This window comes from Camelus bactrianus, chromosome 9, assembly GCF_048773025.1.
Source record: "Camelus bactrianus isolate YW-2024 breed Bactrian camel chromosome 9, ASM4877302v1, whole genome shotgun sequence".
Classification (NCBI taxonomy): domain Eukaryota; kingdom Metazoa; phylum Chordata; class Mammalia; order Artiodactyla; family Camelidae; genus Camelus; species Camelus bactrianus.
Genome location: NC_133547.1, coordinates 67,428,947 through 67,501,035, shown reverse-complemented (window position 1 = coordinate 67,501,035; position 72,089 = coordinate 67,428,947).

Here is a 72,089-nt window from a genome sequence, read left to right as displayed (position 1 = left end):
CTAATCCTCTTGTGACTAATCCCAGTCTTCGGAGACTGTCAAGATATTTTCCATCTAATTTGAGAATGGAGAGAAATTGTTCTGGAAAGAAAAGGCACCGCATCTTAGGGCCCTATGAAATCACTATTCCTTTTGAGTTATTTTGCTTCAGGAACTAAGATCAGTCAATTACTCTATTACTGAGGGGAAACAAATTTATCAAAGCACCAGACATAATATTAAGCCCTAGCGATTAAGTGTCGAATAGAATAGACATTACTAAACTCTCTTAAAACTTGAGGGCCAGAGGGGAACAAGAAATATCGTACCTTGCTATGAACATATCTGAACCATGCCTGCTGTCTGGCTTGTTTATTGCAGGGGACGATGGAGCCTGCCAGGAAGACTTCCCTGAGGAAAGATGTCTAATTTGAGACCTGAAAGATGAGTGGGGATCACCAGACAAGAAAAAGGCAAGAACATTCTAATCAAATTCATAGCACAGGTCAAGTTCTGAGATGTGAAAGACAGAGAGAGGGATGTAGAGATACAGAGGGAAGAGGAGAGGAGAGGTCAGGATGGGACAGGAGACTGGATGAAAAAGTCCTATGGACGGTATCAAAGATGAAAAGATGGGGCTACAGAAATGAGCAGGTAGAGCTCATCCAAGGTCTTGCAGCCACATATTATAAAGACTGAAAAAATGCCATTGAAGATTTTTGAGCAGGAGGATGACAAACAGAATTGCCTTTTTGAGTGATTATTCTGACTGGTACTTAGATAAAGGTGTGGAAAAATAAAGGCTGAAAGGAAGAAAAACAGCTTGAGAGCTACCACAGTATTGCTGGTAAAATAGGAGATGTGTGAAGATAAAGCAGACATGTATTTCAAGGTGTTAGCCATAGGTTGTGGCTGGCAAAGCTGGACAATGATAACACTTTAACTCCCCTGCTAGGGTGATTCTCATCCATGGAAGCATCTTCCTTTCCGACTCCCTTCTAGGGCTAGGGGAACAAGAGGGTAGTGTCAGAATTGGGGGGAGGAGAGATTTTGATGTTACTCTTCCACCAATTCACAATTAAGAATTACTATACAGAACAGGATCCATTAAGGATGAAGTACATTCGCTAGTAAAGGGCATGGAAGGAGAGCAGAGTTTCTCAAGCTTGATTACATAATGGATCACCTGGGGACCTAAAAAGCCTGATGCCTGGGATCTACCCTCAGAGATTCTAATTTAATTGGTTTAGGGAGACTGCCTAGAGAACAGACTTCTTTTCTTTCAAATCTCCCAGTATGCGTCTCATGTTTAGCCGAAGGTCTAGAATTCCTAGGGTGAAAGACAGGCAGAGATCCACTACTCGGTCAGCATACTTCCTTCTGTCCTCTTTCCTATTTTCCATGCCCAATCCTCCCACTCAACAAGCCCGTGACAAATTCCTATTCTAAACCAACTTCCCAATGATCTCTTTTTGGCTTTTTTTCCATTCTTAAGGCTTGTGTTCTTCCAACTATTTTAGCACTTTTTAAAATTCCAATATAAACATAAAATTTACCATTTAAATCGTTTTTTAAACTGTATCATCCGGTGGCATTTAGTACAGTCACAATGTTGTGCATCCATCACCAGTATTGTTAAAGGGCCTTGTGACGCAGGGCAGCAGAAGATAGATTTTTGAACTAGCAGACCCACCTTAACATCAGTGAGCATATGCAGGTCACTACTTTTAGACCATCCTTGGCCTCTTAACAACTGGGACAAAATGATATACAATATGTATGTCTGCTCTGCCATTCTTTTAGGGATGAAGACTGCTGCAAACATGCTTGCTGTAAGTGTGAAATATCTTTTCAGCACATGCAGACATGCACTTGGAAAGGTTTATTCTCTATCAAATGCATGGCCATATCTCACCTTATTTAAATACTGTTGTCACAGGTTGGTTTCTCCAGAAGCAGATGCTAAGATGGAAACTGGGGTGAATGAATGATATAGACCAGAAACCAAAACCTGTATAAGAAAGGCGGCGGGATTGAACAAGGGAGATATCAAACGTGATTCAGGCAAAGTCTTGATCGATTCTTGTGGGGAACCCTGGGCAAATACTGAGTGTTGTCCATCATAATTGATGTTCGCTGGGCCAAAATGACTGGGCATTTACAAGATCTTCCTCCAAGAAGTCTTGCCTTGTCCCCTGAGAGACTTATTCTTTCTTCTGCTGAGGTCCTGTATTTGAAGGTAAGTGACTGTGAGGTTTCTTAGTTTTCCTCAGGGTATTAATCACAGGCAAACTCATGAGGCAGTTCTTCTACCCTTCCATCCTGTGTGCCTGCCCAAGATCTTTAATGTGATCCTTTTGTGCTGTCTCATCAGTGCAGGTTTCCAAAAAGCAGCTCCAGGTCATCTCAAGTGCATGTAGATTAAGACACAATCACCTTCCCTTGTGGATAGAAGTACTCAAAGGTTGTTTATTAAAAGAATTAAAACATTATCTTTCTCTCTTCATCATCTGTCTATATACACACTCAAGTATATCTTTTATCCTAAAGTAATGATACCCTAAGCTCTTCTAAACTGACATAGTTTGCTCCTTCAGGGAAGATACCATAGGTTTTCTGTCTTTGTATCCCTGGTACCTAACTAGCTAGTTACCTGACTAGTAAGAATAGTTAGGTTTTATCAATAATTGTTGATTGAAAACGGCAATAATAGTAATGTCTGTATTTCCAGCCACTGTTTGCATGTATTACCTTATTTATTACTTACAACAGTTCCATGAGGTATAGAGAGCAATTTACAGATTAGACAATTACGGAGAAAAATATATTTTATAAGATTCACAAGTTGCAAATAAAAGAAATACAGTCAGAATGAAAGATTGTTGGCTCCGAAGCTCACATTTCCCATCACCCTTGAATTGTGCCCACCGGGTCCTGGAGAGTAAGGAGAGGAAGGCAGAAGGAGAGGCAGAGATGAACACAGCAGAGCTACCAACTTGTACAACTCATCTTGGTAGATATGTCACAATGATGTTTTGAATAAAAGCATAACAGTTGGATGAATAATTTGGGGTGGCTTTTAAAATGATGCAAAACATGTGTTACTCACAAAGAAAGCAAAAGTTACTTTGTAATACCAAAACAGAGGGCAGCCAATTGCAGTTATCATTAAATGGAAAAAATGAAAAGTAGACCAACAAGGCAGAGATCTGAGAATCAGAAAGGAATGGGTCTGGGGTTTGAAATCAGACAACTGTTGTTTAAAGTTGATCCATTCTAGGAAGGCAGTGAGGGCACCACATAAAGGAGGCGGCACTGCAGTCAATGGGATGAGAGAGAATTCAGCATTTGATAAAGCAAATTCTGAAATTGCTTCTACTCATGTTATCTTTCACTGCTGAGGACTTTGGTCTTATCTCTTCTAGAACATAAAAGAAGGCTAATTCATTTTAAAAGCAGTGTTCTATTTGTCCCTCTGCAGTCCACTCAATGAGCTAAATGTATTTAGAGAGCTTTTATCATGGAGCCAGCCTGGTTTTTCCCTTCCTCATACTAAGTAAATTTCAGTGAATTAAATGACAAAAAGCCATCTGCTTTCTATAAATAAGCTCTTCTAATACCTGGCAAATCTTAAAAGTCAAGCTGACAACAGATCTCAGCGTGATCAATGATCAAGACCATATAATTCATTTGCTGCTGAGGCATGCTGGTCTTGTTGTGGTCAACAGGAAGAAGATGTGTCCATGTTTCTACTTGGAGGTCAGTGTTTTATAGGAAATTCAATTTTGCTCTGGTAATCATTGCACATGTTGTGACAGCTGTCAGAACTAAGTATCTTCCATTACAATGTTGGGACAGCACCTACTCATCCTTAAATAGTCCTCTCAGATGCATCTTTGTTGTGACAGCTACTCTAATGCTTCAGTAGACTATTATTTTTAAAGAAATAACAATAAATATATTGCCAATAATAATATTATCATTTAAATATTAATGAAATTAATATGGGAGGAGTGCTTGGTGACCAGCAGCAATAAAGTAAGCAGACAAGATGTTGGGAGTAGAAAGACCCACAGCTAACCTCCTAACATGGGCACACCAAAATCGCAGATGTCCGCCGAACCACCATCAGTGAAAGAGACTGGAACCTACCAGAAAAGGTCTACTACAGCAAAAGACGTAAATAAGGAAACACAACAAATCGGGTAAGAAGGGCAGACTCGCCATACAATTAAACCCAAAAATAAACCCATGCACTTATGGTTAATTTATCTATGACAAAGGAGGCAAAAACATACGATGGAGAAGACAGTCTCTTCAGTAAGTGGTGCTGTTAAAACTGGATGGCTACATGTAAAAGAATGAAATTAAACATTCTCTAACAACATATACAAAAATAAACTCAAAATGGATTAAAGACCTAAATGTTAACACTAGATACTATAAAACTCCTAGAGGAAAACGTAAGCAGAACACTCTTTCACATAAATCCCAGCAACATTTTTTTGGATCCATCTCCTAGAGTGCTGGAAACAAAAGCAAATATAATCAAATGGAACCTAGTAAATCTTAAAATCTTTTGCACAGCAAAGGAAACCCTAAGTAAAATGAAAAGACAAAAGACAACCTATAGAATGGGAAAAAATATTTGCAAATAATTTGACTGACAAGGGCTTGATTTCCAAAATATACAAATAGTTCATACAACTCAATAACAAAAACAAACAACCGATCAAAAAATGGGCAGAGGACCTAAATAGACATATCTCTAAAGAAGACAAACAGATGGTCAACAGACACATGAAAATATGCTCAACATCACTAATTATTACAGAAACACAAATCAAACCTATAATGAGTTACCACCTCACCCGGGTCAGAATGACCATCATCAAAAAGTCTACAAATAATAAATGCTGGAGAGGGTGTCCAGGAAATGAAACCCTCTTACACTGTTGGTAGGAATGTGATTTTATGCAGCCACTGTAGAAAACATTATGGAGGTTCCTTAAAAACATAAAAATAGAGTGACCATATGATCCAGCAATCTCACTCTTAGGAATATATCTGGAAAAAGAGAAGTCTCTAATTCCATAAGATTCATGCTTCCCAGTGTTCACAGCAGCACTATTTACAATAGCCAAGACATGGAAGAAACATAAATGTCCATCAGCAGATGACTGATAAAGAAGTTATGGTAATGTATACACGCAAATATCATATGTATGTATACGCACCATACAGAGACAAATATCATAGGATAACACTTGTATGTGGCATCTAAAATATGATACAAATGAACTTGTTTACAACATGTTGAAATAGACTCACAGACATAGAAAACAAACATGGTTATCAAAAGGGAAAGGGGGAGAGAACAATCAGCAATTTGCAGTTGACAGATAAACACTAGTATACATAAAATAAACAACAAGGACCTATACTCAATATCTTGCAATAATCTATAATGGAAAAGAATCTGAAAAATTATATATTATATATATATCTTAATAACTTTACCATATACCTGAAACATTGTATATCAACTATACTTCAATAAAAATTAAAAAGAAATATATTTCACATAAAAATAATTAATATGGTCTAGCCACTTACTTGCATTACTTACATTAATTTCTCATGACAACGCTTGGAGATAAATACAAGTATCACCTTAATTAACTGTGTGAGAAAAATAAGGCATAGAACAGTTTAAGTTTCCTGAAACTATGCAGCTGTGTAATGATGGAACAAATTTTGGGACAAGAGCCACCTGAAATCAAAAGTATTTGTGTTAATCATTATACTATGAACATGCAAATAGAACACTTTCTTAATTGTATCACTTATGTCTGTATCTTTCTACCCCAATAAAACAGAAATGCCTTGAATAGAGGGACCAAGTATCATTCATTTTTGTTTTGGCTTCCCTTGTGAGTATAACTAGATTGTAGTAGATAGTCAGCTAAACTTTTCTAAGATTCTTCCCCATTTCACAGTTGAGAGACTGGTAATAATAGGCACATTACAGTTTGTTAGGATTTTATAAATTATCACATGTTAAGATTTTCAGAGTTGTTCCCTGTACATAGGGAGTCTGTAATAGATGTTAACTGCATGAAGAAGGGTGGAGCTAAGTCTCAGTAGAAGGGCAAGATCTGTCTGGTAAGATGGTGACTTGTGGACAGTTAGAAAAAAAGCTTACATATGCTATATATATGCTATCCCTCCTAGGAATATGTTCCTGGAGAACTGGCAGAATCTTCTGTTCAAACTAAGTTGTATGTTAGGTAGTAGTTTAATAAAAAATAATTAATAAAAAGAGGATTCCTAGAAAATTAGTGTTCTATATGATAATGTGTACTGTAGATATATTGGACAAAATAACAGGAGTCTGGAGTTCTGCCGTCTGTATCCCTGGAAATCATGTGTATTCTCTCCTCCATAGGCTTCAGTAAGTTTGTGATTGTGTCTGTGGCTATGACCTGTCTGTTTTTCCTTTCTCTTAACATATATGTATTGAATTTCTACTCTGTGCTAAGAACTATACGAGGCACTAGATATACTGTGGTAAGAAACAGGAATAGCCCAGCTCTCGTGAAGATTACAGCCAGCTGTTACCTTTCATGAACTATTTCTCCTTTTTTAAAATGTTTTTTATGTGTTGGTTTGTTTTTGTCCTTAGGAAGGATGTTTTATATATATATAAAACTGCAGGTGCCAACAATATATATATTATATGAAACTATACATTCTAGGTGTACATAGTATAGTAACTATAAATCCAAAACTGTCTGGGAAGTGCCTCGATTTCCTAGCTTTGAAAATTGATCATAGTAATTGTAAGAATGTTTTAGAGATCCCAATGCTCCTGTATCCTTTTACGTGTGGAAACAAAAGTTGTTATTTTCTGATTTGGGATTTAGAAAATGATCTTTGTTGGGATGGGTCATTTGCAAGGTCTGTGCAATGAATGAAACCTGAGGAAGAGTAGGTGGGGGTAGCATTCTTGAGGTCAAAATAAGTTCTGATAAGAGATACTAGAACATTTTTAGACATGTAACACAAGGCAGGGAGCTCAAGCCTCATATGTGCCCAAGGAAGACACAAGGCGTCATTACTTAGTGCAAAATATTCCACTTACATATTGTTTCTGGTCTTTCATGTGTAATTCACTTACATATTGTGTAACTGCCATATGTTAAAAATGTTAATCCAACAAAAAAAAAAAAAAGGAAAAGGAGACCTGAGTTGAGAGTAAGAGTAGAGAAGACCAATGAACAGAAGCTGTGCTTCAAACACATAGGGGAAAAAGCCCTAAGTTTAATTCCATTTTATTCAAAAAACGTTATGAATCAGGATCAGCAGAATTCATTGAGTTGGGGGTTGCCAAGCAAGATGGCAGAATAGAAGGATGTGGAGCTCACTTCCTCTCATAGATACATCAGAAATACATGTGTATGTGGGGCAATTCTCCCAAAATTTCATACAACCAAAGCTGCAAGAAAGATCCCCATGTAACCCAGTAAGACAAAAGGGGAAAAATAAAAAGAATCAGGATGGGACCTGCGCACTTGGGAGGGAACTGTGAAAGAACAAAGGAGAGGAAAGTTCCCTCACCCTAGAAACAACACCTTTCACTGGCTGGGAGATCAGCTGGGACAGAAAGGGAGCTTCTGATACACAGAGGAGAGTGAATCAACTGGCTTATAGCAGGCAGAATGGAGAAAGACCAGAACAGATGGTCCAGGCCACCTCACTACACTCGCACGTGGGAGCTGGGTGCTGAAACTTGGGCTTCAGCAGACAGACCCAGGGAGATGACTGGGACTGGCTGTGTGGAGGTAGCCTGAAGGGCTGGAATGTGGCCTGGGCCACAAGGCGTGGTATGCACAGGATGGAGACTGGGTCTACCATAGAAGACCAGTTGTTAACTTGCATTAAGGGAGGGGTGGGGCCTGGCCATAGCAGCCTCATTCCCTCCACATGCTCACAGGGCATATGGCTTCACTTCTATGAACTCTGGGAGCCTACAAGCTCCAGCAGTTGACTACACACACAGGCAGGGCTGAAATCTGAGTTGAGGGGGCCACACAACTTCCAAAGTGGGCTGAAATCCAAGCCATTGTTAGCAGCTTTCTGACTTTGGGGGACTTATGTCACTGGTGCATTTGTAAGCTCAGCATCTGTGGGATGTGTGAGTGGCTTACTGGTGCTCCCATGGCTGGGCCAGGTCTGGACTTGGCACCTGCAGCCTTTGCAGATACACGCATGTGGAGGTGGGGCCAGGGTCTGTGCTGATTCCACAGATCCCACGGTGGGTCCAGTTGCGTGACTATGGCTTGTCCTAGTGTCTGTCTTCGGTGAATCTGTAGTGGCTTTGTGAGGATAGCACCTGACAGATATCCAGGCTGATTGCCTGCATTACCACAGCTGAGGCAGGGCTGAGGGCAGTGCTTATAACACCGTCCTTTGTGAGCACACGCACCGGGTAATGCACAACACCACAGAGTGCACTTCCAGGTGGACAGTTCCTGCAGAGCAACACTTAGTGGCACCCCTCCCAGCAGAAGTGCTCCAGTCCCGCATACCCCACACTGCAGCTCAGAAATGGATCTGGGAGCTTCTGCTCCAACACTGGGGAGCAGACCTGCCTCTGACAGAGCTGTGACAGCCACAGAGCAAAGATGAGGCCCTACTCAATCCAGTGCAAGCTCTGTTCACCACACCAATCACACCCCTTATCAATGAGATAATGGCCAACACATAGAGGAAAGATGCGGGAGGCGTCCATACTAAAAACAGTCCTCACACCAAAAATAGACTCACACAGGCTACACAGGGATGCTTCCACATTAAAAAAAAAAAAAAAAAAAAGCCTATCAAGACCACAGCAGACAACTGTTTCTCCTAAATTCATACAGAGAAATATAATTAAAATGAAGAGGCAGAGGAACCACTCATAATTCAAAGAACAAGAGAAATACCTTGAAAGAACAATAAAACAGACCTCTCCAGTTTATAAGATCCTGAGTTCAAAAAGAAGGGAATAAAAATACTTAAAGAATTAAGAAACAGATAGATTTCTATGCTAGAGATAGAAATGCAGATTACAGTAACAAGGAACTAGAAACTAGGAAGAGGAGCCAATTTAAATTAGAAAATTCATTTGCCGAGACGAAAGCTGAGCAAAGGCAATAAATAGCAAACTAAATAATGCAGAGGAGTGAAAAAGTGATCTGAAAGAGAGAATAATGGAAGTCACCTGATCAGAACAGCAAACAGAAAGACAAATGAAAAAATGAAAGCAGTATAAGAGGTCTATGAGATGATATAAAGCAAGTAAATCTACACGTAACATGGATCTCAGAAGGAAAAGAAAGAGAAAAGAGGATCAAAAATGTTTTTGAAGAAATTAGGGCTGAAAAATTCCAAAACCTAAAGAAGGAAGTAGATATCCAGGTACAGGAAGCACAGAGTGTCCCAGACAAGATGAACCCAAACAGACCTACATCAAGCCATATTATGATTAAAATGTCAAAATTTAAGCAGTGAATTCCTAAGGCAGCAAGAGTGAAAATGTTAGCTACAAGGGAACCCCCAGAAGGCTATCAGCTGATGTCTCTATGGAAATGTTGCAGGCCAGAAGGGAGTCAGAAGATTTATTTAATGTCCTGTAAGGGAAAAGCTTACCACCTAGTGTACTTTACCTGGTAAGATTATCATTTAGATTAGAAGGAGAGAGGACGAATTTCTCAGACAAGCAAAAACTAAAAAAGCACAGCAATACTAACCCTATCCTAAAGAAAAGATTGAGAGGTTTCCATTAAATGGAAAAGAAGAAAGAATCTATAGGAGAGAGAAAATCACAACTGAAAAACAAATCACTTAAATAAGTCATTACATAGATTAAAAAAATTATGAAAGTGATGATAACTACAATGAACAGCAAAAGAATAAACATGAAAATGTAAACGAGGACATCAAAATCATGAGATGTGGAGGAAGGGAGTAAGAAAATGTAGGGTTTTCTTTTTTCTTTTTAAGAATGTGTTTGAGCCTATATGACAACCAGCCTAAAGGGAGTAGATATAGTAAAGGGTTAATATACTTGAAAAACAGTGACCACAAATCCAAAACGTACAATAGATTCACAGACCCCAAAACAACAGAAAACCATCAAACCACAGAAGAAAAAAAGAAGAAATAAAAAATCAACAGCAAAACAAGGTTTTTGTATAAATATACCATAACTTCTTTATCCAGTCATCTGCTGATGGACATTTAGGTTGCTTCCATGTCTTGGCTATTGTGAATAGTGCTGCTCTGAATATTGGGGTGCATGTATTTTCTTGAAGTAGAGTTTTCTCTGGATATATGTCCAGGAATGGGATTGCTGATCACAGGGTAACTGTATTTTTAGTTTTTTAAGGAACTTCCTTACTAATCTCCATAGGCATCTTGTGGGCAGAGTGAAAAATAAATAAATAAAAACAAAAAAAAATGAATGCTATTTGCAGGAACATGATGGACTTAGAGATTATCATAACTAAGTGAAATAAGTCAGAGAGAGAAAGACCAATATCATATATTAGTTGTAAGTGATATTTAAAATTTGACGCAGACTTATTTACAAAACAGAAATAGACTCACAAACATAGAAAACGAACATGGTTATCAAAGGGAAAAGGCAGGTAGGGAGAGAGAAATTAGGAGTTGGGAATAGCACATATAAACTACTATATATAAAATAGATTAAAAAAATAAGATCCTACTATACAGCATAGGGATATTCAATATCTTTCAACAAATTATAATAGAAAAGAATTTGAAAAAGAATACACACACACACACACACACACATAAACACATATAACTGAATCAGTTTGCTGTTTAGCAGAAACTAACACAACATTATAAATTAACTATACTTTAAAAAAAAACACCAAAGTCATCAAAATAATTCATTGAGTTAGCTATGTTGTCTCTAGCACACTAAATATGTATATGTTTGTGTGTGTATGCACATACTATCTGCAGGATGTGGTCCAGAACTTTAATACATATGGAATGAATGGAAAGAATAAAGTTATTTTCCCAAGAAGGGGGTGGGGAAAACGTACTGAACTCACACATTTTGTTTTCCCTTAGAATTTTTAAGAGCTCTTTAGGAACCCGGAACTCTATGACATCAAGGTAGGGAGTCAGAAAGGAAATTTAATTTGAGTTAAAAAAAAAATTCTCAGTGGAATAATTTTAACAAAGGGATAAAAGAGAACTCAGGAGATAGTATAATGAGAAACAGTAATAACCCTTCCAGCAATCATGGCTTGATGGGTGAACATAACCTGAGATTAGAAGACCCACCAGGGAGCTGCAAAGTTACAGGACTGCTTGATGAAATAATTTAATACCTACTGGCTCCAATAAACAGCATGTACAAAGAATGCTCAGTGACCTGGCAGTCCTGCTAACCCAGAACACGAGGGAATCTGCTTGAGGCAGTGGTAGGTTTTGTATTCCCAAAGATTGCCCACAAGCCCCTCTTTATTCCTCTTACTATTGGCTTTGGCTTTGTTCTGTGTCCAGGTGTTCCTCCATCCCTGATGCCATTGTCTGAAATCTCAGGACTAAGATAAAAAATGACACATAAAATAAATAAAAATAAACTAGATACTATTAAAATTATTATTAGCACCTTGAATTTGCATCAGAGTTTATAGATTCCCCATTCATTTTGTCTGTCAATCCTCATACCAAATCTAGAAGTAGTTTTTGCAAACAGGTATTAAAAATAACAAGAATAATAACAACAATTAATTTGTTACAATAAAAATATTATAACCAGTGTAATTATATGTTTGCTCTGTGCCAGACTGTTTATACATTCATTAAGTTTTTAAATCTCACAACACTCATGTAAGAATGAGGAATCAAGGCTTAGGGAGCATAGGCAACACACTACGTGTTGTACAGTTACTCCATGGTGGAACCAGCAATTGAATCCAGGGCATCTGTCTGCGGGCCAGTGATCTTAAGTATCAGCTGTCTTCCCTTGAGACAGTATAATGGTTAGTGTCCGTCCCTGATGTACACACCTGTAAAACTCCAGTTTCTCCGTCCCACTACTCCAATCTGAAATGCTAAGGGTCAGTTTTCCGCAAACTGGGTAATAGGAGTCGGCAGCCTTATCAACCTTCCCTGAATTCCTCTAGCCTAGAGCAAGTCCTAGGAGCACAGGGCCCTAAAACATCGCAGACTTCTTCCAGGCAAACAGGGCGCAAGATAAATTGTCCCCAACGTGATACCCGGCTCTCCAGCCCTCTGCAGGATGAAAGCATGAGCTGCCAGAACTAATCTTTGATTTATTTACATTAAAGCCCAAGATAAGCCCAGATAAACTCCACACCTGTCTTTCCCATCGTGGGAGCAGCGCAGTACAGAGTGAGAATGTAATTCCATGTTCCATTGTTGGATGTCTCCTTAAAATACCAGCAGTTGGGCCAATTAGTTCCAGTTGTTCAGATGGAATTAGATCCCTATCTGGTACCCATCAGAGTGAAACCAGTAATTCATTTCACATAGGCACTACAGTGCCATCAGATAGTAATGCCTTTTAGTTACTGCCAACTTGGGGCATTTTTGAAATAGTGACCTCAAGATTTAAGCTGCACAATTCCATTATCTATCCTCAAGCCAGCCAGAGCTGAATTTTTGAAATACCCTATTAAGTTTTCTGCTCTGATAAAAATTCAGAGGCCCTTTTCATATTAATCTTCCCATGGCAAATGAAATTTGCTGAGTAGTAGGTTTAATTTGCCTCTATTTATGTATTACTGTATTTTGGAAAAAAAATAATTGCTCTCAGTATCACTTTTTCAGCATTACTAGAAAAGCTTTATAAAAATTTAAGTCCTTTCTCTAATTTATTTCATTGTTTAGACTCCACACAGTAAATAGCTTATTCTTCACCTTTCAATCACCTTGGCATTCTAATTAAAATATAATTACCATTCAAAGGGTATTAATCCTCAAGTTTTGGTAATTGTCTATGTCGGGTTATTAGATATATTTTTAAAAAGAGGCTAAAGTAATCTAAAATATTCAGTTAAAAAAATGCCCTCTACATATTTACTTGGGAGGTATATCCTAGCATATTTTATTATTTCCCCAAGGCAACTTCTCCATTTTAATTATGTAATGAAATTGAGAAGGAGTATAAAGGAGAGAGCTCCCTGTGGAATTTGTAATAATGAAATATAAATGTTTTCACTGTGGTAGATTTGTAGGAAATCTATAGGATCTTGAAGTAAAAGAAAATTGATGGCTCATATTTCTATCAAAAATGAACAAGGAAAAATAAATCCCTTTTAATATTAGAAGAGAGACTAATATTTCAAGCTCACATCCCTTGCTCCCCATACCCCACCCCCATATACACGTACAGCTTTTTTCACGATTTGGAACCTGTACATGTTATTACCTTGTTTGGTGGATGATTTGGAACTTTTGAGAATGTTTTTTTTTTAACTTTTTTCTTTGATTTATAATCATTTTACAATGTTGTGTCAAATTCCAGTATAGAGCACAATTTTTCAGTTATACATGAACATGTATATATTCATTGTCACATTTTTTTCTCTGTAAGCTACCATAAGATCTTGTATGTATTTCCCTGTGCTATACAGTATAATCTTGTTTATCTATTCTACAGTTTTGAAATCCCAGTCTATCTCTTCCCACCCCCCACCCCCTTGGCATCCACAAGTTTATATTCTACGTCTGTAAGTCTATTTCTCTTTTGTATTTATGCTTAGTTTGTTTGTCTTTTTAGATTCCACATATGAGCGATCTCATATGGTATTTTTCTTTCTGTCTTACTTCACTTAGAATGACATTCTCCAGGAACATCCATGTTGCTGCAAATGGCATTATGTTGTCAGTTTTTATGGTTGAGTAGTATTCCATTGTATAAATATACCACCTCTTCTTTATCCAGTCACCTGTTGATGGACATTTAGGCTGTTTCCATGTTTTGGCTATTGTAAATAGTGCTGCTATGAACATTGGGGTGCAGGTGTCATCCTGAAGTAGAGTTCCTTCTGGATATATGCCCAGGAGCGGGATTCCTGGGTCACATGGTAAGTCTATTCCAAGTCTTTTGAGGAATCTCCACACTGTTTTCCACAGTGGCTACACCAAACTGCATTCCTACCAGCAGTGAAGGAGGGTTCCCTTTTCTCCACAGCCTCTCCAGCATTTGTCATTTGTGGATTTTTGAATGATGGCCATTCTGACTGGTGTGAGGTGATACCTCATTGTAGTTTTGATTTGCATTTCTCTGATAATTAGTGATACTGAGCATTTTTTCATGTGCCTTTTGATCATTTGTATGTCTTCCTTGGAGAATTGCTTGTTTAGGTCTTCTGCCCATTTTTGGATTGGGTTGTTTGTTTCTTTCTTATTAAGTCATATGAGCTGCTTATATATTCTGGAGATCAAGCCTTGGTCGGTTTCATTTGCAAAAATTTTCTCCCATTCCGTAGGTTGTCTTTTTGTTTTACTTATGGTTTCCTTTGCTGTGCAGAAGCTTCTAAGTTTAATTAGGTCCCATTTGTTTATTCTTGCTTTTATTTCTTCTAGGAGAAAATTTTTGAGATGTATGTCAGATAATGTTTTGCCTATGGTTTCCTCTAGGAGGTTTATTGTATCTTGTCTTATGTTTAAGTCTTTGATCCATCTTGAGTTGATTTTTGTGTATGCCATAAGGGAGTGTTCTAGCGTCAATGTTTTACGTGCTGCTGTCCAGTTTTCCCAACACCATTTGCTGAAGAGACTGTCTTTATTCCATTGTATATTCTTACCTCCTTTCTCGAAGATGAGTTGACCAAAAGTTTGTGGGTTCATTTCTGGGCTCTCTATTCTGTTCCATTGGTCTTCATGTCTGTTTCTATACCAGTACCATGCTGTCTTGATGACTGTAGCTCTATAGTATTGTCTGAAGTCTGGGAGAGTTATTCCTCCAGCCTGTTTCTTTCTCTTCAGTAATGCTTTGGCAATTCTAGGTCTTTGATGGTTCCATATAAATTTTATTATGATTTGTTCTAGTTCTGTGAAATATGTCCTGGGTAATTTGATAGGGATTGCATTAAATCTGTAGATTGCCTTGGGCAGTGTGACCATTTTAACAATATTGATTCTTCCAATCCAAGAGCATGGGGTATCTTTCCACTTTTTAAAGTCTTCTTTAATTTCCTTCATCAGTGGTTTATAGTTTTCTGTGTATAATTCTTTCACCTCCTTGGTTAGATTTATTCCTAGATATTTTATTACTTTGGGTGCCATTTTAAAGGGGATTGTTTCTTTACTTTCTTTTTCATTTGATTCATCATTAGTGTAAAGAAATGCCACTGATTTTTGAACATTAATCTTGTAGCCTGCTACCTTGCTGAATTCTTCGATCAGCTCTAGTAGCTTTTGTGTGGACCTTTTAGGGTTTTCTATATATAGTAACATGTCATCGGCATATAGTGGCATTTTTACCTCTTCTTTTCCAATTTGTATCCCTTTTACTTCTCTCTCTTGTCTGATTGCTGTGGCTAGGACTTCCAAGACTATGTTGAATAGGAGTGGTGATAGTGGGTATCCTTGTCTTGTCCCAGATTTTAGTGGGAAGCTTTTGAGTTTTTCACCATTGAGTACTATGCTGGCCGTAGGTTTGTCATATATAGCTTTTATTATGTTGAGATATGTTCTCTCTATACCCACTTTGGTGAGAGTTTTTAATCATAAATGGGTGTTGAATTTTATCAAATGCTTTTTCTGCATCTATTGAGATGATCATATGGCTTTTGTCCTTTCTCTTGTTGATGTGATGTATTACACTGATTGATTTGCGTATGTTGAGAGAATGTTAGTTTTCTGTTTTATTTTTCTTATTGAAGTCAGTTAAGATGCTTACAGAAGAGAAGCGATGTCTAGGTCATGCTTAAACAATGTACAGTGCCTCAGTATTAGCAGCTTCTAACCTCAAACGTTTATTTCTTCTTCTTCTGCAGCCCGTTTTGGATTGACTTGGACTCAGTGTCCTCTCTTCCCACTCTAGAAATCAGGATGACTAAGCAGCTCCCCTTCAAATATTACAGGCTTCCTTAGTGAGAACTAACACACAAATGATTAAAAACTTCAGTCCAGCTGGGGCACATATCATTTCTTCCCACAATGCAAAACAATTCACATGGTTTCATCTACTCCTTAGGGGAGCAGGAAATGCTATCCTGCTATGTGCCCAAAAGCAGAGAGCTGGACATATCTGAGAGCATCACTAATGACTACCCCAAAGAGTACCTGGTATATATCACTATAACAACATAGTACTTAGCAAGATTATGATTACATTGTTTTACATAAGTCTTGAGATCAGGATCTTTATTCAGTGTCCAAGATGGTCTTCAAAGTCCCCTCAGCTTATTTAAATTTTAAACAGGTTTCTTTCTGACTATATGCCCCTATCATTCCTTTTCTTAGAGCATTTACTCTATAAATTAATGTGAAAATATATAATTTTTTAGTTAAAAAATTTTTATTATAGTATAGGCAGTTTACAATGTTGTGTCAATTTCTGGTGTACAGCACAATACTTCAGTCATATAGGAACATACATATATTTGTTTTCATGTTATTTTTCTTCATAGGTTACTACAAGATATTGAATATTTACACACCTGTGTAACTCCAATTCCTCTGTCCTATATTGTGCTATACAGTATAAACTTGTTGTTTATCTATTTTATGTATATTAGTTAGTATCTGCAAATCTAGAACCCTATAAGTTACTTTTAATTTGTATTGTAAATTCTTTCTTGACTCCTTCTCCCAGCCTCTTGTCAGCTTTAAAACCCAGGAATGTCCTTTTCAGGGATCTGGCAGACATCCCATGAAATGTAGGAAGAAATATAGTGCCTCTGCCCCCAGTCTTTGTGGGAGGATGGGTTCCTAACTCCCATATGCACTGACTAGCAAACACAGATGGCCTAACCACACTGACCAACCTTTCTCCAAATGATCATCAATACTTTTCTGCTAGCTTGCCCCTGAGCTTCAATTTCCCTGGCTCTTTGTTTCAGGGGAGTTGAGTTTATTATCTCTCCTCTTCTGCAGTAGTCTTAGATAAAGTCTTTTTTCTCTATTTAACTCTGTCTGGTACAATTCTTCAACTTCAACAATCCTTTACTGAGCATCTGTGGTACAGAAGGCCCCATGCTAACTTTGGGAACATATGATAAAAATCATAGCTGATAGTTAGAGAACACATAATACCTTGCATGGCATACACAGTGGGTACTTTACTGCATTTCTCAATCTTCAGAAGAATCCCATGAGGCATTTACAATTATATTATTTGTGTTATACATGTGGAAAGTGAGGTACACAGGGTTTAGTTAAACAACTGCCTAAGGTTATCCAGTCAGGAGGTGACATGGCCAGAAGTCCTATTTGAATACAGTGAAAAAATGATTAATCCTATCCATTGTAGACTCAGAGTTTATTAGAATAGACATTTTTAAAAAGAAGGGCTTTAAATAAGACATGTATGATCAAGATGCTGTGAAAATAACTTATCTAATAGAATCAAAGGAAAAGAAAGTCTAGAGAAAGATATCCAGAGGGGGAAATATTTCATCTGGATCTTGAACATAGCCTGTAATTCTCTTCCACTGTTCGAGATAAGGGAACAGCTCATTCAAAGACAAGGAGTCTCAAAAAGTCACAGTGCTTTTGGAAAATAAGTAGTTTAGTACAGCCTAGATGAAGGAATTGGGGAAGAATCTATAAATTACTTCTGTTTTGTTTTTTTTTTGTTGTTGTTTACTATACTATGTACTGAGTACCTTTTTTTGTGCCTGACACTTTCATGTCTTCTCTTCCACATTATTTAAAGTGCCTACTGTGTGCATGAGAGCATTTATAGGTTCTGAAGATAGAGCAGAAACCAAGCAGGCATTATTTTTGCATTCTTGATTATAAAGAGAAAAACAGAAGGCATATGAATTTAAAGAATAGAAATTAGCTGATTGCAATGGTACGTATAATAAAAATGTAGTAGGGTAAAGGAGTAGATTGGTAACAAGTAGAAAAAATTTTGTTTTCTGTAGGGTGGACAATGGAATATAGGGTGTCTCTATGAATGGGGCATATTAGAAGTGACATGAATGGTATGAAGGATCAAAGTAGGGATCAGCACGTGTGAAGGTACTCTGGTGGAAATGAGCACACTTGAGCCTGTTGGAAAAATAGCAAGAAACACTAGGTGCCTAGAAATGTGGCCAGCATGGTAAAGTCAGAAATGAACAGAAGGCAGATCATATTAGACATGGGGTTAGCATAAACAAAATGGATTTTATTTTAATTGTAATATGAAAACATTGCCAGGTTTTGAGTAGGATGGTGACGTGACTGAATTTAATGAAATAATGGTAACTGTGGTTGTGAATAAAGGGAGAAAGCGTATCTAGTGTCAAGAACTGAAATAAGGACATTAATTGGGAAGCTGTGTCAGTGAACCAGGCGGAAGATGATGGTGGCTTGGATGGGGCACAGAACCAGGGGAAATTGGTGAGATTTGGAATACATTTTGAACTAACAGGAATAGCACAGGGACTGGATATAGTGTGAGATTAAAAGAGAGGAATCAAGACAATATTTTTGCCTCAATTATGGTCCTGTTTTCTGAGATGCTAAATAATTCAGAGATGAACAATGTGTAGTAATAAAATCCAAAAGTCTGGGTTTGGATATATTAATTTGGGGGGAGATATATCAGTTATATGATACTTATTAAGTATCCACAATGAGATTTCATATACTAAGTTAAATATTTAGTCTAAAGCTTGAGGGAGTCACCAGGATAGTAATGTTATTTAAGACCGTGAGACTAAATGAGGCAATATAAGAGGTTAATACAGAGAGAAAAGAAAATAGGATTTATTCTTGGCCCTATTTTCTACTTAGTTTCAAAGTACTATTCCAAATACTTTGAAGAAATGTTAAATGAGATAATAAATGTGTACTTACTCAATCATTGCAAAACTCTAGATGATCAATAATGTTATTATCCATATTGTATGAAGAAGAAAATTTCAACTCATAGAAATTAAGTAAGTCAAACAAGGTTGCACAACCATCACAGGCTAGGGTGCAAAACCAGATCTGACATTTCTCAAAGCTAGCTTTCTAGCTGTCCTACTCAAAGAATCTTAAATGATCAGTAACAACATCAATATTCTAAGGACAGAGGCTTACCTGAATGGTAGTGGAGCATCTGTCTTCACCAGGTAGCACACCAGATTCTGGGGAATTCCACAGTGTCTAGATCCAAGATGATGCCTTGGTGTTCTGCCACCTTCCTGCAACCTTCAGATCCCTTAGCACCCAAGACCCACTTCTGTACCCTCTATTAGCCCTCTTACCTCACTTTACAGATATTGACTCTTTTCTGTTCTTTCTTTGATTGTTCATTTCCGTGATATCCCAATTGTAAGCCAAACATGTGGCTCATTCTCTGCCTTGAATTAGTACTTGCTAAGTCAAAAAAATGAATGTTTCCTTTTACTATGCAATTTTTCTCTTCACTTAATATGTTAGAAACCCCTGCTTCCCTGTTTCTTTTTCCTACTATAAGATCTTTGTAGGAAATTAACCTTGATTGCTGTTAGTAGGCCAGCTCACCCATCTGGAATTTGACTTTCACTGAGCTCATTTGTCTCCGACAATGGGAGGAAACTATAATTCTCTCTCTAGATCTTGGACTCTCAAAGAAAAGACAGCCCATTACCTTCCTGGTTTGTAAAAATACACATTCTCAGAGGTTCACCCCCAAAAGATTTGGAATTAGAAAGTCTTTAAGGAGCACCAGGTAATCATTAAGCACTATAAGATTGAAAAACCTATACCCTATCCTCTGGCATTTGCTTAAAAGTTCCTGATAATCCCCACTTTGTGTTGATTGGGGAAAAATTTGCCCGTAGCCACTTCTCTAAAGCACAAACTCGGGGTTGACATAGTTAGACCTGAAATTCAGCTGCTATTCTTACTAGAGGTACAACCACCTATGAATCTTTTAACCTTTCTAGGTTTATTCCATTCCTTTGAAATAAATTACCTCCTATTCTCTCAACATTTAAAGATAGTTATTACTTTGTCCTTTATAAAGATTGAACAATGTGCTTAACATGTAAAGCACTCAGTAAATGGTAGAGATCATCATAGATTTTGTTTATTAGTAGTAATAATAGCTTATATGGCCCGGCCAGGAAGGCAGACATGTGATATTCCTAGAGGTGCCCAGAACAATCTATCTCGTGAACAAGTCTTTTCTTTAGTTGGTTATACTGATCATCATACTGCCCCTCGTAGGCTTTAAGTTCTAAGCAGGATCATACAACATTGCTAAGGGATAAATGAAATAAAGGTGTAAATAGTTTACTAGAATGTAAGAAAAGGCTTAGCTTTAAGTGGTAGTTGAAGAATTACTTGGCTGCCTTTGACTTGGGGAGGCACACTCATTAAGCCCTGTACTGTTTCTGTAACAACCACGACTATATCCAGGTGGACTATAAAAAAAAGTGGTTTTCAAGATTCTTGCTCTAGCACAACCTGAGGAATTGGAAATAGACTCTGGGTCAAGTAAGTGCAGTTTTATCTTTTGGAAACCTACATGGAGTTGGGGCATCTGTGCAAAATGGCAGAGTAAGCCCAGTGATCATGAACTTCTGAAATGATGAGAAAACACCTTCCTCTCTCCTCTCCGCACCCTGCACACAGTGGTGAATCCTGTCATTCTTACTAAGCAATCTCCATGGCTTAACTTCCCATAGGATTCAGGAGACAGTGGAAGGCAGCACTCGGATATGCCTTCTGGTTTATTTGTACCTAGTCTTTCTTCTTTATTTATAAGTGAATTTGTTTGGAGAAAAAGAATCTTTTAAAAGTTTTGTCTTTGGAACTTTGGAATTAAGAGTTTAACAAGAAAAACATGTTTACCCAAAGCGTTCTGAGAGAGCTTAGCAAGAAAAGGCTTAAATTTCACAAATGAAAAGTAAAGTAAAAATGGTAGTCAGACATTAGACTACATATCAGATCCAAGGGAAAGAGTTAAACGATAAGATTAGATTAAGAATAGGGGGCAAGGTATGTTAAGCCATTATACAATAGTGCAGATTGCTTAAGACTGAGGCTATTGGGAGAACCTCACAGAAACCTGCCACATGTGCTTAGAGATAAAAATACTATCTAACCATTTTCAAGACTCAGTTGTCTACTAGGCACTGCTTTGATACAATATCTCATTTAATATCAAGGGTGTCTTAAGATATTTGGGAAACAGGCACAGAGAGGCAAATTCAGTTGTTCGTAGTCCCAAGTCTGTCTTTGGAGACTTGCTGTTTAATAGAATTATCTGTGGTCATGGAAATATTTATGATCTGTTCTGTTCGGTACAGTAGCCCCAAGTCTCCTGTGGCTATTAATCACATGTATGCAGCTGCTGTAACTGAAGAAACAGTTACACGTGACAAATGGCTTTTATATTGGACAGTACAGCTCCAGAGACCAAGGACTTCCCAAAATGTCAGGACCCACAAAACAGGAAATACAGAAGGAATGATTATATATATAGATACACACATACACATACATACATATATATACATTGTGTGTGTGTGTATATATGTATTTAGAATTCTCCTTAAGTTTAGTGGACCTGAGAAAAGGCTAAAATGAGATGGCGCTGAGGAGGTCAGCAGAAGATTGTGCGAGCTAGCTGGAAGGTAGAGGGAGTAACTGCTTTTCCTGAGCATATTCTTCAACAATGGGAACTTTCAACTATGTATTTATTTAGTTTAGTTTATGCATTATTAAGGATAACACTGGCTACTGTAACAAATGCCTCAAAAATATTTATTTGTTCAAACATGGAAAAAAAGTTTACTTTTCTTCACCTAAAATAAAAATGAGCAGGCAACTCTGCTCCAAGTGGTAAACTGAGGGAGCCTGGCCCCTTCTTTCTCGTGGCTTTGCTGCTTTCAGAAAGACACATGGATTACATTGTCTTATACTCAGGAGGGGAATCGAGAACATCAAGGATCCATGGACTGTTTAATTTTGTGAGCCATTCCTGGGTATAGTGAGCATCAATTCTGCTTAAATAAGATGGTCTTGTCACCTGATGACCAGAGTAGCTGACAAAAGTAGGTGAGCAGTAGATCCAAAGAAAAAATAACATGGATTTGGCTCACAGCTATATTCTCAGCCAGTGGTAGCTGGGAATTAAACCTATGATGAAATAATATTAGGCCAGGTTGTTTGACACACACACAAAAAGAAAATGTATTTTTGGGCCAAAACACCTAAGAAGAGATCATCATCACATTTTACCTATTTTATGTGATCACTCTGCGTTCCAGAATTTCCAGGTTCCCAATGTATTCCTTTTGATATTAGAGTTTGCAATTTTGGTACCTGTAGGCCAAGATACTGACTGCATAAGATTAGGACAAAAAGCACATACTTTGGTGCTCAGTACGCTGAACCAGACTGGGGCCTGTGAGTGATGCAGAGTGTGATGAAAGATTAAGAAATAAAGGTGGCTGTTGAAGTAACCGTGGGCAACCTGCACTAGACATACTGCTGTACATTTGCTTCATTTACCATCATGCCCTCAAGAACATTCTTAAAAAAATTTTATTCCCAGTGCTTGGATAATACTTTCCATTTGGCAAATGTTACTCAACAAGATCTTGGAGGACAAATCACCTTAAAATGCTCTTGGGATGTTGAACAAAGACTCAGCCACAGTCCGAGAGAAATAACAAATAAAACAGAGTCACAGATGCTCAGAGCTGGGGGAGAGTGGGAATCTTCTATTTTAATACAAACATACATACTCACACACAGTACTAGAGTGTAATTGTTAGGAGCAGAGTTTTTACAACCAGAATTTAGTTTCACATTTTAGTACAACTATTACTGTGTAACCTTGGAAATATTACTTAGTCTCAGTTTTCTCATGTGTAGAGGCAGACTAAGAACCCTCCCACACTTTGCTATTTTGACAGTTAAATGAGTTAATATGTGAACAACACCAAGAATCTGATGGTTGTATGTTCTATGCATGTCATTATCTTTAGTAGCTTTGGATTACAGGTGAGGGACATCAAGTCCCCAGAGTTTGAATTACTAAGCCCAAACAGCAAGACCTTTCCAAGTTATTTTGTGAAGCCTAGCACCTCCTGAGATATACAAGGTTAAGACTGTCACGTGTGAACTTAGACTTTTTGAGTTTGCATCCTGGCTCTTAACCTGCTAACCGTGTGCTAGAAAAGTTAATTTTTAGCTCCTCTAAAATTCAGTTTTCTCATGTGTAAAATGGAAAGTGTAACGGTGGCTCATTCCCAAGATCGTTTTGAGATTAGAATGACGTTTTTTAGAACACTTCTCAATACCCGGCACAAAACCAGCACTCAGGAAATAGCATCGAGAAGGAGGAGGATGATGATGATGACAATTACATGCTGATCGTTCTGCTACTTCATTCTTATCATGTAAAAATTATTTCCATTAAGCAAATGGTTTAAAATGTTGGCTAAGCAATTCCATTTCCTAATAGAAAGAAAAAATGTATGATAATATTTTTACTCTATTGCTAGTGTTTTAGACTGTCACTAATTGTTATATATATTTTTAACAATTCAATTTTACACCACTGAAAGGAAAAGAGAAAATTAAATCAGTATCACTACATGCTTTAAACAATAAACATCTAGAAAGTCATTTCAGAACATGCTGACTTTCAATAATTAATAACTCATTGATAGAAACAGGGGTTAGTATATTACAACTGAGTCCTCAGCCATATTTCAGGCACATAACTAATATTTAAATATAATGTATTATGCTCCTGACATTTGTGCAGACAACTCATGAACTAGAGCCTATGATTTATTCACATCTGTTATAACACATTCTGATAATTTATTTGGAAGAAAGAAATCTGCATTAATCATTTATTAATTATTAATAAAATATAAGCACTGCATTAGAGAACTGCTGTTCAAAAATAACCTTTTCTTCTTGAAGCCAAGGACCTATTTAATTTCACCTTGAATTTTGTAAAGATTAATTGCCTTTTCAAGTGTTGTCCTCTGATTTGACCCTGTAAGATTTGGGGGGAACACTTTTCACATACAGATAGAAATGTCTGTTAGGATTTGAACTGCCCCCTAAGAATGCTCTGCTGACATCCTCCCCCCCAGCAGTTCAGAATGTGAACTTATTTGTGAATAGAATTGTGCAGATATTAAAGTTAAGATGAAGTTGTAGAGTAGGGTAGGTCCCTATTCCAATATGACTGGTGCCCTTACAAGTATTCAGCTCATGTGAAGACACAGAGACATAGGGAGAAGGCCAAGTGGAGACAGAGGCAGACATTGGAGTGATACATTTACAAGACATCAGCAGAAGCTATAAAGAAGACATGGAGGTGAATCGCCCACAGACCCTTCAGGGGAAAAAAAAAAAAAAAAAACCAACCCTGACAACACCTTGATTTCAGACTTCTAGCTTTCAGAACTGAGAGAGAACGCATTTCTGTTGTTTGAAGCCACCCAGTTTGTGCTATAGCAGTCCTAGGAAATGAATGCAGTGTGCTTTTCCTATCCTTGCCAGTATGCCTATAAAAGTCTGCAAAGATTTTATCGAAAAGACCTTCTGTGCTGTGGTTAGAGAACCCTGAGTAAAAATCCCCAACTCCTGACGTTCAATAGCTATGTGTTGCAGTTTGTTTGGTAAATGTATCTGAACCTCTGCATCTTCATCTGTGAAACAGAAAATCATATCATCCTTGTAGAATTATATATAACCTTGACAGTTTACATATATCGCTTCATTTAATTCTATGTTCACATTTTTTTTTTAATGGAGACACTGGGAATTGAACCCCGGACCTTGTGCATGCTAAGTATGCACTGTACCACTGAGCTATACCCACCCACCCCTATGTTTTCTTTTTAATAAAGGTTTTCTGGTGGTAAGGGTAGTGACATATTACCAACAGTACTAAGTAGTACTTGGTGAAGTAGTACTAAGGTACTTAGCTTCTTTGTATTTATCTCAAAGAGATAGCAATGATGGTTATGAGAAATGTCCTTGTCACAGAGGGTAGGGTTTACTCATCTTATGAATTTAATCTGTTACTAATCAACTTGAAGACTTCAGTTCAATATTCCTGGTTTGTTTTTGCTTTTCCCATCCAATCAAGACATTTTCAAACTTTGAGCAACTAAAATAATTGTTCAAGCCCTTTGAAGTGAATGTCAGTCAGAAGAAAGCTTAGAGTGGGGAGGATGCTGTTGGCCTGTTGATACAAGACAAATGCCACTCTAGGCACCTCAGGGACTAATTTGATGACTATCAGTTTGCAGTGGTGAAACTGTACCATTACCTACATCTCTCTTATTTACATCATCTTATATCTGGAAAAGGAGAGCGGGAGATGGAAATAAGGAGAAATCCAGGTAAAGAAAGAAGAACTGAAGAAGGAAATGAGAAAAAGAACAATTAGAATTGTGCAGGTGTGTTCACTCACCTTTGTAACCCTCAAACTAAGATTCTGGATCTATTTTCCTCTTTTTCTCAGGATTTCAGAGCCCTTGTAATATTTACATCTTACTCTGATGACAATGATTTAACCATTTCAAGATACAATACGTATTTTTCATGAAACCCAGCACCTAAACTCATCTTTCCTTAAAAAGGAGTTATTTCAGCTCAGTGCTGAAGGGAAAATTAACTTTGTAGGTTTTGTTGAGTAAAGTATATCCAATCCTTATTATGAAGGAATTTATGGAATTTTCATAGTATGAAAAGTAGAGTAGGAGAAGGCAGAAAAATGACTCCATTTCCTAAATCCTCAAACCTGTGTATATATTACCTTGGTGAAAGGGACTTTGAAAATATGGTTGGAGTATGGACCTTCAGATGAGGAGATTATCCTTGATTATCATGGTGGGCCAAATTTAATCAAATAAGCAATTTAAAGTTACGAAAATTCTTTGGCTGTGGTCAGGGATATTTAACAAAAAAAGAAGGGTCAGAGGAGGATGTGACTTGAGAAGGACTTGACCCAGTATCACTGGCTTTGAAGAGGGAGAAAAGGAGCTATGAGTCAAGGCATGTGGTGGCTTCTAGAAGTCGAGAATGGTCCTTGAGTGACAGCCAAGAAGGAAACATGGGTCTCAGTCACACAACTGCAAGAAGTTGAAATCTGTCAACAGCCCAAGGAGCAGGAAACGTATTATCTCCTTTAGAACCTCCAGAAAGAATACATGACTGATTTCAGCCCATTCTGGACTTCTGACCTAACAGAATTCTATGATAATTTATTCGTATTCTTTAAGTCACTAATGTGTAGTAGGTTTATAGATGCTATAGAAAACTAACACAGTACAATTGACTATAAATGATTATCATATTATGGAGCGATATTAGGTCTTTGCTGCTCTGTATGATATAATCTACTTCTGTGTATTGATAAATCAATTAATTACATAAATTTTTATCAAGCGTCTGTTATATTCGAGGGTATGTACCAGTTGCTGAGATAGAAGAGCTGAGAGAGCAGATGTTCCTATAGATTAAATTTTCAGACAAAGATCACTGAATGTAAGGATGTTTTCATTCCTGTGAGTAATCAAGGGGCTAAATCTGGAGGTATAAGAAATTTTTATAGTTAAGAAAACTGAGAACCAGATTTAATCTGATCCATGACATGTTTAAATCATGTTTGGAGGAGTAGATTAGGTAATGCCACATAGTGAATTTCAACTTGGATTCTTCAGCTATCTTAGGGTCTTTGTATATTTAGTCATGATAAATATCATAGAGGCTAAATTAATGGTCAGCTATTTTTCTTCTTCAGCTACTGTTCAATCTAAGGAAAAATGGTCTTTTTTGTTTTTGAGTGCTCACTCTCATTACCATTCACATCTAATATTTTTGCTAGGTTGAGTGAACTCTTGTTTATTAAATATCTCTTAAAAGGGCTAATATATTCTCTATCCACAGTGCCACTGTCCTGATTCAAGTCTCCATGATCTCTTGCAGGGATTTCTGCAGCACCCTTATGATGGGCCTTCCTACCAAAAAATGCTGTTCCTCCCCATGTATACAGTTCAATATATTGTCCATATAATGGTCCATATTTAATGTTACTAAAGCAGACTTAATTCTGCCACTCTCCTGATAAAAGTCTTCATATATTTTTACATTTCACTTTCCCTAATAGTGCTTTCAAGACTCCCGTAGACTTGGTTACTGTCTTATCTCTTCACAAAAATCCCACGTCACTCTCTGCTTTACACGCTACGTACTCTCTCACTTACTTGAAGATACCACATATTACATTTCAAGTCTTTGCACTCCATGCTTTTTCTGCTAGGAATGCTTTTCCTCACCTGTTTGGATTGCATCTTTCTTACCCATCCTTTGTCAGCCAAGTGTAAAGACGTTTTCCTTAGTAGCAGTTTCCTCATCAAATAGATCAAGTTTAATTATCTTTGTTGTGTGTTTCCACAGCTTCCTCTTTTATGGGAATCTTCATACTACATTGTATTTAATTTTCCAAATTAATAGAAGATCCTCTCTTAGATGATAATTCAGTTGTAGGATGATTCAAAGTACCTCTACTCTGTAAATAAAGATGTATGGAGATCCACGTGGCTTGCTTTCTTATTGTTTGGCCATTTTTTGGTCTTGTGTATTTTTAAGTGGAAAATACTCCAGCTGCGTATCTTTATGTTGAAGTTTCTCAAATTACTTGTTTCCTGACATTTGTCAAATTACTTTTTGAAATCTATTAGCTTCATTGAGGAGTGTCCATAGAAACAATAATCTTTGAATGCTTCTTTGTTTATGACAGCTTTGCAGTGGTCTTTATTCTTGGAGATCAGTTGGGATGGACATAAAATTCTTGCTTTACACTTTTATTCTTTCAGTACCTTAAATATATTACTCTAACTTCTCTTGAAATAGGGTTTTTTTTTTTAATATTCTGCTATCAGTCTTACTTTCTCTTTCCCTGAAGTGATTTGAACTTTTTGCTTGAATAAACAGAGGATATTCTATTTCTTCAAATTTAGTAATTCTACTACAATATGTCTTACTAAAATCACCACATTGTGTCCATTTTTCCCAGTTGCCCTTTCATTGTGAAAGTTTATATTTTAATTTGGGAAAGTTTCCTTGGGCTGCATATAATAGCACTGATTATATGTATCTGTTTGTGTTCCATTGCTTTGGTTTTCTTTTTCTGTGTTTGCCATTATAACATTGATTATCTTTGCTTTTCCTCTGTATCCTTTTTTTTTTTCAAATTCTTTTTTTTTATCATTTTTCTCACTTACATCTATAATTTTCATTTTCTCCTCTCCATTATCTATTTTGTTTATGAGATTCTCTGTGCTATCTGTACATTCATGGCTTCCAATTTAGCCCTTATTTCCATTTTTTTCTTTTATTTTTCATCTTTCTTGAACTTTTTCAGCTCTCTTTTCATCGCCTACTATTTCCTTTTGTCTTTTATTTAGTAACTTTTCTAATTTTGATTTTTCTAATTTTGATTTATTTTTATTTAGCTTATTACAAAATGTGTCATTGCCTGAGACCATTGTTTTCTGGTATTTCTTCAGTTTGTACATGTCTTTATTTAGATTGTTACATGTTTTTTTCAGATACTATCTTAATGTTGAGTTGAGGCACAATCCTTTCTTTGCTGTTTCTGTAAAAACTGCATGTACTTCCCTTCTGAATAAGATAAATAGTAATCCAATTTACCATTCCCCTCTTTGGAAAAAAACAGTAAAATTTATATACACTATGTTATATAAAACAGTTGCACATCAAAAGACTGTAGATGAATATGTCAATGAGCTTGATTTTAGTGGTCATTTCACAACGTATACCTATGTCAAATCATCACATTGTGTACCTTAAATATATATAATTTTTATTTGTCAATTATACCTCAATATAGCTGAAAAAATTCATTTAAAATGTTGTAATAGGAATACTAATGTTAAATGTCATATGAATATGTAGTCATAGAATATGTTCTAAAGCAACTAATAGGCTGTTTGGAAACAAATCGTATTTTTAACAAATATTCTCTTTTGAAACTAGTGTAGTATTATCTTTGAATACCTGCTACAAAGGCATTTCAGAATACTGCTGAAAATATCTGAGGGCTAGACTTTTGCTTAATATTAAACATAAGTCAGTAATAAAAACATATTCCTTAAAAGTACATATATTGACCATTAGGTAGTGAAGGACAGTGTAGTGTTCCTCAAGAATCAGGAAACAAATAAACTGAGCCTTGCACTGGCCAGAGTTTACTGACCAAAGTGAGCTTCCAGGCCATGTATAAGATAAAGGAGAGACCAGGAAGAATCTAGAGAAATTCCTGATACGAAACGGTGGAGCAGAAAATCTAAGGAGGCCAGAGTGACTAGAATTTTCAGAAAAGAATACTGGATAAGTAAAGCCACACTTAGAGAGAAAGGTGGATATTTGCAGGGGGTCTCCTTCAAATCTTACTGGAAATTTAGTCATGAATGCATGTATAGAAATTACCTAGGGCCAGGGCAAGAATGATCTGAAAGTATTAGAGAAAACAAAATCCTTGATGCTCCCACCTAGCTAGAAGTATTTTCTGTTTCTACGAAGCAGAATGGAATCCCTCTTAAGTGTGATACATCAGGAATTATACCCAGAAGGGTTTTTAGCTCAGTAATGAGCAAAATTGATCCTAGATTAAATTATACTCAAGTCACAACAAAGTTTAAAAGCAATACCTAATAGGATAAAACTGTTTCCATGTATCTTAAGTGCATCCCAGACAAAAAGAAAATATTTTTTGAGATATAAAAATATCCACCATGCCATAAAAGTAAAATTTATAGTGTCTAGAATCCAATGAAAATTTCCGAGATTTAGTTTCTTGATGTTTTGTATACTCTTAAAAAGCAGAAAATTTAATCAATTAAAACTGACCTAAAATGATAGATTATACATTTAGTAGACAAAGACATTAAACTAACTAACAGAAATATATTTCATATGTTTAAGAAGGTAGAGTCAATATTGAACATGGGATGTGGATACCTGAAAGATATAAAGTGACCCAAATAAAGCCTCTAAAGTTGAAAATTAAAGAAAGAGATGAAAACCAAGAAATGGTTTAAAGGCAGATGAGACACTGCAGAAAAAAACTACTCAAATTGAAGACATAATAATAGAAATTATCTAAAGTGATGCACAAAAATAATGGACAAAAATGAAAAGGATGTTGGTGAACTGTGAATTAACCTCAGATGGCCTATTATATGTGCAATCGGCATTCCTGAAGAAGAGAAAAAGGGAAACATGAACACACAAAATATTTGCAGAAAAAATGGCTGAAAATTTTTCAATTTTGATGAAAATTTAAATCTATAGATTAAAGATACTCAACGAATTAAGACATATGAAGACAATTACACAACAGCAAATTGTAAACATGCTGCTTAACTCCAGTGTACAGAAAAAAATCTTGTAAAAACAACCAGAGAAAAGAGATGAACAAAGATAAGAGTAATGGCATACTACTTGCAGGAACAATACACAAAAAAGGTGCGGGATGAAGGAACATATTTAAAGTGCTGAAGGAAAACACAATATACACACCACCTGCCACCTAATATTGTATAGGCCAGAGAAAAAAAATTTTAATTAAAATAAAATAAGACATTTCAGACCTAGAAAATGATAAGAATTTATTACAAGTAGATCTGCACTACAACAAAAGATAAATATAGGAGAACATGATATCGGATGGAAATCTGGATACACACAAAATGAATAAAGAGCATTAGATATGGTACTAAAATGGGCAAATGCTAAGACTTTTATTAAATTTAAGGAAAGATAATTGACTCTATAAAGCAAAACTAGTACCAACATAGTGTGTTGTTTTAACATATAATGACCTAACATGTATGACACACAGCACTAAACTTGGCAAGAGGCTGCAGAGAATAGATAGATATTTGTACAGATATGAAGTGGTATACTTTTACTAAAAGGCAGATTCTAATTACTTAAGTAAGTATATTACAAACCCTAAATAAAATAGAAATATAGTTCATAAGCCAACAAGAGATAAAATGGAATCATATCATCTCAGTTGATGCAGCAAAAGCATTTGACAAAATCTAACATCTATTCCTGACAGAATATCTCAATAAACTAGGAATAATAAGAAATCTCCTGCACCAAATAAATTACATTCTGAAAACTACCTACAGATAACGTCATATTTTAATAGTTAAGGACTAAATGCTTTGCTCCTAAGATCAGCAAGAAATCAAGATGAAACTCTCTTACCACTTCTATTCAACACTGTACTCAGTTTCTAGGCAGTGAAATAAGATATGAAAAATAAAAATTGTTAAGACTAGAAAAAAAAATTATTCTTTATCTTAGCAAACAGCTAAGGAGAAATTATATAGGAATCTAAAGGAGAAATTCCTAAGGAATCTAAACAAGCTTATTCTAGGACTAATAAGTGAATCTAGCAACATTGTAGTACATAAGATCAATAAAACAAAATCAATTCTATATCCTTATACTGGTAGAAAAAAATCATAAATTTAAAATAAAAATAACCTTCGTGGTTACATCAAAATTATGAAACATTCAGCAATAAAACTGACAAACCACTTGCAATTCCACTACCTAAAAGCCACAAAGCATTTTCTGAGAGAAAAAAAACCTCAATTCAGAGATGTACCATGTTCACAGATCAGAAGACTCAATATTGATGTTAATTGTCCTCAGATTCTTAATCAAAACACAATCTTTTTTTAACTATTTTTATTGAGTTGTAGTCACTTTACAATGTTGTGTCAAATTCCAGTGTAGAGCACAATTTTTCAGTTACACATGAATATATATATATATTCATTGTCACATTTTTTTTTCGCTGTGAGCTACCATAAGATCTTGTATATATTTCTCTGTGCTATACAGTATAATCTTGTTTATCTATCCTACATTTTGAAATCCCAGTCTGTCCCTTCCCACCGCCTGCCCCCTTGGCAACCACAAGTTTGTATTCTATGTCTATGAGTCTGTTTCTGTTTTGTATTTATGTTTTGTTTTTTTTTTTTTAGATTCCACATATGAGCGACCTCATGGTATTTTTCTTTCTCCTTCTGGCTTACTTCACTTAGAATGGCATTCTTCAGGAGCATCCATGTTGCTGCAAATGGCATTATGTTGTTGGTTTTTATGGCTGAATAGTATTCCATTGTATAAATACACCACATCGTCTTTATCCAGTAATCTGTTGATGGACATTTAAGCTTTTTCCATGTCTTGGCTATTGTAAATAGTGCTGCTATGAACATTGGGGTGCAGGTGTCATTTTGAAGTAGGGTTCCTTCTGGATATATGCCCAGGAGCGGGATTCCTGGGTCCTATGGTAAGTTTATTCCTAGTCTTTTGAGGAATCTCCATACTGTTTTCCACAGTGGCTACACCAAACTGCATTCCTACCAGCAGTGTAGGAAGGTTCCCTTTTCTCCACAGCCTCTCCAGCATTTGTCATTTGTGGACTTTTGAATGATGGCCATTCTGACTGGTGTAAGGTGATACCTCGTTGTAGTTTTGATTTGCATTTCTCTGATAATTAGTGATATTGAGCATTTTTTCATGTGCCTATTGATCATTTGTATGTCTTCCTTGGAGAATTGCTTGTTTAGGTCTTCTGCCCATTTTTGGATTGGGTTGTTTGTTCTTTTCTTACTAAGTCTTATGAGCTGCTTATATATTCTGGAGATCAAGCCTTTGTCGGTTTCATTTGCAAAAGTTTTCTCCTATTCTGTAAGTTGTCTTTTTGTTTTAATTCTGGTTTCCTTTGCTGTGCAGAAGCTTGTAAGTTTCATTAGGCCCCATTTGTTTATTCTTGCTTTTCTTTCTATTGCTTGGGTAGACTATCCTAGGAGAATATTTTTGACATGTATGTCAGATAATGTCAAAACACAATCTTAATCAAAACTTCAACAGTGTTTTTTGAAGAAAATGAAAAACTGATTCTAAAATCCATACGAAAATGGAAAAAATTTAGAATATCCAACTCAACTTTGAATAAGAACAACAAATTTGGGGGATTTACACTCCCTCAATTGAAGATACTATATAAAGTGGCAGTAGTCAATAAAAGGTGGTATTAGTGTCAACACAGACCAATGAACATACTAGGGTCCAGATACAGAGTCATATATATTTGGTGGATTAATTCTGAACAAAAGTGGAAAGGTAATTTAGTGAAGGAAAAGAAAAAACATTGTTTCTTCCATCATTATCCCATACCCTAAGAATCCATTCCTGCACATGGTGCCCCAATATTTCTGTTTGTATAAATTAGAAAACTAAAGTAGTCATTTTTTTGGAGTAAAATATATATACTATATATATTTGGTATGTTTGTTTATGTATTATCAGTCTATCTATTGATCCACATTCCTTATTTAGCATGCTTAAACTTAGGAGTACTTTCACAAACATGAAAATATATGCTTGTTTTTCACTTCAAAAAAATTCCATTGCTCCCTTTTGGTGTGTAGTCTACATTTCCAGTGGAGCAGTTTGTAGTTAAAAAAAAAAAAAAAAAAAGTCTGTGGAAACCTACACATTTTTTAGCCATTCTTTCCTTTTAAAAGTAATGGACGATTTCTGGGGGCCAAATGAATAAGCTGTCTGTTGTGTATTGATATAAAACTGCTTTTTTCCCCCCAACAATAACAATGGGAATCCTGTAGATAACAAATTATTGCAGTCAGGAACAAGTAACTCAAGAATGCAGCAGACAAGATGACTTCAATAAATCCTGGAAAGCCTGTTCTCAGTGAAAGTTTAGAAACATCGAACTTGATACCAAAGCAATTCCCTTTTGCTCTTTTACGGAGGAGAAAAAACTATTAAATACTTTTTCTAAAATGATATGAGTGCATCAGGTCAATTATAGGCATACCTCGGAGATATCGGGGTTTGGTTCCAGAATACCCAAATAAAGTGAATATCATAATAAGTGAGTCACACAAAAGTTTTGATTTCCCAGTGTATATAAAATTTGTAGTTTACTATTTTAGTCTCTTAAGTGTACAATAGCATTATGTCTAAAAAAATAGATACCTTAATTAAAAGATATTTTATTGCAAAAAAATGCCAACCATCATCTGAACTTTCAGCTAGTCATAATCATTTTGGTAGTGGAGGGTTTGAAATATTGCAAATATTACTGAAATGTGACACAAAACAAGCAAATGCTTTCTGGAAAATGGTACCAATAGACTTGCTTAACTCAGGGTTGCCACAGATCTTCAATTTATAAAAAACAAAACAAAAACAAAGAACAAAAAAAACACACTATCTGTGAAGCTCAATAAAGTGAAGCACAGTACAACAAAGTAATGTCTGTATTTAGAAGGTTATCCTTTGTGCATATAGTCAAATTCTTATAAACTCAGGGAATGCTGAGTTCAAACTTGTGTATCAAAATTTAGGAGGGATGGAGACCAACAAGAACTATAGTATTATAAGTAGCAAAGAACTAAAATTTCATTACCTGCTACTCTGCAGCCAGTGTGATGGTGTATTTATCCTTCCTTATTAACAAAATGTGAGAGGGTTATTGTTATTGTAATACCTATTTTACAGAATACAAAACTGGGGTTCATTTTTCCAGGAATGTATTTTGAGCAAATGGAGAAGCTGAGCTTCCAATCCACAGCTGTCTGATTAAAAGGCAGAGTCTACTAGACTGGAGTCAAGCATGAAATTAAAGAAATGCTTAATGAAAAGGGGGCTACTTGTAGTGGACAATAAAATACTAGGTGAAGAAATCAATTTGGAGAGCTGTAACATCAAAGAAGGATTTGACACTTTATGTGGTTCCAGAAGATTGTGCTAGAAGTAATTTGAACAGAGTATAAGAGGACTCATGTTGGCTTTCAAAACAAGGAAGAACACTAGAGGCATTGGGTAATGGAGCAGGTGTTTCCTAAGTGGTGACCTCCCTGTCTCCATAAATGTTCAAACTGGGGCTAGAGTCGAACGCTGCACTCTTCAATGTGGCAGAACTAGCCACGTGGGGATAGTTTACTGTAAACTAATTAAAATTAAATGAAATTAAAAATGCACTGGGGGAGGGCAGCAAAAATGGCAGAGTAGAAAGACCCTGAGCTCACCTTTCATGAGCAAACTAAACTCACAACTACCTGCAGAACAACCATTGATGAAAAAGACTGTAACCTACCAGAAAAGATCTTCTACAACTAAAGACATAAAGAAGGATCCAGAACAAGACAGGGAGAAGGAGCAGAGTCTCAATATAATTAAATCCCATACCTGCAAGGAGGTCGACCCACAAACCAGAGAGTAATGTTGCAGAGGGTCTCCCACAGGAGTGAGTTCTGAATCCCCCATGAAGCTCCCCAGGCTGGGGATCTGGCACTGGGGCGGTGAGCACATAGAGCATTTGGCTTTCAAGGCCAGTGGAGCCTAATTGCAGAAGCCTCCCTGGACTGGAGGAAATAGAGACTTCTCTCTTAAAAGTTGCACATAAAATCTCACATATACCAGGAACCAAGGCAAAAGCAGGAATTTGATAGGAGCCTGGACCAGGCCTACCTGCTGGTCCTAGAGAGTCTACTGGAGAGGTGAGGAGTGACTACAGCTCAGTCTAGGAACAAAGGCACTGGTGGCAGACATGTTGGGGAACATTCAGCTGTGGAAACTCTGTTGCTGCCGGTGGCTGACATTATAGATCATTAGCATCAACACTTGGCACCACCCACTAGCCTGCAGGCGCCAGTGCTGGGGCTGGGTTGCCTACGGCCAAACAACCGACTGGGCTGGAATGCAGCCCCACTCAGCAGCAGACAGGCTGCCGAAAGACTAGGAGGCCCACAGGTGCCTCGGAACATGGCCCTAGACATGGCCCAGCAACCAGCCCAACAGAGGGATAAGACCCAGCTCCACCCAGCAAAACCTTCCACCAGAAAGTCTGCACAAGCCTCTAAACCAGCATCACACACCAGGGGGCAGACAGCAGAAGCAAGAAAACTAGGATCCCACCACACAGGCCTGACCCTACCCTGGACACGGTAGGCCCTGACCCTACTACCCACTAGCAGGCTAATGCAAGCTTCTGGACACCCCAGGCCCATGCCCAATTGTGTCAGGCCCTCCACCCACCAGTGATCTGAAATGAGCTCTGGGACCCCTTGGCGCAGCAGCCAGACTCCAGGAACCAGCTCTGCCTGTCAGTAGTCCAGCACTAACGCCAGCATAAAATTAAAATTCACCTGCCAGCAGTTGGGCAACATCTCCAAAGCCTTCAGGACCCTGACTCTGCCCACCAATGATCCAGCACTAGCCCCAGGTCCCTCTAGGATTCTGCAAACACCTACCTTGTGACTAGGCCCCATTACACAGCAGCCAGTAGTATCTGCACAGGTAGGGCCAGGAAACCAACCAAACTATGGGCCAACAGTGCCAACCAGACTGCCCACAGAGTCAGCATAACACAACAGAAGGACCCACACAGCCCTCTAAGGTGGAACCCCTAGAGCATGTAGCTTGGGTCATGAGAGGGGAGTGCTTTGCTGGGACCCATAGGACACCTCTTATGGAGGACCACTTCTCCTGGGTCAAGAAATGTTAACAAGCCTACCACCTACATAAAAATACAAATGGCAAATTAGACAAGATGAGGCAGCAGGGCAATATGTTCCAGATGAAGGATCAAGAAAATGCCTAAGAAGAAGAGCTAAGTGAACTGGAGACATGCAATCTACCTGAGAAAGAGTTCAGTGTGATGATCATAAATATGATCAAAGAACTCAGGTGAATGGATGAACAGAAGGAGAAGTTAAAAGTTTCTAACAAACAGTTAGAAAATATAAAGAAGAGCCAGAGGTGAAGAATACAATAACTGAAATGAAAAATACACTAGAAGGAATCAATATTAGACTAAATGAATCAGAAGAGTGGATCAGTGAACTGGAAAACAGAGTAGTGGAAATCACTTCTGCTGAATGGAAAAAAGAAAAAAGAATGAGGGCAGTTTAAGAGACCTCTGGGACAACATCCAGCACACTAATACACTATAGGGGCCCTAGAAGGAGAAGAGAGAAAGAAAGGGCCTAAGAAAATATTTCAAGAGATAATAGCTAAAAACCTCCCTAACCAAGTCCAGGAAGCACAGAGAGCCCCATACAAGATTAAGTCAAAGAGGAACACACCAAGACATATTGTAATCAAAATGACAAAATTAAAGCAAGGGAAAAGCAACAAATAACATGCAATGGAACTCCCATAAGGCTATCAGCTGACTGTTCAGTAGAAACTGCAGGCCAGAAGGGAGTTGCACAATATATTTAAAGTGATGGAAGGGAAAACCTACAATCAAGAATACTCTACCCATCTAGGCTCTCATTCAGATTTGATGGAGAAATCAAGAACTTTACAGACAAGCATAGCTAAAAGAATTCAGCATCTCCAAACCAGATATACAATAAGTGTTAGAGGAATTTTTCTAGGTGAAAAAGAAAAGGCCACAAGCTAGAAATAGTTATGAAGTGAAAAAGCTCCCTGGTAAAGGCAAACATACAGTAAAGGTAGGAAACCACACACATACAAACGGAGTATGAAGGTTAAAAGACAAAAGTGTTATAATCATCTGTATCCACAATTAGCAGTGAAGGGATACGGAAAGCAATTAGATGTAAAATATGATATCAAAAACAGTAATCATGAGAGGAGGAGAGTACAAATGCAGGATATCTAAAATGCATTTGAAATTAAGAGATTTGCAACTTAAAAAAAAGCATGTGTGTGTACAGACTACTACACGGAAACTTCATGGTAACATGGTAATGGCAAAACCAAAAATCTGTAATAGATTTACACACACAACAAAAGGAATATAAACATAACACTAAAGATAGTCATCAAATCACAAGAGAACAGAAGAAACGGAAACAAAGACCAACAAAAACAAACCCAAAACAATTAACAAAATGGCAGTAAGATCATGCATATGGAGAACTACCTTAAATGCAAATGGACTTAATGCTTCAACCAAAGTGTACAGACTGGCTGAATGGATGCAAAAACAAGACCCATATATTTGCTGTCTATAAGGGACTCACTTCAGATCTAGAGACACATACAGACTGAAAGTGAGGGGATGGAAAAAGGTATTTCATGCAAATGGAAATCAAAACAAAGCCAGAGTATCAGTACTTCTATTAGACAAAAGAAGTTAAAACTGACACCGCAGAAATACACAGGATCATAATAGATACTATGAGCAACGATATGCTAATAAAATGGACAATCTAAAGTAAATGGACAAATTCTTAGAAAGGCACTGCCTCCCAAGACAGAAATAGGAAGACAGAAAATATGTACAGACCAATTACCAGGACTGAAATGGAATCAGTAATTTAAAAACTCCCAAGCCATCCCGGACTAGATGGCTTCTCAGGTGAATTCTACCAAAGCCTTAGAAAAGAGTCAACACCCATCCTTCTGAAACTAGTCCATAAACTGGCAGAGGAAGGAACACTTCTGAACTCATTCTGTGAGACCACCGCCACCCTGATAGGAAAACTAAAGATGCCACACAAAGGAAGAAAATTACAGGCCAGCATCACTGATGAACATAGATGCAAAATTCCTCAGCAAAATGCTAGCAAGCTGAATCATACTCAATGGTGAAAAAACTGAAAACATTCCTTCTAAGATCAGAAACAAGACAAAGATGCCCATTCTCGCCACTTTTATTCAACACAGTTTTGGAAGTCCTAACCAGAGCAGTCAGAGAAGAAGAAAAATAAAAAGGAATTCAATCTGAAAAGGAACATGTAAAACTGTCACTGTTTGCAGATGACATGATACTATATATAGAAAATCCTAATGATGCCACCAGAAAATTACTGGAGTTCATCAATGAATTCGGTAAAGGTGCAGGATACAAAATTAATATACAGGAACCTGTTGCATTTCTGTACACTGACAATACAATGTTAGAAAGAGAAATTTGGGAAATAATCCCATTTACAATTGTATCAAAGAGAATAAAATATCCAGGAATAGACCTATAAAACCTATATTCCAAAAACTATAACACACTGATGAAAGAAACTGAAGACTGCATAAACAGAAAGATATACTGTGTCTTGAACTGGAATTATCAATATTGTTAAAATGACTGTGCTACTCAAGGCAGTATACAGATTCAATGAAATCCCTATCAAATTACCAAGGCATTTTTCACAGAACTGGAACAAAAATATTAAAATTTGTATGGGAAAAGAAAAAAAAAACCTGAACAGCCAAAATAATCTTGAGGAAGAATAATAGAGCTGGGAGAATCAAGTTCCCTGACTTCAGGCTATACTTACAAGGCTATGGTGTAATCAAAACAGTATGGTAGGCATACAACAACAGACACATAGATCAATGGAACAGGACAGAAAGCCTACAAATAAACCCATGAATTTATCATCAATTAATCTGTGCCAAAGGAGGCAAAAGTATATGATGGAGAAAAGACAGTCTCTTCAATAAGTGGTGCTGGGAAAACTGGATACTGCATGTAAAATAAAGAAATTAGAACATTCTCTAACACAATATACAAAAATAAACTCAAACTAGATTAAAAACCTAAATGTAAGACCAGATACTATAAAATTCCTAGAGGAGAATATAGGCAGAACACTCTTTTACATAAATTGCAGCAATATTTGGGGGGGGGGGTCCTGTCTCCTAGAATACTGGAAACAAAAGCAAAAATAAACAAATGGGCCCTAATTTATCGTAAAAGCTTTTGCACAGCAAAGAAAACCATAACAAAACAAAAAGACAACCTACAGAATGGGAGAAAATATTTGCCAATATTTTATCGGTCAGATGGGACTGACAAGGGCTTAATTTCAAATTATTAGAGAAATGCAAATCAAAACTACCATGAGGTATCACCTCACACCAGTCAGAATGGCCATCATGTAAAAGTTTACAAATATTAAATGCTGGAGAGGGTGTGGAGAAAAGGAAGCCTCTTACACTGCTGGTGAGAATGTAAATTGGTGCAGCCACTTTTGAGACCAGTATGAAGGTTCCTTAAAAAACTAAAAACAGAGTAGTCATATAATCCAGCAATCCCACTCCTGGACATATTTCTGGGAAAGATGAAATCTCTAGTTCAAAAAGATACATGCACTCCAATGTTCATAGTACTACTATTTACAGTAGCCAAGATGTGGAAGCAAACTACACGTCCATCAACACATAAATGGATAAAGAAATGGTATATATATGTAATGGAATACTATTCAGCCATAAGCAAGAATGAAATAACACTATTTACAGCAACATGGACGGACCTAGAGATTATCATACTATGTGAAATCAGACAGAGAAAGACAAATATTATATGATATAACTTGTATGTGGAATAAAGACAAAATGATGCAAATGAACTTATTTACAACACAGAAAGAGACTCACAGATGTAGAAAACAGACTAATGGTTACCAAAGGGGAAACGGGTGTGGGGGGATAAATTAGGAATTTTGAATCAACATATACTCACTGCTATATATAAATATATATATAAGCAGAAGGAACTACTGTTAGCACAGGGAACTCTGCTATCTATTGTAACAACGTTTTTATCACCAAATGATAGTGTTCGCATGGGTTAAATGCTGATTAGAATCCATTCAGAGACACCACTTAATTCGAGAGTAATGATGGTTAACATTTAAACGTAAAGAAGGAAAAGGCAGGCTCCTGAGGTGATTCTTTTCCGTTTTATCTGAGTAAACCACGGTGGCACCTGTAAGACCCTTTGTGATCTGGCCCCTACCCCCTCTTCACTTAATTTCCTGTCATATCCTCCCCCATCTCTGCTCTCAGTACACACAGAGCGTCACACTGTTTTTCATCCCAGGCACTTTCACATGCTCTTTTCTCCCACCAACTCAGACATGGTGTACCTCACTGCTTTTGTCTAGAACAGGTTACTTCTGTTTTTATGCTCCTTTCTTTCCCCTGTGAATATATTCCAAGTTGTAATTTTATTTTTACGTTTCCCAAATATAAGCCTCATGAAGGTCGGAAGCTAATTTGTTTTGTTCCCTAGGGTGTAGCAAGCACCTCACACCAGCTGATTTATAGTAGCCACACATATTTGTTAAGGGAATAAAATAAATGAATATAGAAAAAAACAACTCTGTGACATATGTATAATATAGAAAACTAATCTAACAATTGAAATCGAGCTTTGATGAAGAGAACTCTGGCCAGCTGTTCATAGATTACAGGAATTAGTAGAGCAAGGCAATGTTTGGTTTCTCTTTCAGCTATGACCAAAAGATTCAATTAAAAAGTAAATTATTAAAAGAACAGAAGGTAATTGAAAGATCCTTGGCCAAATAGTTAATTTTGAGTGATTTTTATCAAACATGGAAATTACAAGTTCTGTTATTAGAAGATAATAAAAGTTCTTGTAAATTACTCAAAAGGAACTAGACTGTAACATGTGAAATTGGGTATGAAATTGGGAATTTTTTTATAATGGCACTATTGTTTGTTTTAAAGTAAACATCAAATGTGATGGTAAATTGACTCCTGGTCATAATAGCATTCTTGGGTCTTATATAAAAATGTGATACTTCTATGGTAGCTGTGGTAAATAGCTGTTTCTATAACCCTGTCTCATGCCTCTGCATTTGTGATATGTATAATTTGAACTGTGAAAATGTGGTAACAGAAGATAGTTGTGAGGTAATGTATATGTGTTATAAAATAAGGATGTCACACATCATGAGGGCAGATCAAGAGGCGTGATCCTCATGATATGTGAAAAGATATTAACTGTGAAAATGATGTTACTTTCTAAATGTCATTTATTCAGTGTGTTCATGCTATATTAGCAAAAGAAATATCTATTATCTCTTAATGGTTACTGGGACAAATAAATACCATATTGCATAAGTAATTAAATCTTTTTAATAGGAACATGTCTGGTTCTTTTAAATTTATTCTTACGTATTAGTGTCTGTAACGGGTTAAAGATAGAGTGATCTGTGTAGTAGGGACAGTGTTAATCTGTGCCCATTAGAGTATGTTTCAGTTCACTTACACCAACAGTATAAATGATAAGAAATATAAAGAAAGGCAGCCAGAATGAATAGGCATTAAAAGTCAATGTCAAGCTTCATTTATAGAATAGCATTTTGCACATTCTTGTTTTCACTGGGTTACTATTCAAATCGTCTTTCAATAATATGACTTATTTAAATCACTCACATATTTAAATATTTTATAAGATTATTATGCAATATCAGCAATGCCAGGAAAAGACTCTCATTTCCTTGTAGTTTCACAGTCTCCACATTTACCAATTATCAGGTATATAAGAAACCACATGAAGAGTTGGAAGCAGTAACACATTTCTTAAAAATGCTTTGTCTACTGAATCATTTTATTATTTTTTAGTACTGATTTTACAACAACAAATCAGACATGATTTGGCATTAGAATTGGGTTAACCCATGGAAGCAAATATTTACTAAGCTCTTACTACATGCAAAGATCTTTGCTGGATCCTGGGGAGGGGAAAACATATTATGAGGATAAGGATGAAGCTTTTAAGTTGATGTATAAGTTCTTACTACACATAAACAAGTAAATTTTATTACCATAAGTATTATATTTAGAAGGCATAAAAAGAATGTTGGCATTTATGAAATCTTACTTTAACATTGATTTCTAAAGGGTGTTAGCAATACTAATCCTAGTAAATGCCTTAACATATATAAAATAATTAACACATGTTTTTGATTAAATTATAGGCTGAATATTTTAAGAGACTGTTCTATTATCAATGTATACCAAATCCCCCCTTTTAGTAATTTGAGACACATTATTTTAGGGCTCTCAATAATATTGGACAGACTAAATAAACATATTCATTTAATGATGTTTATCACATTTCCTCAAATCTTTAGGTATTATGCATATTTTCAATTGCCTTAGATAAAATAACAAGTAATATATATATATTTCATACAACTCATTTTCAGAATTTTGCTATGATTATTTAATTCTATTACAGGTATTAGCACTTATGCAGTAAGTCATTCTATGAGGCCAGCATTACTTTGATATTGAAGTCAAAGACACTACAAGCAAACAAAACAAACAAGAAAACTCAAAACAAAACAAAAAGAAAACTACCAGACCAATTTCCCTTGTGAACATTGGTAGAAAAACCCTCAACAAAATACTGGAAAACTGAATATTATAAGGATTGTATACCCTGACAAAGTAGGATTTATTCCTGGAATGCAGGGATGATTCAACATAAAATTAATCAACGTAATAAACCACATTAAGAGATTAAAGGAAAAAAAAAATCATCTCAGTTGCTCCTGAAGAAGCCTTTGACAAAATTCAACACCCTTTACGATTAAAAGATAATGTAAAGTAGGACAGAAGGAAAGTACCTCAGCATAATAAAAGCCATATGTGTAGGAAAACCTATAGCAAACCTCATGCACAGTGGTGAAATGCTGAAAGCATTCCCTCTAAGATCAAGGATGCCACAAGACAAGGATGCCCATTTTTGCCACTTCTAAATCAACGTAGTAATGGAAGTTCTAGCCAGAAGTAGTAGGCAAGGAAAAGAAATACAGAGCACTGAAACTGCAAAAACAAAGTAAAATTATCTCTGCAGGTAAAATCAACCATGTAGAAAATCCTAAAGACTCCACAACACAAAACCAAAATTGTTAGAGCTAATAAATGAATTCAGCAAAATAGCAGAATGCAAAGTCAGTACACAAAAACCATTTGCATGTCTGTACACTTAAAAAAAAAAAACCTGGAAAGGAAATTATGAAAATTCCATTTACAATAGCATCAAAAACATAGTATTAATCAAGGAGGTAAAAAATTTGTACAATGAAAACTACAAAATATTGCTGAAAGAAATTAACGGAAACATAAATAAATAGAAACACATCCTATATTCATAGATTGGAATACCTAGTATCATTAAGATGTGAATATCACCCAGTGTTATCTACAGACTCACTGCAATCTCTATCTTCAAAAAACATCTCTGGGATTTTGAAATAGAAAATTCCATTCTAATATTCATATGGAATCTCAGAGATCCCCAGATAGTCAAAACAATCTTGAAAAAAGAGAACAAAGCTGGGGGACTCCCATTTCCTGATTTTAAAACTTACTACAAAGCTACAGTAATCAAAACAGTGTGGTACAGGCATACAGACAGATATATAGACCAATTAAATAGGCAGCCTAGAAATAAACCCTCATACATATGGTAAAATGATTTTTTTATAAGGTTGCCAAGATCATTCAATGGGGGAACAAGTCTTTTCAACCTATGGTGCTGAAAAAAACTGGATATCCACATGCAAAAAAATGAAGCTGGATCCTTACTTAATATAAAAATTAACTCAAAATGGATCAGGACCTAAATGTAAGACCTAAAACTATACAACTTGTAGAAGAAAACAGGACAAAAGCTTCATGACATTGGACTTGGCAATGATTTCTTGAATACTGACACCAAAGTTACAGGCAACAAAAGAAAAAGAGCTATTGGGCTTTATGAATATTAAAAAAATCTGTGCATCAAAAGATAGTATCAATAGGATAAAAAGGCAGTGTACAGAATGTGACAAAATTTCTGTAAATCATATGTATGCTAAGGGTTTAAAGCAAATAAAAACAAAAATAAACAAATGGAACCTAAGAAAACTGAAGTGCTTTTGCACAGCAAAGGAAACTATCAACAAAATGAAAAGGCAACTTACTGAGCGGAAGAAAATACTTGCAAATGATATGACTGACAAGGAATTAATATCCAACATATATAAACAGCTCATACAATATCAAAAAAAAGCACTATTAAAAAATGGGCAGAAGCACTATTTATAAAAATAGATTTTAGAAAAATTTTCTTCTGTATAGCACAGGGAACTATGTTCAATATCTTGTAATAATGTTTAATGAAAATAATGTGAAAATGAATATATGTGTGTTTATGCATAACTGGGACCTTGTGCTGTACACCAGAAATTGACACATTGAAACTGACTGTACTTCAATTTTTAAAACATGGGCAGAAGAACTGAATAGACATTTTTCCAAAGAAGAAATGCAGATGGCCAATAAGCACATTAAAAGATGCTCGACATCCCTAATCATCAGGGAAATAAAAATGAAAACCACAATGAGCTATCACCTCACACTTGTCAGAATGGCTATCATCAAGAAGAACATGAGTAGCAAATGTTGGCAAGGATGGGGGGAAAAGAGAACCCTTGTACACTACTGGTGGGAGTGTAAGTTGGTGCAGCCACTGTGGAGAATTGTATAGAGACTTCTCAAAAAACTAAAAATAGAACTACCATATGACCCAGCAATTCCACTCCTGGGTATATATCCAAAGAAAACACTAATTCAAAAAGATACATTCATCCCTATGCTCATAGCAGTTTTATTTACAATTTCCAAAATATGAAATCAACCCATGGCCATTGATAGATAAACGGGTAAACAAAATTTTCAGTTTTAAAATAATTTTTTCACAGCACAGAAAAAAAAATCTACAACTACCAAAGTCTGCAAAACTTCTGTAGAAAGAAGCTACCTTTTATTTTGAACTGTTTAATTAAAGCTTCTCTATGGCATCAGACACTAGTTTTTGATTATCAAGAGCACAGAATTTCTCAAGCAAGTTTGTCTCCTATGGCTAGTTTAGTTCCTACCATATTTACACCCTTTAGTATTCCACATCTAATCATTACCATCTAGTCAAATCAGCTTGGATTTAGCCCATTTATATTTTTTAAAAATATAAAAGCAAAACTAAAAGAGACTTGATTTCCTTCTGAAACTGTTATGTAAACCCTTTTGTTGAATTTAAACAGCACAAGTTTGATGTAACTGTCAAGGACTTCCCCACCTCCCCAGCTCCAACTGCCCCAATCACTTATGGATACGCTTAATGACGTTGACAGCTGATTCAAATACATTGCTACATTGTCAACTGGCTTTTCTACTTGGAATCAGCTGCCTTGATGTTCTAATACTGTTTTAACCACCCTTTGGTGTCTCAGCTAAGAACGCCTGTCTCAGTTCTGCCTAGAAGTCCACTGCCACACTAGGAATATTATTCAGCCTTAAAGAAAAAAGGAAATTCTAACATAGGCTACAACTTAGATAAACCTTGAGAACATTATATTAAGTGAAATATGGCAGCCACAAAAAGATATATGATTCCACTATATAAGATATTTAAAGTACACAAAACCATAGAGACAAAGTAGAAAGTTGGCTGCCAGGGGCAGAGGGGAGAGGGCAATGGGGAGTTACTGTTTAATAGGTCTAGATTTTCTGTTTTACGGGATGGAAAGAGTTATGGAGATGATGTTGATGGAACATTATGAATGTATTTAAAACCACTGGATGGTATACTTAAAAATAGTGAAGATAGTAAATTTTATATTACATGTATTTTACCACAATTTAAAACTTGAAAAAAAAAAAAAACACAAATTGATTATCTGACAGGTCTGGAAGTCAGAAGTCCAAAATGGGCTGGCAGGGCTGCATTTCTTCTGGAGGCTCTAGAGGAGAATCCATTTCCTTGCCTTGTCCAGCATCTGGAAGCTGTTCGCACTCTGGCTTATAAAGCCCCCTTCCAGCAACGGCGTCACCCTAACCTCTGTTCTCGGAGCAGCTCCTTCCCTGCCTCCCTCCTGCCTTCCCTCTGCTTCCTCTCCACATCTTATCCCCTGACTGTGAGCCCTCCTGCCTCCCTCTGATAAAAATGCTGATGATTATAGAGCACACCTGATAATCTGGGAGACGCTCCATTTCGAGCCTCAACTTAAACACACCTGCAAGTCCTTTCACCACATAAGGAAACAATGTTACAGGTTCTGAGGACAAGGACGTGGGCCTCTTTGGGAAGCCATCATTCTGTTTCCCACAATTGCCTACAGAAATGCTCACGTGAGTGTGTGAGGATGTAGGTGCAAGGCCTTCAACTACCGAAAGCAGAGAGACCTCCTAACGTTTGACAGTAGAGTTGTGATTAAATAACAGGTCAGACTATCTGTGGAATACTACGCAGCCATAAAAGGATGCGCTAGACATGGAAGGGTGTCCATGGTGTATTTCTGAATGAGAGAGACAAATTTCAGAAATTCTTAATCATTTGTTCAACAAATATTTCCACTGTCTGTCATGTTCCTGGAGTTGGGAACACAGAAGTGAATTAAACAAGGATTTATATTCTCTTTCTGTATAAAAAATATATACAGAAATAGGTTGCATGTGGTAAAAAAAGGTCTTATATGGAAAGTAAATATTGATATGTCAACAGTGGGTATCTCGGGAGAGGAGAAGGAGCAAGTAAAAGCGGTGAAGATTGGCCCTTGTTTGAATGTTTTCTTACAGTTTTACCTTTTTCAATAAGCATTTCAATTTGCTTGTTGAAGTTTGCTAAAAAATTAACCTAAGGTAACAGTCATCAGGATAAGTTATTTATTATGTCTAATCCCACTTCATAATGATAAATCTGTACCATCTGCAAAACAAGGGGCGGGGGAGGGAGAGAACGGGGGAAAAGAAGAGACCAGCTGATTCACGTGAACTTGGAGCCGCCAAGGCTGGAGGGGCAGTCAGCCAGCAAAGGGAGCAAAGTGTCCTTCCCTCCCCCGCGGGAACTGGCAGCTCCTCCGAATACAATTATTTGCATCCTCCCCTGTGGCATCAGCCCTGTGCCTGTAGCAGGAGGCGGTGGATGGTGTGCTGTCGACAAGCCGAGTCACAAATGGCAGCGCCGGTAAAGGCGTGCATGATGCCCAAACGGGAGGAGCAGAGCGGGAGGAGCGGGCGTCCCATCGGGGCTCAGCTTTGACCCCGCCCGGCAACAGGCGCACCCACCAGCCTCCCCTCATTTATAATCACTTCAGCTTGAAGTCTCGTCCTTCCCAAGCTCCCAGAACCTCCTTGTTTATTTGCAGGAGAGGTTCTGCAGTTTGAGGAAGTGGGTAGAAATTCCAGGTCACCTATTTCCCCTACGGTGGTCCCCGAGAGGAACCTGTGGTTTGCCACTTCTTTGCCCTGAACTGTAACCTCTGAGCTGGCCTCTCTGCCCTCTGCCTGTGTCTCTGGGGCTGATGCTTTGTGACTGTGGGGTGCAGGGCGAACAGGACAGGACGAGGTGAGGCCTGGGGCCCAGGGACAATCGACCCCAGGCAGTGTCATCTCACGTAGTCCAAAATTCCCCTGATAAATACTGTCTCAAAATCACACACCTGGCAAACAGTCTGTCCTGGAGACATGGCCCAGGAATGAACGAAACAAGCTTGTGTCTTTTCACTTTGTTCTTGGTTCTTACTGTTTTAGGAAAAACAAAGAAAACAAAGACTGGACTTGAGTATCTGAGAGATTCACGTTTCACTCAGAAAACAAGGAACCTCTGGTTTTCTTGGAGAAAGATGAGAGCTGTCATTTCCTTTTAGTGCTCTTACTCATAGATTGAAACAAGGAAAACCTAAAGTTCATTGGAATTGTCCCCTCAAACACCTACTTCATCCTTCCTAGACTGATCGTTGGACAGCATGAAAACTGCTCCCAAGCACAGTGTGATTCAGCCCGCGGGGCCCCCCTGGGACATGTCCCTGTCCTGTTCCGGCTCTGTCCTCCTCTCCTGGGCCCCCTCAGGCACACCCGGCATGTCCCTGCCCCAAGCTCCCTGTACTTGTTATTCCCTCTGCCTGGAACATTCCTCTCCCCCTTGTCCTCGGGTTTCCCTCCCTCCTTCGAACTGCAGCCCCCACCCCGTCCCAGCCCCCCGCCACCCATCCCTGCTTTATTTTTCTCCATAGCACACTTGTCACTTTCTAATAAGTCACTTCCTTATTTTGTTTACCATCTCCCTGTTTCTAGTGTAAACTCCACCAGGGCAGAGATTTTCGTCCATTTGTTTACCACTGGAAACCCAGTACTAAAATAATTATTGAATCTGAATCTTTATAGGGGAGTTTTGTATTATGTATCCACAATCTTATTAATACGTGGATGCTTCCACGTAGCTATTCCACATCTAGGAATTTATCCCCAGGAAGTCATCACAGATGTGTGCAAAGATGTAGTTAGAAATATTACAAAAGCCAAACACTGGAAATAATAAGAGCTGACATTTAATTAGCACTTACCATGTGCCAGACCCTGTTTTAAACATTTTATGCAAATGAACTCTTTAAACCTCGCAACAACCCTATAACTTGCCTATTATTGTCTGGATTTTACAAGTGAGGAAACAGGCAGAGGGACTGAGAGTATGCAACAGAGCCAGGATTTGATGGGGTGTGTCCAACTTGAGTCCAGATTCGTAACACCCTATGGGTTAAATGTGTTTCAACCATACTGAGGAATTCAATGCAACCATTTAAAATGATGTTGTAGACGGGATTTTTTTTTTGGTCGGGAGAGAAGGGACAGGGACCTCTGAAATTATACACAAACTGTATGATCATACACATTGCTGGGAAGAAGATGGCTTTATCAGCTTCTCAAAGACAGCCAAGAACTAGGATTGTAGAATTCTTCTTCTACATAAATAATTCAGGTGAACACTTTCTGCACACAGGTTATCAACTATTTAGCACAGTCATTAAAAAAATCATTTTTAGCTTCCCTCCTTCCACATAAGCTTTCCTTCTCTTGTCCTTAAACCACGTTAACTACCTAGAATATCACCATAGAAGACTCTTCAATGACTTGTAAAGATCTTTGTGGTATTTAGTTAACTGCCAAAAGCAGGTTTCTAAAAAGACTATACATTACAATCACATTTTCATTAAAAATTTGTGTGTACATATATGCACAGTAAAAAGACTCAAATAAATAGATTATATGTTAATAGCTGTCATTACTGGGTGATGGAATTATGAGTACTTGAAAATTCCTTTTCTGGTCTTGTTTGTATTCTTTATATTTTTTGCAAGAACATGAATTATTTTCTGTAATCAAAGAAACTTTTTTTTTAAGAAAAAAGCAGATTTGGAAAAGATAATTTGGAAGTAACTATCAAAATTTTAAGTGTACATGAACTTTGATCTAGCAACACCTTTCCCAGGAACCTGTTCTACAGAAGTCCTTGCACGTGAGCCTGAATATAAGTCCAGTGACATTCATGGCAGCATTGTGAAAAGTAGTGAACAGCCCAAACTTTCAGAGATGGTGAGTAAACAGAACAAATAAAATATTCAAGAAAATATAATACTAACATATTATAAAAACTATGCAGCTGTTTAAAAAAGAAAACACAGTAGCTAGATCTCTGACACTCTGACAAGACACACTGCTCAGTGAAAAAGGGAAGTTGCAGAACAGATGTATCATAAGGTCCAACGTATGTAAAAGATGTGTGTAGGCGTGTGAAGGGATTGAAAGGGGACTGGAAGGAAGCCACCTGTTTGTTAATGATGGTTACTTGCAGGGAGGCACTGGGAGCTGGGCGCTGGGGGGTAATGGTGAAGGGGACTTTGTGTTCTGTTCTGGATTAACTGAACCTTGTTCATATTATTTATGTAACCAGATAAAAAGCACACAGTTAAAATATGAAAGAGTTCTAAAATTTAAAAAAGCCTCCGAGCTCCAAAATGCTTTCCCCTCACCACGTCCAAACCTCCCGGAAGTCTCAGGAAGGACCAAGGTCCTGGTTACTGTCAGGATTAGAAACAGGCTCAGTCACTGGCCAGGGGCAGACAGCTGTGTAAACAGGGGTGCAGCCCTACAGCACATTCTTATGCCCAGGGCAAGCACAGTGATCACGAGGAGCTTGGAGCAGTGTGGAAAGTAAGTCACAAAGGCCAAATGGGAACACACACAAATGGGCACAGCCAAGCCCGGGGAAACTGCACACAGCGCGCCCAGGGAAAAGGTGGAGGGGCCACAGACGGCATTGTCAGCCAGGTGGGATTGCGTTGTCTTGGTCTAAACCTCTTTTTCCCTGGGGCTTTCTCATCACAGTTGTACTCCAACCAAACAGGCCACAAACCTGCACATCGTCATCTGGACCTGCACGTTCTCTCCCTCCCCTACATGTAGTCATCACCACATCCTCTGCTCCCTTCACTTTTCATCCCCACTGCTGGTCCAGGCACCTCCATCTCTCTCTCCGTGATCACAGTAGCCTCCTAACAGTTCCCCCTGTTCTCAAGTGCCGTCCCTCCCGGGACCCTGTGTCTGCTCCTAATCTGTTTCTGCACAGCAGCCGGAAAGGTCTCCAGGCTTTTAAAAAGGTAGCTCAGATCAGTGGCTTCCCTGTTTCCTCTTTGCTTTTATAATAATGGCTTTGCCCTGATCTCCGAGCTCTTACAGCATCTGGCCTTGCCTACATTTACAACTGCTTCCCACTTCCTTCTCTTCAGCCATTATTGTATTCTAGCCGCCCCAGCCTTTCTGTGCTGTTTTCCCACTGGGGACTCTGCCCTGCCTGCCTCTGTATGCCTGGCTACTCCTCACACCCCACCCCTCTGGCTCTCAGTCTATCACATTGGCAAACGAATCTGCCTCCTTGGTCTGTGTTTATCTGAAATCTTTATTTCTACTTGATGCCCAATCTCCCCCACTTGCCCGTATTATTTTAGGGCTGAACATGGGCAGGGCACTGCTCTAAGAACTTTACAGACAACCCATCTAGTGCTGCCAAGACCCTACAAGACCAGTACGGTTATGATTCCCCATTTTACAGATGAGGAAAATGAGGCACGGAAGTGGGCATCTTGTCCCCAAGTTGTGCATTTGAGCATGTTGAGATGAAATAGTCACTCCTTAGGCACCAGCAGGACATACATTGACAGCGAAATACATGGGAACGATGCTCCCACACAGGAAGGTGACAATTAATGAAGGAGGTCATAAACTTTTTTTCTAATTAAAGTATTGTTCATTTACAATATTGTGTTTGTTTCAGGTGTACAGTAAAGTGATTTATTTACATGTATAATATTTTTCAGATTATTTTCCATTACAGATTGTTACAAGACATTGAACATAATTCCCTGTGCTATACAGTAAATCCTTATTGCTTATCTATTTTATGTATAGTAGTTTGTATCTGTTAATCCCGTACTCCTAATTTATCCTTCTCCACAACCCTTTCCCCCTTGGTAACCATAAATTTGTTTTCTATGTCTGTGAGTGTGCTTCTGTTTTGAATATAGATTCATTTGTATAATTTTTTGATTCCACATATAAGTGATATCATGTAATACTTGTCTTTCTCTGTCTGACTTACTTCACTAAGCATAATATTCTTTAGGTCTATCCATGTTGCCACAAATGGCGATATTTCATTCTTTTTTATGGCTGAGTAATATATATACGTGGAATATATATGTGTGCATATGTGTGTATATATATATCTCTCTCTCTCACATCTTAAGCCAGCTGTCTTTTGATGGGCACTTGGGTTGTTTCCATGTCTTGCCTATTGTAAATAGCGCTACTATAAACATTGGGGTGCACGTATCTTTTCAAATTAAAGTTTTTGTCTTTTCCAGATGTACACCTAGGAGTGGGATTGCTGGATCACATGGTAGCTCTACTTTTAGATTTTTGGGGGAACATCCATAATGTTTTAGAAACCTCCACATTGTTGGTGCACCTACTTACATTTCCACCAATGGTGTAGGAGGGTTTTCTTTTCTCCACACCCTCTCCAGCATTTATCATTTGTAGACTTTTTGATGAAGGCCATTCTGATGGGTGTGAGGTGACACTTCATTGCGGTTTTGATTTGCATATCTCTAATAATTAGTGATTTTAAGTATCTTTTCATGTGCCTGTTTGCCATCTGTATGTCTTCTTTGGAGAAATGTCTGTTTAGGTCTCTTGCCATTTTTTGATTGGGTTGTTTGTTTTTTTAAATATTGAGTTGTATAAGCTGTCTGTATAGGTTGGATATTAACCACTTGGTCGCGTTGTTTGCAAATATTTTCTCCCAGTCCATAGGTTGTCTTTTTGTTTTGTTGGTGGTTTCCTTTGTTGTGCAAAAGGAACCATTTTGCTGGGCAAAAGCAAAAAAGTTTGATCAGGTCTCTTGAAATGTTCTTGAATATTCTTATATATACTAATTTGGGTTCCTGAGAAATAGACAGGACAGGATTAGACATCCAAAAGATTTATTTGGGGAAGGAGTAGGAGAAGGTGGGGAGAATTTTCAGCATAAAATGCAGATCTGACTCCTCTGAAACGAGAGACAGAAGGAAGGTTAATTGTGTCAGGAAAAATCTGAGACCGCAGCACAGTTCAAGGAAAGTTTTGGCCAGGTCATTGGGGAGTCCTCAAACTAAAAATCAGTCAGCAAAGGAGTTCATCTCACCAGATAACTCCTAAATAAGCCCACTGTACTCTGTCATTGGCTTGGAGCAGCCCACATAAAGTGGTGCAGACTTGATAGAGATTACAGAAGGGTAACAGCTGGACTCTTCACATCCACAGCAGGATATGTAAGCAGCACATTTTCATGACTGTCGTATTATACATAGATCTTTTTTTTTTGTTCTTATATGTCTGGATCTCTAATGTTATTTTTTAATTATTATACAAAGCAGGTAGACATTTTTAAGGGCCTTCATGAATATTTCCAGAAGATACAACATCCAGAGGGTGAAATCGGATATATTCATAAATACAGGGGTTAAATGCATCTCCTTATATACTTCTCAGCATCAGATGATATCATGGTTATTGGTTTCAGTCTTTGTGAGTTTGAGAATCATAAAGTGATATTCAGATCTGATTGCAAAACTGTATGTTCTGACTACTTTGAGCATTGCTTGGGACACAGTGAAAACAGAAACTCCATCCTTAAGATAGCAGCCTGGGCCGGGGTTTTCCCTTCTTTTATGATACAGTACTTGTCTTTCCCTTTTGCCTGACTAGGCTTCCTGCCAGTCCTGTTCTTTAATTCCACTGGCTTCTGCTCTTCCCATTCATTTCTTCATCCATTTGATGCTGTGCTGAGGCAGTGGTAGGTGAGCATATGGAGGATCTCGCCTTTGGAGAATTAGAAACAACAGCAACAGCAGGCCTGCTGGTGGGGAAGCAGTATCTTGTTTGTTAAAGGAGACCCTCTTTGCACCGAATCAGCCCCAGGCAGAGGGGCCCACTGCTGAGAATGTCAGAAAACATGGGGTGTTTCAGACCTTCACTGAGATCGGCATTTCAAGAAAAGAAGCAGCCTTTGCCTAGGGGATGTCACTGCAGAGTTTGATGGTTCCTAGTAATTAATCAACTGCTTCAATGAAGGCATCAGGCCATATCCGGAAGAATGAATTAGGAAAGCACTTTATGTGAGTATAGAGGAAAGCGGAATTATTCTCTGCAAAAATGATACCACACTGCTAGATCCTCTCCAGAGGAATGAGCCCCTGCGTATATAAAGAAGATCAAAGTCCCTTCTATGCCTCTGTAACTGGCTTTACGTATAACCTTGGGCAAAGGTGGGTCTTTGTTTCCTTCGGTGTAAGATGAAATAGTTGAAAATGAGATCCCTAAGAATCCTTCAAGATGTAATATTCTGTGGCCCCTTCAACATCTCCGATCTCCTTCAGCCTGCTGCTGCTGCTGCTGCTTTTTTGATTCAGCTGCACTTAGGGTCATTTGAATTATTTCTCCCGTATCTCTTCACTTCATACAGTTTTGATAGGTGTATTAATCTGCTCAAGGTACCATAACAACATACCAGAGGTTGGTTGGCTTAAATGACAGAAATGTATTTCTCACAGTTCTGGAGGCTAGGAAGTCCAAGTGCAAGGGGCTGGCAATGTAGTTCTCAGTCTGCCGCCTCTTCTCTGGGTGTGCAAGTGGCTTGCTACTTGTGGTGTTCTCACACTGTGGAGAGAGAGAGCTCTGGTTTCTCTTCCTCTTTACAGAGACACTAATCCTGCCAGATTAGGGCCTCACTCTTATGATCCTTTTTAACTTTAATTGTCACTAAAGCCCCTATCCAAATATCATTAGGGGCTAGGGCTTCAACACTAGAATTTGGGGAGACACACATAGCAAGAGTGTTGTGATAATTAAGGAGCTACCAGAAGCCACATTTAAGATAAGTGTGTTTCACTCACTCAAACTTCATGCTTCTTACCTTCAGTATATTCAATTTCTTGATCTACACACTTTCTCCAGAGCTTTTCTTTTCCCTAACTTGTAAATTCCTGCTTACCTCTTCAGAGTTAGTCAAACAAAACTCCTCTCTGTAGAGTTTTTTTAAATCCACCTCTGTGTAGTGTCTCTCATAGTCTTCCTTTGTTACCTGCTTTCCTTTGTACATGTTTTACAATAACACTTATTCCCTTCTCTTGGGGATAATGCCATCTCCTTACCTTCTCTTCTCTTTATTGATTTATTTGAATTAATTACTATGACAGTTGGAATAGAGGAAGTTTGATTTTTGTTGTTTTGGCATGACTAAGCCTGGCTTTCATGACAAGAGACAGTGTCAACCAGTTAATGTAAATGATTTAAGCGGAATACTTTTTTTTGTATATGCAAATCATCACTCCCCAAAATAATTCACTATGACTAATTCCTGCATTTCTGTATCTAGGTTTTCAGTTGTAGCTCGTAATAGTAATTTGGAAAAAATAGGGTAGTAGAGACTTTAGATTGTTTTGCTAAGATTTATTTGCTGTCAGACAATTTGGGTTTAGTGTTATTTGGGGTTTTTTTCAGAGAATTATTTTTACCTATTAATTTTCTTTAGTAATTAAGGATATACTGAGATTTAAAATTTTTTTGAGTTAGTATTCATGAAAGATTTTTTTTTTTAATTTAGAAAAGATATGCATTTTTAGCAAAAAGTTGTATTCAGAAATCTCCTGTAAGTTACAAAGATCCTCCGTGTATTTAGGGTCCTTTTTCTCATTCCTAATGTGCACTTCTGCACTTGCTGTCTTCCATCCTCAATAAATTTAGGCAGAGGCTTTTCTATTTTTCAGTCTTTTTAAACAGTCAGTTTTAGGTTTAGATGATCATCTCTTTTGTTTTTTATTTAATTCAGTTTTATCTTTTGAATGTCCTTTATTTCTACATTGTCTGGATTCACTCCGTGGTTATTTTTTTAATAGAATTTTGAGTTGTGGCATGTATGTCTGCTCTTGCTTTTGCCCCCTCCTCCATCTCCACCACACCCCATATGGGACATGGCAGAATTTGGGGTGGAAGGTAGTCATTAAAAGGAAATGGGAATTTGTCAAGGTACTGTTCTTACAGTGCTCCATGAAGCCGGTAGAGAAGAGAACAAATTATTCAGATTTACTATTCATTCACCACGTCATATTTCCTAGGTGTTTTTATTGGATTTTTTACAGGGAGTAATTTGCACAAAACCAATTTTACAGGTGGAAAAATTGAGATTTAGAAGGCTTAAGGGATATAAGTTCACACAACTAGGAAAAGGTGATGCTCTGGTTCAAACAATGTAAAAAAGAATGTGCTAAAGATGAAAAATTGGAAGCTGGATGTGATATAATGTTTCAGGGTGAGCTATGATACAAAATAAGAGACAAGCCATAAATCCAGAGACTGAGAAATTAGAAACAGAGTCCCATGAAATAGCTGGGACTAGAGGCTCTAGTATAATTGTCTTAGGCAAGATTGTAACATCCAAAGCCCCCTGAGGTAAGTACCTAGGTCAGTATGAAGTTAGAGTCTTGAAGTATTACCTAGTTACTAGTGACACTGAATTACTAAGTTGTTTGTGTTTACCAAAATTGACAGTTCACTGAATTGTCTTTGTAAGCTGACTTTCTTCAATTTTGAAATGTCCAGAGAGTAATAATTGGAAAACAAACATAAACAAATATATGTTTGTCAGATTGCACTGAGACAGAATGGAAGGGGGCAGGGCACAGCCACTCAAGGAATGATAGCAATTTAACACCAAGATGGTAGAAGATTCACCTCCTAGTTGGCCTTGGGGATTAAGAGGTTTGACTTCTAGTAGACCTTGAGCTTCATTATATGCTTATTGTAACAGCATGATCAAATAACATGCCTGCAGGCGCCATGACAGCCCCAAGGCTAACCACAAAAGGCCAAAGCCTGGGAGGTGGCCTAATTCCTGGGAATCCCAGCCCCTTCCCCAGGGCAGTTGGAACTGTCCCACCCATAGGCCTGTGAAGCTACTGAGACCACAAAAGCTGACAGCACCACGCCTAGAGGCCCTTTTTCACTCCCTCCTCTTTAGAGATGGCCTGCACTCTGTCTAGGGAGTGTGTACCTACTTTTACTTTAACCTGAGCACCCAATTCCCACACCTCTTTCCTTGCCTTTCTCTTGCCTTACACTCTATGCAGTGTGTATCTCTCTAAATAAATCTACCTTTACTCAACAGTGGCTCGCACTTGAATTCTTTCCTGCGCAAAGCCAAGGACCTACACTTGGCAGGGCACATTGCAGGGGCTCAACAGAGACCTGGGACATGGCCCTCCTCATGCCCCACATCCGTTTTTCCTGCATCAGCACTGCTCAGATATGTTTGCCTACATGAGAGATTAGAGATGGGTTCCTCACTTTGTGATCCTAAAATAGGCTCTTTGGAATATCATCCCTAAAACACCAGAAACACCTTCCTTAGAATTTTTTGGGTTTCTAAAAACATCTAGCATATGTAGAACAGAGAACAGATAGATTTCTAGATTCCTCACATTCTGTGTATAAAAGTGCACACACTCACACTCACACACACACACTTTGTAGTTGTTTCTTGGCCTGGCACAGAAATTTATTTCTCATATGCTCCATTCTCTGGCTTTCTAATGGCTAACGTTATGATATGATATTGTTTTACATGCAAATGAGTTGAAAGACATAAGAAGCGATCTGCCTGCTGTGAATTTACCCTTAAATCCCTTCTCCTTTCTTAATGCCCATGCATTCGAGCCTTCATAACCAAGTACCAAGAAAGATTTTTTTTCACCCCTTGGTATTTACACTCTGTCTGCATTTCCACTCTACCCTACCCTCAAAGAAAACATTTGGACTTAGTTCAGAGTTCGGAAAGAATATTTGCATTGTAGATTCCCTTTTAACATTTGCTGTAAAAATAACAAGAGACAACTCATTCCCTAACGCTCCTATTACAGAGTATTTGCATAAAATTAATTAGAAAAAATTAATATTGTATATGCTCCACTTGTAGACCCAACTACTTTCTTGGAATTGATGTGATGTCATGTAAATGTGTGAAAAGTCATGCTTTTTCAGAATATAGTTCGCATGATACAAATATTTGTTTCATCTTATTTGTATTAACAAAATAGGCTTTTTTCCGTTATGCTTATAGGTCTCTGTGCTTAATCCTACAAAAAAAAATCTAGCCATGATATTTCTTATAAAGAAATAAAGCACATTCATTTATACTTAGGAATCCCTTGATAGACAAATCATGCATGATCTTATAATCGAATATTAATTCAAGAGGTAATAGGTAAGAATATTCAGAATATCCTATTCAACTCTATAACCTACACTTTTAACCTAGTCTGCAGCAGCATTAGGACTTCTAGTGAAAATGACCTTAAAATTAAGACCTGACAGGTGCATAGGCTCTTTCTAGCTTCCCGAAAAGAAAGGATGGGCAATGCAGATCAGGCAACTGTAATTGTCAGCTCTGCCAGCAGGTGCACTACCCAAATGCCACCATCACTAAGACGTGTCATTTGTGAGAGAAGGAACCATGTGTTTCACGGTTTCCCTAACCCAGTGCAATGAGAAGGCAGAAACAAGCTTAAGTCTAGATGGCAGATCTACAGTGTGAATTTTCTTTCCTTTAGTTGGATATAACATTAAGAGCAAGTTACAATATTTTATTATTCATGAGAATGATGAAATAAATTTATTGGGAGAATATAAAGTAGGTCAGTAAAAACTTTATTGCTTCCCTGTTACACATACCGGTCAGTGGTTTCAGTTAAATTAAACATTTAAACGGTTGCCCAATGTTTTATTCAAATAAAAACATTGTGCAATAAAATTGCATATTCCAGAATTTGGGACAGGCCAAAAGGATCATAGAAATATGTATGATAGCAGGAGTGAGGGAGAAGACTAGCCAGGAGACGTGTACAGCAGGTATCACTTTATAGGTGATTGAGAAATTTCACCTGCTGGCCTGTTCATTATGAAACTCCTCTAATGGCTCTTCACCAAATTCCATTATTATCACTCTACTTTGGAAAAATGAATTTGTTTAGACATCTAGATAGTGCTCTTAACAAATGTCTAAGTACCCTTGGAGATTGGACAAGATGTAATAAACTTGGAGATGAAGGATTATCTCAATATTAAAGAAAAATGAGCAGAAAGTCCATTTCACAAAGAATAAACCAGTGAGATTACTATGAAGTTGTATAATCTTTATCAATATCCATTAATAGTGCATTTAAAGAATGAATGGTAAGCATTAGAAGTGTTTGCAGGTAACTAATTCCCAACTTAACCAAGTTTAAACTGTAAGAAAATATATAAACTACTCTGAGAAGAAACCCAGAAAATTCACAGAATCAAAGCAGAGCTGAAGAAACTGGAGCTCTGGGAGCTGAAGTGAAGCAAATATCTCAAAGATTTTTGTCTCCATCTATCTCATCATTGTTTGTCTCTTTTTAGCTTCATTCTGCAGACAAACTCTCTCCTTATGCCAGGAAAGATGGCTACTGTCCTCTCTAGCATTCCATCCTCCCAGTTAAATAATTCCAGTGAAAAGGGAAAACATATCTTTTTCCTCCAATCAAATAAATACTAGGAAGAGCACAGATTCTTACTTACCTGCATCACATCCCCACTTTGTTGGCCCCATCACAGGTATGTATTAACAAAGCTTTGCCTGATGAACAGTTTATATGTGAAAAAAGATGACATCTGTAAAAACGTGTATACAAACAAGCACATACACATTTGAGAACAATGCTATTAACTGATAATAGTTATGATGAAATTCTCAAGAAATATATTTGGTAGAAAGTTAAATGCTAAAAAATGTTGTATTAACAGGAAATCACAAAAATGTAATCATACAAAGATAATGACAAAGAAATAATGCCCTAATTTGAAGCACTATAAAATTTAATAAAATTTTTGCCAATAGTAAAATAGGCAAAATATATCAATGGAAGAGTTTCTAAATGAGTAATAAAAATGGTCAATAAACCTATGAAGTACATAATAAACTTCATACTAATACAAAATGGAAACAACAATATGCCATTTCTTACTTAGTTAACTAGCACCTGATAAATAGCTGGAGATTTTTATAGAGAAACAACCTCACTTACATCTTGCTTATAGAAGTGTGAATTGATTCCACCTCTCAAGAAATCTCTTTGGCAATGCAAATCAGAAGACTTAGATATTCTAACATTTGTCCTAGTACATCTTTGTCCAGTAATCGATCAGAGAAGTAATGATTAATCACTTATATAATTAATAAGTGGAAAAATGTTTGATTTTAAAAGCTGATATAGTGCTTAAAAATTGGAATAGCATAAATGTCTAAGAGGGAAATTGGCAGAGAAATTACAATAACCCTTATAATGAATATTTTAAGCAATTTAAAAAATCTCATTTTGAAACATACAAAATGATAGATAGGTCAAAGCAAAAGTTATTATCATATATATGATAAATAAATACATAAAATATTATATATATGATTGTTTATAGTACGCATTTATCAGAATGTTATCAACAGCCATGTCTGGGCTTTTTTTTGCTTTTAATTGAAGTATAGTCAATTGGCTTTTTGAATATAGATTTTTCTTCTTTACTTTTAGTTTTCATTTTGTTATCATTTTTTTACTTTGCCCTTTTTTTTAAATTTAAGTATACTTAATTTACAATGTTGTGTTAGTTTCAGGTGTACAGCATAGTGATTCAGTTATACGTACATTTTTTTTTCAGTTTTTTTCCATTATAGGTTATAATAAGGTATTGAATATAGTTCTCTGTACTATGTAGTAGGTCCTTGTTGTTTATCTATTTTATATATAGTTGTGCTCATTGCTTTTTAATTTGAGGCCCATTACTTTTCAGGTGTCTAGTATTTTCTTGAAGGAGCTTCACTGTCCCTGTGGATCCCTTGAAACCTAAATTGCATAGAATTATTTGTTCAACATATACTCTCTACTGACACAACAGCTTATGTTCTACTAGCAGGAAGAAACAAAGTTTTAAAAAATATATTAAAAAAGAAAAAAAAATCCCAGTTATCTTTTTCTTTTCCTTATCCATTTATGTGAGTTCTGTCTTTGAGTATGATTTTTGAGTGATACATATAATTTATAACAGATGGATACCAATAATGGGAAAGAGAGGAAGAGATAAGAATAGAGAAGCAGGAAGAAACAGGATGAGGTAGGAAAAGATAAGTTCTATAAGCTGAAAATTCAAGGAATTTTTTTTTATGGTGAATGGCTGTTTAAGCAAGTGAGTGGTTTGGACACTGGTGAGTAGAGATATAATCTGAGTGTAAGTAAAAATGTATTAGATGATGTGTTGCTTTGGGATATTAATTGGATCCCCTTTAAAATTCTTTAAGACGTGCAATTAACATTAGGAATCTTTCTATTATTGCTTTTGTTTGCTGGACTCTATCTTTTAATATAATACCAAGTTGCACAAATATTAAGACACATGTGAAGCTGATTTAGTAGGGTTACAAATATTTATCTGAGGGAAAATTTTATATAGAGTTAATTAGATTTTCAAAAAATCCATAGTATTAGTTGAGGGCAACATGCATGCATATTTATTCTGTTTAAGATTAAAGGGAAAACGCTACACAGAATTATTTTCTAGAGCCATTCCCTCAGTGGTGATCACCTCAACTATCTTTTTTGTTTTTAGAGTTTTATTAGGCATGTAATAGTCTCAGAGTTTTCTCTTCAATTGCATCTAAGTTCTTCTATAATAATTGAATTAGAGCCCAGCACAGAAAGAACACTGTATTCAAATGAAATAATTAAATAGAGCTTAATGAAAGGATTATTTATAAAAGTGATATTAAGATTACAGGAAATGAACAAAGCATGGTGAATTACCTGGGTTTAGCTATAGTAGGAGGTATTGCCATTCTGAGGCCTGAGGTATAAGGAGGAGAAGTTATTGGAACCTGGAAACAGCTGTAACTACAATAGAGATTCCTCAAACAAAGGTTGCGTCTTTTGGAAGAGGATCATATATATGTGCTTGCAAGCCTAGATCTAGCACGGAGGGAGCCAAGAGTATACATACCACGGTCTTTATCTCTTCCTACCCTCCAATCTCCACCCAGTTTATCTCTGTGGATCTACCCAGTGGGACTCCAGGTGGTAAGGAGGCCTTGTTGATACAGTGCATGTATGCCAGGCCTGTGAGACAAGGAAGAATTGTGAGGGGCAGAGAACTGATCTTGAGGAACAGACAATATACACAGGACATTTGAAACTATTATCTATCAGATAATTCATTATCTCTACATATAAAGCGGACATCACAATATGCACCCAAAATACATAAAAGTATAAGAATAATCTGATTGTAAAGATAGTAATGGAGCCTTGTGTCTTGTATAATTATTTGTTTCTCCTGTGGAGTCTGAACATTCTGCATGCATTGCCACCTATTCCGAATAGGAGCATATGAGCTCTAGAGAATTAAAGGATAATCTTTGTCTTGTCATTCTTTTTATTATTTGTTTAATTTTTGCCATCTTAACAGTGTGCTGCATTAAATTGAAAGATACATTTTTGGAGCAACCTAGAATTATATTCAAATTGCAGGTCCACTGTCACCAAGGTGTAATGACTATTTAACTAACCTAGCTTATACAAAGAAAAAAAAAAGAGAGAGAGAGAGAGAATCTCCTCTTTGTAAAGAAGGACTATTGATACTAACTCCAAAAATAATTTTTGAAGGTTATATAAGGCTTTTTATAAAGGGCACATATCACTATACTTGCCACTTGACATATACTAATAACATGTTAATTTTAGGCTCACCACACTCCCCTAACAACCTTCCCCTTTTTTCAAAGTTGTATAGGCTCATTTTTCCAATTGAGAGAGACTAAGAATACTCCATGGCTGTCATAGCACTAAAGATTCAAACAAAAAGAGACTCTCATGCATGAAAATTTTTAGCTTAAATGGGGAATGTTTGCAGACGTGTGCGTATAGGTGCATGTGTGTACATTTCTGTGTTCAGGGGTGTGGTTGGTATGGAGGAAAGGAAATAAAGCAGCAGGGATAGAAAGCTTTCTCCATGCTTAATAAAGCTGAATGCCTAGAACAAAGAAGACTGACTGCTAAGTGCATGAATCTCTGATTTTTCACCACTGGGGCTGTAATTCAAGTTCAAAGCGATACCCTGATTGCCACAACTGGGACTCTGGTTACGGCAACATCTAAGCCACCCATGGTAAGTGCTTGAATTGATGCTATGGATAAACAAGACACATTTATTTTCTTAGCTGAAGGCCTAAAATTTGAAATTTTGTAAAGCAAAACAAGATAATAATAAAATATCTGATGGATTTAGACTCTGAATTATGAGCATATTTCTGACAGAGGCCATCATCACCAACGACTGCATGGTTCACTTTACATCTGCCTTCACATTTTTTTTCTGTCACTTAAATTAGAGAAATTTAGGGTACATACTAATATGGTTGCATTCAATCCACTAGAAGCAATCCTAGGTGCCTAGAGGGATATTCCAAAATGTTTATGATATACCACTCCAAGCATACAAAATTTTCATATGTTGGGTTGTGATCCACTATAAAAGTCATGAATTAATAACTCAAAACATATCTCTATAAAAGCTTTATGGCATACTTTTCCTCCACACACACCCTCACCATGTTGCAGGATTATCATAATGCAACATAATACCATCTGATGATAATTATCTAATGATGTTTCTATGTATATAAAAGAAACAGAGGTACATTCCATTTAATTGAAAGCATATCTCTGCATGTAGGGGTTGGAAACATTAAATAATAGGCTCCTTTTGAAACACCTGGCACATAACAGAGAAACAATGAATAATAAATTGCTCACCACATCCACGTGTCCTGCAGTGACAGTTAGCCTTTGCTATTGTTCATTTTCTGTAATACAAAATAAGGACTGTAGTTTCTTTTCCACACTGGTACTGATGAATTTGATTGAAAAGATGTCAAATCACTAGTAGAGTGTCTTGCCTAAAAAAAAAAAAAAAAAAAGAAATCCTTGACATGGCATAAAGCTGAGTCTTTAAATAAAATATGAGTAAGTTAATGAGCTATTGGTATAAATATATATACGGACATTTCTCCAAGTTACAAACATCAATCTGAGAATATGTGATTCTGAAAATGTTGCTTGTCAACAACCATTTATTTAAGGAGTCATTAATTCCTATTAAAATTAATCTAAAACTGACAATGTTTCTATTCCTGGAAAAATAAGCCAAGCATTATTGTGGTGATGTTGATAGTATGCATTCATATTTACATACTATAGATAACTGAAAACTTTGTCACTGCATTAATAACATTAAAAAAAAAATTCCTGAAGCAGTCAGGAACTGCAGCTTCAGTCACTTCCAATTGTTCAGAAAACAGCATTAATTGAAATAGTTCAAATTATCCATGGATTGTGTCAAACATCATCCCCTACACATCTTTGCCTGGAAGGGGTACTGATTTTGTAGAAAATAACAATTTCAAGATAAAAAACATATTTAATGCAAAATATTGGTCACAATATTATATAAATCAATGTTTTACTGAAAAACAAAGCAATTTTGAAATTTTGCCTTCCCAGAGACTGCAGCAGATTCTGACGTTGTATTAAGTATCCTACCACCCGAAATAAGTTTGCATGCATATCAAAACTAGGTATATATTGCCTTTTATTTTGTGACAAAAATATTTTTAATGGAAATTTAGCTGATTTACAATATTGTGATAGGTATATAGAAAAGTGATTCAGTTACATATATATTTTTTCAGATTATTTTCCATTATAGGTTATTACAGGATAGTGAATATAGCTCCTTGTGCTATGTAGTACATCCTTGTTGCTTATCTATTTTATATATAGTAGTTTGTATCTGTTAATCCTGTATGCCTAAATTAGACAGAGAAAGACAATTAAATGATATCACTTATATGTGGAATCCAAAAAGTAATACAAATGAATGTATAAAACAAACATAGACTCACAGACATAGAAAACAAACTTATGGTTACCAAAGGGGAAAGGAAGAAGAGAGGGATATATAAAGAAAAATCTTATTTAAGAAGAGAAATGAGAGAGAGGAATGAGGCACTGTGCCTGTAAATCATCTGAGCCAGAATATAATATAATCTAATATGATATAATGTGATGGGATATGGTGATATAATATGCTATATAATGAAATGGAATATAATATAGTTGTATCTCCTTCGTATCTAAATTGGATCAGTGTAATAAATAAATGGTTTTAAAATTGTATTTTCTTCTTTCTAAGGAAAAATATCTTTAATTATGAGATTGTGTATATGCCTCTCCATTCTACCTCCACACCCCACTTCTGTGGGGACCTCACAGTTTAGCTAGACCTTGGTGGAGAGCCAGAATTTGAATCAAAACTAAACCACACTAAATTGCACTTAGCTAAACTAAACCAAACTAACACAAAGCATTAGATTAGGGGATGAAAGTATCTAAATATAACCAGCTAAATAACATGCTAATAAAACATTGACTCTATTGCTTTGATAATATTGCCACAGACTTATCAGATCAGAACTTTTTTGAATCCTTCTGAATAGGAGGGCTATCTGCTAGATTTTTCACCTGTGAAAGGATAAGAGACAGAGTTATGCAGAGGGGTGTTTCCTTCACCAGAAGTAAGTCTCAGGCCCTTCTCCTTAAAGGTCCAGAAACTCCATTTTGAGTTCGTCTGTGATATAATATAGATCATTCTCAGGAGTGCTGATTTCAGTAAAAAGGCTCAACAAAACCCATGTGCAAATGAAAAGGGCAAAGCAAATGACTGTAAGTATCAAAAAAAAGTGATTTACATTTGCCCTAAGAGCAACATAATCAAGTTAGGCAGAAGCCAGATTCTCAGAACTTGGCTTAAAGAGACTTGTGACATGAGCTAAATGTGCAACAGTGTCAGAATCCTTTAATATAATGCTTCCATCTCCACAATGGAGATTTAACTCTCAGGTCGAGCAAATTTGTCCTTCACTCTCTCCCCAGGACAGCATTTGAATGAACAATACCCACTTGCTCCGCTACACCGATTATTTTTTTCAAGGCTTGCAAGAATCCTATTTGACTGGCACGTTTGTTGATTGGGCATTGGAGACCTGTTTTGGAGTGTTCCCTGATTCAGGTATTTAGTAAATGCTTGATCTCTGGGAGGTAAGCACTTAGATCTTTGTAAGAGAGAAGAGAAGATGTTGAATCAATGGCCAGTCAGCCTAAATCTCTTTCTTGGGGGCAAAGAAGTGTAATGGAAAACCACAGACTTATGAGTAAAACCTACCTAAATGCTAACTCTTAGTTTTCATATATTACCTCTGTGACCTTGAGGAATTTGTTAAATAGCTCTGAGTCTTAATTCTCTCAAGTGTATTTACCTCATGTAATGATCATGGATACAAAGTGCCTAGAACCAGGTAGGTGTTCCATCTACATTTATGTTTCTTCTGTTCTTTCCCTCTTACCCTTATGACACTTGAAATGAAACTGGGATGATAAACTCACATGTGTATTTTGAGAGCTACATGATTCTCTTGCAAAGAAGTCCATCAAAGGACAGAAATAGCATTATCTCTCAAAAGTCTAAGGACGCCTAAGTGATTCATTTTCTCTCTCTAAACTTTTGCCAAATCACAACACTAGTGAATTTCTAGGTCACCAATATTTTTAGTACAGGCATCTTTCTTTCCATCACATGTTCTTCCACTCCTATATCCAATTTTTGTCTCTTCTCCCAATTGTTTTATCTTTCTTTCCCTGAGGCAAATATGTCCAAACTTCTCTCTTCTCCAGTCGTTTTAAAAGCTACTCCTTACATTCTGCTTGTCAGAAAATTAAAGTTAAATATTAGCAGAGCATTTCATTTATTTCTTAAACTTAAAATCAGTGCCTTCATGGCTGAGCTGGTCTTTAATGGCAATGATAACTTTCATTATTTACAAATCACTGCTGATGTGTGTTTTGCTTAGTCTATAGCTAGTATTTCTTACAGTTCACAGCTGGCACAGTGAGGAGAAAATGCAGAAACTTCCTTCGGCATTATCACAATGCTGATGAGAAGAAAAAGAGGAAGATTCAAGAGTGTTTCCACCTCTGCTTGAAAATCAAGTGTGTGATGACCAAGTTATGACATGTAAAGTTAGAGCAACATACGCTGTAACTATTCATTATCTTTTAATTATTACCTGTTAATTTGGGGGAGGCTTAGAAGGACTATGAGTTCTGAATACCCAGTATGGACCAGGCATAAGAGCAGGCATTTTACCCAAGGAAAAGGAACTAACATTTGCTAAGTGTCTGCTAGATCCTAGAAACCAGGCTACTTTTTACGTATACATTTTATTTAAACCACTAATCCCCAGAATGTAAAACCTTCTTTTTGTAAGTGAAAAAATAGTTTTAGAAGATTTACAGACAAAGCAAGTAAGTAGAAGAAGCAGGGATTAAACAGGTCTGAGTAAGTCCCCAAATTTTACCCTTTCAAAAATACGAAGTTAGTATAATCAGGGGAGTAAAAATCCTATTAACAAATAGAGGAGCATTGAAACTGCATTTCTTAGAGTTATTATATAATTAATTTTTTTCCCCAAATGTAGTTTATATCTTGAAGGGAATGTAATGTACAAATTATTGTAAAAGTTCTTCCAATTAGTTCAAAGTATCAAACACATTAAGAACCATCCGAATTATTTTTGGTTTTAATTCCAAAATTTATCAGCAAACCATTTTTTATATTAAGCCTAAAGCAAATTTCACAAGTCACTAACAATATTATTCAAATCTCTTTGTAAATGGAGACCAAAATATTACGGCTCTGTTGTATCACAGTGGACCAGAATAAGAGCATCTTTCTTCCAGAATGACTCTATGGTAAATTCTTTGATTTTATGATTGCTAATTCTGATCTTCTTACCTAATCTCACTACAGAAAGTGGTTGGAGGACTATTCATTTTTTATCCAGGTTTTTCAGATCTCGCCTCTCTTATCTCATCTCACAGTTCTTTGCTGTTCTTATCTGGTGACTGTTAGACTCTAGATGGTTTTTAATATCAAATTTATTTCTCCTGATAGGCTCTGATCATCTGGGGAAAGATTGAATTTTATTTTTATATCATTTGCAATACCCATTGACAGACAAATATCAAAAGAGATATAGAGTCAAGAACTGTGGAATAGATTTTAGATCAAATTTATAGATTTGTGATCAAATGCATTTATGAACTTAGGCAAATTAATGAATTCCCTGAGTTTTGGTGCCCGAGAACTTTGCAGGTTGTTTCAAGAAACTTTAAAAAGCCTTCTCATAGCCATTATTTTTAAGAATATCCAGGGTTTATTGAAAACATATCAGTTGTATACATTGAGTAAATTATTAACCTTGTTTATACTCAGTTTCCTCATCTACATAATGAATATGAAAATAATTACTATGTTGGAAGATTATAATGAATATTGAACAAGGTGATATAACTAAGATTCTTAGCACTGTGTTTCTATAAATGTTCAACAGTTTCAACAATTTGCCATTTTCCTCAAAATGACCAATGGCATCCCTTCTTCTTCACCTCCAGTTCACATCCTCAATACCTGCATGCTTTACTTACCCTGGAAGAAGCCTAGAAATCCAAGTAAAAGAAAAGAGGATGGATGTAGTCTGCTAGAACAAGAACCTCTAGCTCAGTTAGTGAAGGATGATGGGTCAGAGTTGAATAAATTCCCTTATGTTGTTAAATGATAAGAAATTTCACGTAAGATCATCTTTTCAAGCATAAGAAGCAAATAATAAAAGGAACATTATGAGTTCTTTGAAATGCAGCTAAAGGAGCTATGGTTAAATTTTTAACAAGTTAGAGGCATTAGCTAAACAAATCCTGACAGTTTCATAGTCACATAGACACCTGACAAAGGTATGATTTGTGAATCACCCTTAAGAGATCCTTCTGCATTTTCCTCCAAAATTCTGTTTTGTTTCTTTACTACGGAGCCGTCAATGTCATCCCCTAGTTTCTCTGCTAGCCACATATGTTTAAAAAGTACAGCTAACATTTCCTTTCATCAATGATCAGAAGAGAGCTTCTCTTTTGCATCTCACTGCATTGATCCTCTCTAAAAAGAGGGACATTATTGAAGAAAATGAATCAATTTCTTCAAGCTTTCAGAATGGAGACTGTCTTTCTTAGGTTTTGCCATTTTTTCTCAAGTACTAATATGGTAGATGGTACACATTGCCCCAACTATAAATAAGACTGAAAAATTACAGATTATGCCATATGTAATTTATAATACTTAAGAGAAAGGTGACCTGATAGAAATATATCTTACTGAGCACCTATCAAATGCTAGGCATTTGTTATTTAATTTACATATAATTCTCTCATAATCCTCACAAAGATGCAGTGGAGTGGGAAATATTAATCTTATTTTTCAGTCAGGAAACTAAGGTCAGAAGGTTGAAAACAAATGAAAATAAATATCCCCTGTGGAAACAATTCCTGTAGGAGAGAAGCTTGAGAAAGAAATGGGATGAGAAATGAATCCCATTTACTTCTTTCTAGCAGGAAAAATATTATTTTTACTAATAATTTATGTTATATTCATAGTTTAAATTTATTTTGAGTAGTATTTTCATGTTATTTCATTTTAGTATAAAACAAAAATAGAACTTTTAGGTATAATTTTCTCATTAAATTAGTTTAATCCCCTCCTCCACCTCAGAAACACATTTCAAATTTTATAGAGCAATTGGCTAAGAAAACAATGTATTTTTTGATAGAAAAATGCACTTTATATAGAACAGCCCAAGAGTAAATTCCCTTTTATATTATTTAGGTATGAATATATGCATTGACTCATAAAGGAATTTCTATTATTTTAGGTATTTTTATTAATGATCAGTCATCTTAGTAGCAGAAACAATAAAGCTAATAACTTTGAAACCACTGTAGAAAATTATCATAATAAAAAGCCCAGAGAAGTGTGTGCAAAACTGATTTCATTGAATTTTCAGTATTCTCCCTTATAAAGACAATAAATACATTTATTTATATATTTATTTTTCTGAGATGAACTCACTGTGAAGCACAAATAGGTCCCTAACCACAGAGATTTTACAGTTTGCTAAACCTTTTTTCTCCTAGAGATTCCAGCCAACTTCTCTAACCTCAGCCCTTTTCCAAAGGAAATCAGCATCTCTGAATGGTGCCACCACGTTGTTCCCTCACCACTGATGTGTGTTTAGAGATGCAGGGCAAAGAATGAGAATGGGGAGCCCTTGAGATACTTTTTCTTTGTTCCATACCTCAGAGTCAACCTGCACACCCCTGAAGGGGCTCTGGGCCCACTCTTCCTGAGTGCTGCTTGAAGTATGCTGTGTAGGTTTCTTAAGAGGAAAAGAGGTACGAAGAATATGGATAGGAGGGTGAGTGTTGTTAGGGCCCAGGGCAGGCCACCCAAACATGTGCCTTTCTGGCATGTTGATGATTTTGAATTAAAGTTACTTAAGAAACCACCAATGTAAGAGGGACACTCTGACCCTCCTCAGTCTCTCTGAAAGTAGGTAGTAAGTCTTGCATGTGAAAAGTGTACTCCCTCCATGTGGAGGCAGAAGGATACCCTTATCACCAGAGACAGGAAATCAGGGCAGAGAATCCTTCATAAACAAACCTTGTTACTTCTATAATTTACTGCCCCAAGCCCAAACTCTGCTTAGATTCTTCACTATTTCATCACCCAAAGCCTAAGTTTGTTGGTCCTGTCAATTCCTCACAAATTCATTGTTACTTTGTCTTAAATTATAAAAGCTGCCAGCTTTGTCCAATCCTGAGGTCCTGTTTCTATGAGACCTCTGTGTGCACAAGTTAAAATTAATTTCTTTTTCTCTTGTTAATCTGTTTTGTGTCGATTTTATTATTAGTCCAACCATAAGAACTCAGGAGAAATAGAGAAGGAAATTTTCCCCTCCCTGATAATGAGCATATATGTGTGTGTGTTGGAGGGGGTTCCTGCTATTGTTTAACTTTAGATAATTTTACTGAAGTTTTGTAAGTAGCATAACTACAGAAGTGTGAGTTTTTATGCCCACTTTTATTGAAAATCTATCCAAAATCCACTCATATTCTTTAAAGATAAGCAATAGACAACATTGTATTCATGTGTTTTAAAAAAAAAAGATTTGAATAGACAATTTGTAAGAGAGGAAGAAATACTGATTGAAAAGTACATACGGAAATATTCTACCTCTCAGCAATCAAATACAAAGCCAGCTACAGGGTTAGACACAAATGAACAAACATAAAAAAACAGAACACTTAATATGAGAATGTTTACAGTAAATAGGCAGTTTTACCCTGATGGTGAGGCAAAAATTGGAGTAGTCTTATCAGAAAATGTCACAGAATATATCAAACTCTTAAATATTTTAATAACCAACCTTTAAGATGTAATCCCACTTCTATAAATAAATCCTGAGAGGTCAAAAAACCAAGAAAAAAAAAAACCAAACCCAACAAAAAGTTAAAATATCCACATTGATGTACATACATATTGTATAGCCTTATTCAAAATACTGACTACTTGGCAGTGATACTTAT